Source organism: Triplophysa dalaica, chromosome 18 (genome assembly GCF_015846415.1).
Source record: "Triplophysa dalaica isolate WHDGS20190420 chromosome 18, ASM1584641v1, whole genome shotgun sequence".
Taxonomy (NCBI): domain Eukaryota; kingdom Metazoa; phylum Chordata; class Actinopteri; order Cypriniformes; family Nemacheilidae; genus Triplophysa; species Triplophysa dalaica.
Genome location: NC_079559.1, coordinates 15,731,106 through 15,802,845, shown reverse-complemented (window position 1 = coordinate 15,802,845; position 71,740 = coordinate 15,731,106). Strand labels below are relative to the sequence as shown.

Here is a 71,740-nt window from a genome sequence, read left to right as displayed (position 1 = left end):
TCAAACCTCTACTGTGCACGGCAGGCGTTTCATCAACAACCGGTCGAAGCTCTCAAGGCATCTCTGGAATTATATACAAGCTTCAGCGATACATAGCGTTTACATGAAACAACTATGCAGCGTTTGTTCCTTAAGCTATCACCAATTTCCTTTGATTCGAAGCATGCATATAAGACGCGATCATCATGTACGAGTTTGTTACGCATTTTAACGCGCGTGCTGGTATGTTTGCTTAAATACATCTTAGATGCGACGGCATCACAAATGTTCTGGCTTGTATCCTCACACGTGTTTTACCAACTAATACAGGAAACAGGTAAGGTATTCTTGCTTCTGTTGCTTACCCTTTCTGGCGGCCGTTCAGCTAATGGCCAGCATGGTGATCGTGACAGTCGATCAGTCCGCAACTTCTCTTCTAATGGCATTTTGTCTTGGCCTCGTCATCTTGGCACGTTGAATAATGCTTCAATGCATTAAACTGTGGTGTTCAAATATGACGGCGGATTAATAGCAAGATACGGGAAAACTACGTTTACTTCAGCGGCCACAGGCCTACTTTCGCCATCAAAACTCCTTCACAAATTATAGCTGGTTCAAAAAACTCTCCCGTACGAATCATCTGCCGGACTTCTACAGCTGAGCATATTACTTCCACTTTAAAACACTTGCACCGGGTCCGGTGAAATCTCGAATTAAATTTAAATTCAATTCAATGTTTAACTACAAAGCGTTAAACAGCCACGGCTCCTCCCTACTAGAACTCCATCAATCCCAACTTCCACTCGCACTCTCAGATCATCTTCTGCATCTAATCTTATTCTTCCTCGAACATGCACAGCTATGGATTCTCGAGCTCCAGTCACACAGCTCCCCACTTTTGGAACTCAATACCGCAGGATGCGAAGTAGAAACATTTAAGGTTGTAAATCTCGTTTAAACATATTTAGGCTGGTTTTTCTGTGATTTCATTTGCCTGCTTATTCCATGTTTATATCTAGCTCGTATTATTGTTTGTATTTGATGACCGTCGTGACTATTTGTGTACGGTCTCAAGTGTCAGTAAGGCGCCTGTAAATAAAAATGTAGTAGTAGTAGTAGTAGTAGTAGTATTTTCACGGTTCAAGTAGAGCGGTCAGTGATTAGATTCTGTGGTTGCCTTTTTCCAGAAAATCCACGTATGCGCAGCATGCATTTTCACGGTTAAACGAATATATTTACATTTTGTCGTAGGAGCAAAGATTGGTCTCAGCAGTTGCACATTTGCGTTCGCTGCTCCATCTGTTCTAGTCTCGTCACGATATTTGGTAATTCAGTAGTTTGCTTTTTTTCAGTCGTTGCGAAGACAGAAATAAGTTTAAAGGGGCGACGTGACAGCAGAACGAACTTATCGTTGTTCGACGTAATACAATCTGTATACATGATTCGATGTCAAGGTGCTGGAATTCCACATGCCATGTAGCCTAGGTAACCAAAACAGCTAGGCCAAAAAGAAAATATAACTCTTCAGTTGCGGTAGCTAGACTCATGCCATACAGGAAGTTACCTGGCTCTAGACACAGGCTATATGAACTCCATGCAGCCGGAATGAGTTCAATCACAATAGGAACCTAAGTGAACGAGTGGCGTGCCTTAATCGGCATCATACACAAAGGAACAGAAAGACAAGCAAACTCTTCACAACAAGCTGCTTTGTGTAGTGCTCTTGTAAAAACCGTATCGCACTCATGAGACCACGCAACACAACGAGAGGGATTCAACCTAATACGCTACGGGGCTGTCTGGTGCAAATGATATTAACACACCTCTCGTTTTAGGTCAGTCAACAACAAGATCCTTGTCTCTGACCAAAGCGGATCGAGGATGCCTTCAAGATCAATCATGATTCTCTTCCTGATGGCAGGAGTTGGTACTCGCTAAAAATGGGAAGTCCGGAATCTGTACCGACATGCTTCTCATTATAGCCTGCCACATAAAGCCCGTATGGTCTCACATTGTTTTATTCCATTGTTTATCATGGCTTATTCGCAGTCAAGAGTCAATCGTCTTTCGTTGGAAAGAAGTTCCAAACCAGGCCATGATCCAGTAACGATTAAGACTTTCAAGAGCGGAGTACGAACCTTAAACATTAAGGGCATTCCATGCATGACGTCGTATACCAACAGCATTAATTCAAGAATCATGATGAACTTAAGTATATTTAACCCCATCTATACACTCGTAACCTAAAGCTAAGTACTCATGACAGGATTTCAGTGCGACATTCTCGTCGTTATTCCTTGATGGAATTAATTCACACATTCGGTTAAATACCCTCTGAGTTTTGGGAAAATGAAAGCATAAGTTAAACCCTGAAGGATCAGCAACTCAAGTCACAATATACATTTTCAAGGATATACCGCTGGTGTTGTATATTAGCCACATATACACTGCAAAACAGTCTTCTACTTAAGTATCACGGTAATATGAAGCTTCACCACGATCCGAAAATACTTTGGGATCGGAGCAACTACGAAGCTGCAGAGTGAGGATTTCAACAAAGCTGGTGCGCAGATGTTTGTCATCTGCATTTAAACCCTACAAGCTCTTTCAAGTCAAGATCAAGGATCGGAGCAGCCACAACCGGGCTGAACGCGGAATTCCAATGGAAAACATCATAACAGCTCAACAAGCCTCATCCGGTCAAGATCCAGGCGTCAGCTCGATGTGCGCCCCTCCTGTATACCGACACTCCTTCAGGATCAGAGCAAGTACTACCGCAGTCGAACGCGGAAGTCCAATGGGAACCATTAAACGGACAGGTAGATGGTCATCCTCTGCTTATGAGTCTTAATAAGACCGGACTCCTCTACCATCACGGCAGCTCAACGAGCCTATCCGTCTAATATCCAGGTAAATCTTGCAAATACTGGTGGTGGTGTGTCACGGCCTACCAAGGCCTGTTCAGTATCGTGGCCTACCAAGGCCTGTTCAGTGTTGCCTATCGGGGCCTTGTCAGTGTTGTGGCCTATCGGGGCCTTCTGTCACTGGGGCCTCTAGTCGGCCTTGTCAGTGGTTGTGGCCCATCGGGGCCTTGTCAAAAAGAAGGGGCTGGATGGACCTCATAATGTTGTGGCCTTTCGGGGTCTTGTCAGTGTTGTGGCCCAGTGGGCCTCGTCTCAGTGTTGTGCCCTATTAGGGCTGCGTTTCTATGTTGTGGCCCATCGTGGCCTTGTCAGTGTTGTGGCCTAGCAGGCCTTCTGTCACTGGGGCCTCTAGTCGGCCTTGTCAGTGGTTGTGGCCCATCGGGGCCTTGTCAAAAAGAAGGGGCTGGATGGACCTCATAATGTCGTGGCCTTTCGGGGTCTTGTCAGTGTTGTGGCCCAGCGGGCCTCGTCTCAGTGTTGTGCCCTATTAGGGCTGCGTTTCTATGTTGTGGCCCATCGTGGCCTTGTCAGTGTTGTGGCCTAGCAGGCCTTTCTGTCACTGGGGCTTCTAGTCGGCCTTGTCAGTGGTTGTGGCCCATCGGGGCCTTGTTAAAAAGAAGGGGCTGGATGGACCTCATAATGTCGTGGCCTTTCGGGGTCTTGTCAGTGTTGTGGCCCAGCGGGCCTCGTCTCAGTGTTGTGCCCTATTAGGGCTGCGTTTCTATGTTGTGGCCCATCGTGGCCTTGTCAGTGTTGTGGCCTAGCAGGCCTTCTGTCACTGGGGCCTCTAGTCGGCCTTGTCAGTGGTTGTGGCCCATCGGGGCCTTGTCAAAAAGAAGGGGCTGGATGGACCTCATAATGTCGTGGCCTTTCGGGGTCTTGTCAGTGTTGTGGCCCAGCGGGCCTCGTCTCAGTGTTGTGCCCTATTAGGGCTAGGTTTCTATGTTGTGGCCCATTGTGGCCTTGTCAGTGGTTGTGGCCCATCGGGGCCTTGTCTCAAGTGTCGTGCCTTCCGGGCTATGTATCAGAGTTGTGGCCCATCAAAGCCTCGTCAGTGCTGTGGCCCATCGAGGCCTCGTGTATATGTTGTGGCCTATCGGGCCCCGTCTCAGTGTTACTGACGACCAGCGACCGGTAAATTGTTTTATCACTAACATTTGCAATTAATATCGTTCTGCAGGTTCTGCTAGAGACTCCAACAAGCAGGTGAGTAGAAATCATTTCTTTTGGGGGGGTAGGCCCCGCTCCAGAGGTAAGCCCACGATCATTCTCTGTGGGTTGCTACGCCCCCGCCTTACCATCTCAAGGCGGGAAGTGGAGGACTTCTTGGCCCTCTGGATGCGAGCCACGGACAGGGCCTACTCCAAAGAACTGTTACCATCTCATTATATCCATATATATTCTGTCTATCAGCTGTCAAATAAATGTTGTATACTCAACTTTGGCCTCCGAGTCTTTCTGGTAGAAATGTAGCTTCAGCGCTAGTTCTGCCAGGAAGACTCAATCCTGTATCACTCATTGCCTATCAACACCCAACCAATCACCTTCCAACATGAAACATAAAAGATCGCCACTTACCCCTTCCTATGTCCGCAGTCGGAGCAACGTGATTCGCCCCCCATCCTCCCCACCACCACCAGGAGGTCCCTGTCAATATAACCCCAAGGGGGTTGGCTACGCCCCCGCCTTACCATCTCAAGGCGGGAAGTGGAGGACTTCTTGGCCCTCTGGATGCGAGCCACGGACAGGGCCTACTCCAAAGAACTGTTACCATCTCATTATATCCATATATATTCTGTCTATCAGCTGTCAAATAAATGTTGTATACTCAAGTCTTTCTGGTAGAACTTAACATAACTGTGTAAAAAGGTATACCATTTAATAATGAAAAGAATACAACAACACAACTATGTTTCTAAACAAGCAAGCACAAATGTATTTTACCTCTTCCTCTCAACATCCTTGGCCTGATACAACTCTGTATGATCACAACTTTGTATGTGATACTTTTGTATCGGCCAAAGCCAACCAGGCATTCACCCTCAAAGCCAGGCAAGGTGCCTTCTCTCTGCCTGTGCACTCTGATGGCCTCGGTGACGTCGCTGAATGAGCAGGTGTATTGGAGAAAGGCATCCTTATTCTCCATGAGGGCCCCTCTGTTCAGTCTTCCAGCCTCACGCTCCCGCTGATGCGCAGATAGGACCATGAGGGAGTAACCAAGGTCATTTTCAAGTAGCCACTTGAAGGTTTTCCCCCTGTACTGACCAAACTGAATGGCACTCTGACTTGCCAACAGCAATTGATCAAAGGGATCCCCTCTAGCATCAATAACTTTGACCTTGGCCTCCCCCAGCACAGCTTCAGAGTCCTTTGGAACAAAGGGCACTCCTTTAGCCACTTGGGCCATGTGGAGTTTCTCCATGGCGGATGCTTTCTTTGATGCCCTCAAGCACCAGTTCTCCAGCCTCATAGCGTAGGTTGGCTTTGCTGTCCATTCTGCAACAGTACATAATAACTATAATCATGATACATAATACTATGATCAACAATACAACAATGCCATGTTTAACAGACTTTTGCGATGTAAACATGCCATTTAAAAATAGTACAATAGCACGTCTCTATAATGTTTTGGTCAATACCACCCACTATCAAAAACGGTGATTATTGTGTGGCGGGGTAAGAGACACGACACACACACAGTAGCAGTGAGAGCAGCCCCGGTGGGGTATTTATTAAACAACTTAAAAGACAAAGTCCAAAAAGGTGACACCCTGGGTGCTAGTGAAGTGCTCTCTGCCGCTCCGTGCTGCTGCAGTCTGCTCCTCGGTGCTTCCCTCGGTGGCCTTCCTGTCGCTCTCACTCTGGGGGGATAGATAAGACACAGCTTCCGCCGTTGTCAGAGCCAGGACCCAGAGTGCTGGGAGCACGCGGCTTTTGAGCCGGGCCGTTTCCCCGGTGACGCTGATCCTGGATCAGTACCTCGTCACAATTGCTTTTATAAAACGGTAAAGACATAAAGTTTCATGATATTATCAATATATTAACGAGTGAAATTATTATTAACTTTATTGAAACTTTATTTAATGGATTCGATAGAAATAGTAAGAAAAGCACTTACCTGTTATAACACCGTTGTAACCTCAGAAAACCAATGAAATGTCTGACACACTTCGTCGAAAGCCAATGAAACGATAGCAGTTTGTAAAACCCCGCCCTGCTACAATTCGTCCGAGGGCCAAACAAACAGTCCAATGAAATGTCTGACACACCTCGTCGAATGCCAATGAAACGATAGCAGTTTGTAAAACCCCGCCCGGCTACAATTCGTCCGAGGACCAATCAAACGGTGGGCCTCTGAAACTCTTTGTCGAAAGCCAATGAAACGATAGCAGTTTCTGATACGCGCATTTCAAACAATTCGTCGGCGCCCAATCAGCAGGAGAGACAATTCGAGCAGTTCACTCGACGATTGGTATCGCTTTAGCGCAAGCCAGCCCCGCCGATCTGCTCGGCGCCCACCCCCGGTGCCGTTCTTACCGGAGGTGCATGTAGAGCTGTGTAAGACTTGGATCGCTCAACTCATGCCTCGCTACAGTCAAACGAGCTCTTGCTCCCTTACTTCCCTCGATGGTGGGGCAGCCAAAGGCTACGTCAATATCCCCCAGGTGGAACGTGTGGTTGCGTTGCACCTTTGCCCGCAGACGGCTGCCATCTGGAAGAGATCGGCCATGCCTACCGTCCAAAGCGTGTAAGACTTCGGCATCACTGGTGTCGAAGGCTTACGCTGCCACGGGCCAGGCAGCCTCCTCTCTTCACGCCATGCCTTTAAGAGAGCTCCACGAGGGTAAGGCCGACCCGGGTATAATGTAGGATCTCCGTGCTCCGATCTACGGGCAACCAAGGTGACGGCACGGAAGTGGTCCAGGAAAGACACCTCTGGCTGAATCTTGCGCAGATGAGAGACTTTTTCGATGCACCCATCTCCCAGGGGGGGGCTGTTTGGTGAAACCATCGAGGACTTCGCTCAGCAGTTTTCGACGGTGAAGAAGCAGACAGAGGCGATTAGCCATATCTTACCGCGCCGCGACTCGGCCGCCCAGAGGCCTCAGAGATCTTGCGCGACGTCTGCTTCCCAGCAGCCCAGGACCCCTTTCACATCGGCTCCAGTTCCTGTGCCCCCAGCGCAGGCTGGACCCCGGAAGAGGAGGTCGAGGGGGAAACTTCAACCCACGTCTTGGCGAGGTGTAAGGTCCAACACATATGACAGCCGCCACCACTCTCAAACCGACAGTGCGGGTAGGTCGGCGAACCTTTTGTCCGGGGTCCCCCCTGCACGATATGGTTAGCTCCGCCAGCCTACGAACCACCCCCCGTGGGAATGGTGAAGCAGTCCGTCCCCTTGGTCCCCCTGTCTCAGTCCCTGGGTGCTTGGCAAGAGCTGCCCACACTGTCTCGGTGGCTACTGAGGACGGTCCGTCTTGGCCACTCGATTCAGTTCGCCAGAAACCATCCCAAGTTTCACGGAATCCTCTCCACCTCTGTCAGAAGCATTGACGCCACGGTACTTCAGGCAGAGGTCACCACCCTTCTGGCGAAAAAGCTATCGAGTCAAGACATTCAGGATGCTCACGCAGAGGTGCATCCTGACATCCATCAGGTGTCAGGATTGCTTCGTGGCAATCGACCTGAAGGACGCTTACTTTCATGTCTCGATCCTCCCTCAGCACTGGGCGTTCCTGCGGTTCACGTTCGAGGGGTGGGCTTATCAGTAAAGAGTCCTCCTTTTCGGTCTGTCCCTGTCCCCACAGGTCTTCATGAAGATTTCCTTCAGGGAAAAAGGTGTGCGGGTACTGAACTGAATCTCCACAACTGGCTTATCTTGGCACACTCGCGAGATCTGTTGTGTACACAAAGGGACCTTGTGCTCCGGCATCTAGATCTATTGGGACTACAGGTCAACCGAGAAAAGAGCAAGCTCTCCCCGGTGCAGAGCTTCCTCTTTCTCGGCATGGACCTCAACTCTGTCACCATGTCGGCGCAACTGTCCACAGTATGCAACAAGTCGGTCTTGAACTGCCTGGAAACAGTTTCAGAGGCTCCTGGGAACATGCACGCAGAGTTGATAGGTTCTCAAGGGCGAACCCCATCTGTCGGCTCAACACAACATTTCATTCCCTCCATCAGGGAACTGAGGTTACAGACGTAACCAAGATGTCTTGTGTCACATAAAAGCATGCGCTTGTTTCATTTTATTAGTGAATAGTTATAATTAGTGTTTAAAGATACTTCAGTGTTCGTAAACCTTAACCTAACATAACCCTCACAGAAGCACATGCAAGCAATTACATTTTAAGAAAAATATAGGTTGGTTGACTTATAAATCAGTAAATTGTTCTTAATACATGTATTAATGCTTAATATTTTTCCCAAATGCATTTTTTTATTTAAGCTATAATAACAAAAAAAATAAAGCTAACTAACACAATAAAAAACATGACTTTAGATTTTTTTTCAAACTGAGTTGCAACCAAACTTACATTATATATCTTCATGTTACCCAATGCAGTAAAACCATGACAAATATCAACCTAAATTGCCTTGAGACTGGGTTGCAGATATGGCTGTATACCTATTTCATGGCGCGGGTACAGGTCCTAGATTAGCGTCACCTGGAGAACAGGCCGGTAGCTAATTGTCCACACCTGTCTCCGATTAACTGCCAGGCGTAAAGAGAGCTCACGCAGCACATTCAGGGCTCACACTCGAGACAAGCACTTGTTTTCTGTTCCACTCTACAGATTCGAGCGAATAATACACGAAGAGACAGGACTTTCTACGAACACCAGACAGCAGTGTTTGGAGGCATTTTAGAGGATGCCACACCTTCAATTGTGTTTGTGCACCTTTATGCCAATAAATTCCCCTTCGGGGTTGTTACACCAGCTTACTAATGTCCATTGATTCTCTTACCCAGCCACAAGTGGCGGAGAATGCGGGCGCGGCGGTAAGAGATCAACGGTCCCACTGTAATATTTCTCTCTTATAATAAAGTGTTCTCATTTGAACCGTAGAAAACGACAGACACACTCTCTCACCCCGTGGCGGAAATGGAGGAACTCCTACGCCGCCTCACAGAGGTAACCGTCCGCCAGCAGCGCTGCTTTGACCAGTTGGTGATCAGACAGGAGGGAGCTGACCGAGACCTCAAACAACTCCAGGGAGGGGCCGCACGCTCGGGCCCCGCTGAACCGCGCCATCAAGCCACGGTGTTGCTGATGAAGATGACTCCCCAAGATGATGTCGAGGCATATCTGCATACCTTCGAGGTAATCACCACTCGGGAGGGATGGGGGGTTGAGTTATGGGCGCGCATCCTGGCACCCTTCTTGTCAGGAGCCGAGAAGGTTATGATCGACCGACTTCTGCGCGCCCTACCCCGCTACCTCCGGCGACCCGTAAGCATGAGGGACCCAAAGACGACGAAGGAGCTTGCCGAGGCGGTAGAGTTGGCCGAAACGGCAAATGCTCGAGATCCCGGGGAGAGAGATCGGCACCCCGGAGGGGAGGATATGACAAGCCACGGCCGGAGGGTACCCTGCGACCAGTGAGTAGGTTGCAGGGACCGTCCCCCGGAGCCTGTGCCTTGATAGCGGGATGCGCAGCGAATCAAGACTTACCCCCGGGAGCCCCCACCAGGACCGTCCATGTGGGAAAACGGTTGTACCGAGCTCTCCTCGACTCGGGCAGCGCCATAAACTTGGTCCAGCCGGCAGTGGTGAGGCCGCTACCAGAGAGTAAAGTCACCGTACATATCACATGTGTCCATGGGAAGACCCAACGTGTGCCAGCAAGACGGGTAGCCATGACCGGGGAGCCTGGAACATGGCAAATTGAGGTGGGCATCGTCCAGGAACTCGCCGTCCCTGTGGTATTGGGCCGGGTTTCGAGAAACTTTTGGCAACCACAGTGAGAGAAAAACAGGGCACCAGGGGCTGCCGAAAATGATGAACCCTGAGAACCCGAGACCAGCAACAGACGTTCTTGGCTACAGGCAGGGAGAGAGAGGGGGAGTATCATGACCCCAACCCTAACGTATATCTAGGTCTGTTTCACCAGGTCTTTCACCAGAGGCGGGGCGAAGCGAAGCATCTCCTGGTAGTTCCAAGGACCAAGACGGTCCTTGAGCTGGCACACTCACACCCCATGGACGGGACGCCTGGGGGCCCAGAACACTCTGCAGCGAGTTAAAGATTGGTTTCACTGGCCAGGGATTGATGCGGATGTGCCATGAGCACATCCTGGTCATCGTGGATTATGCTACCCGATACCCGGAGGCACCCCTAGTGGCCACTGGCAGTATCGAGTCCTACCGTTTGGTTTACACGGCGCCCCCGCGACATTCCGGCAGATGATGGACATTGTTCTACGGCCCCACCAGAGCTATGCAGCAGCATATGTACGACGATGTGGTGGTACACTCCGAGAGCTGGGAGGAACACTTAGGCCGACTCCAGAGGGTGCTGGACGGGCAACACCGGGCTGGACTCACAGCCAACCCTAAGAAGTGCCACCTTGGATTGACAGAAGCCAAATACGGGGGGTACCAGATTGGTTAGGGACTCATAAACGTGCATTTCTCGTGCAGATTCATACGTGCAGACTCATACGTGCATTTCTCGGGTTGGCGGGCTACTATCGCTGCTTCATCCCCCATTTCTCTTTGATAGCCAGCCCCCTGACAGACCTGACAAAAAAAGGGCAACCAGAGGTCCTGATCTGGACGGCCAAGGCGACAAAGGCTTTCCAGTCACTGAAGTAGGCCCTCACCTCATCCCCAGTCCTGTGCGCCCCGGATTTCAGCTGCCCATTCATCCTGCAGAAGGACGCCTCCGACACCGGACTGGGAGCCGTTCTGTCCCAAGTCCAGGGAGAAGAAGAACACCCTGTCACCTACATAAGGCGTAAGCTGACACCCGCCGAAAGCAAGTATGCGGCAGTTGAGAAGGAGGCCCTGGCCGTGAAGTGGGCAGTCCTGGAGCTGCGCTACTATCTGCTAGGTCGAAGCTTCACACTAATCACACACCACGCTCCATTACAGGGGATGACTTGGGCAAGAGACACCAACGCTCGGGTGACCCGTTGGTTCCTCGCGCTCCAGGACTTCCAGTTCACGGTGCGACATCAGGCTGGGGTTTTGCGTAGTTTTGCGTACACATGGAAACCTTTGAGAGTTCTGGAACTATATGCATTATAGTAATGTGTAATAAGCATGAAAGTGGATAACACTGATTGAACATTGGTCCATATCTTCTTATCAATGTTGATGTAAACAAATTATGGAGATTTACAATAAAAATATGAACATACATTTAGTCATACAGTTTCATTGCCGTTAAAAGACAGTTTTGTTAATCTGAGGGGTCAATGGCCTTCTTAAAAAGGCCAAACATCTTTGATCTCTTCATACTTCCTAAACTTTTGATCTCTCATACCATAAATAAGTGGACTCAGAAGGCGTGGTAGCATGGTGGTGAGAATAATGGTACAGAAGTAGATGACAGTTAGGTACACTGGAAATAAAGCTGAATCCAGGACCGGTGTGCCGAGAGAAAATGTCAAGAGCACTTACTGGACCCCATGCAGATGGTTCTGGCCTTCTGTGCTTGTACTGGTTCTGAAGCAGCTGCTTTGGCAGAAAACAACACTTGAAATAAGTGTAGAAAGCAGAATCCACACTGAACACATGTTACCAATGTTTATGGCAGCATGGCTTACTACATATAGTGCCCAAAACGGAACACGTTTTCGTGGTAACATAAATGGCTAGAAGTTAAAAAGTTACGAGAATGGTGAGAGGAGAGCATTAAAGATCCACTATTCCAGGCAGGGGCTCCCATCAATCAGATGATGCCGATCGGGATTTTGTTGTGACGGAGTGTGAATATTCGTGCCTGATGAGGACAGCCACGAATCGCTCAACGTTGACGTTGCCGACCATGATAATGTGCTTGAGCACCTGCCTCTGGGCCTTGATGCCCAAAGTCCTATTATTATTTGTTTTAATAAAAGGCCCTTTTGTCAAGACCTGTTCAATCTTATTATTGAGAATGAAATGTAAAATGAATGATTAATAATTCAACCCTAAATAAAACGACCCACGTGATGACCTTTTACCTAACAACCTCATCTTGGACGACCCCTCACATTCAGACTCCTTCAGTAGTTTAGCCAAAGCCCTTTTAAAAGGAAAGTCTGCAACCATTAGACAAAAAAAGCGTAATGGCTAATTCTACAGGAAAGAAGACAGAATGCTAGTTTTTTTAATGGATGTCAATAAGTTTTGTTAGCCGTTACGGGTTATCCAATTTGAAGTAAACAGACCCAAACATCTCTATAATAAGAGTATCTCTGGTTTTGCGCATTTCAAGGATACATACTGTTCATGGTTGCCGGTAAGTGGTGTTTTCAGCGGAGCGGTGTGCCTGACTATTTGAAAGTGAAAGTGACCTATTTGTCAGGTATGGTGACCCATACCCGAAATGTGACCTCTGCTTTTAACCCATCCAGTGAGTAGTGAACACACGCACAGCGCCTTGGGAGCAAGTAGGGGTATCGTAATCGTAACCCGCCTGCCCTGAGGGTCGAACCGGCAACCTTCTGGTCAGAGTCCAACTCTCTAACAATTAGGCCACGATTGCCTAATAATTTAGGCATAATAATTGCCTTATAATTATTATAAGTAGTTTTATTTTACAAGAACGCCGTGATGAGAGCATGCACGGATACATACACGGATTGTGTACCTGCCTGCTCTGAAGTGATGCTGCAGCTAATGTTGCACCTACACACTGCAATACAAATGTGCATCTTCACTTCGTGAATCGATCTTTGCTGTTTGGGGGAGAAAAAAGTCACGTGCGTCGAGAGGTCTGGTCTTTTTATGTTATTTGACTAAAACTATTGATAATATTATTGCAGTATTTACAGAGTGCCAGCCTTCAAAACAGTTATCAAAACACTTGTAAAACAGGCTAATTCTGATTTTCTCATCCTCGAATTATACTTATAAATGCTGTTTTTATTATCATTTAAAAAAAATCAGAAGAGGGTTATAACAGAATAATATACTTAATCTCTGCACAGCCCTGGTTAAGCATATAGCAGGGTTCCTGAGAGAAAACAGGGTTCTCGAAGTAAGTGTACATCAATAAGCTATTGATATAATTAATAATGACAACAAATAAAACTGCACCAACGTTTTTAAAAACAGCCTCCGTGAGTAAATCTTTGCGTTTGTTAAAATCAGAACAGTTAATTTTGCATTTTGCAAAGTCTGTATATTATAGCTCTCAGTATAATAAAAATTCCAAACAAATACACACTTCAATTCATCCACACTGTAATAAATCATGCGTGCATCTGTTGTCCTGTATGCTGCCTGCCTTGTTTTCAACTAAAAAAAAAAAGATCCTATAATGGTGCACTAAAAGTGGTTCTTTCCCCCTAATCATAGGGGAACCACTTTTAGTGCTTTATATAGCACATTATCTTGGTGCTTCAGTGGTTCTTCAGAGGTTCTTTGGGGTGACTGAGATGCTATATAGCATCATTTCCATATAAAGAACCTGCTAAGCCCCTGTATGGTTCTTCAGTGGTTCTATATAGCACCTCGGTCATCCCAAAGAACCGCTGAAGATCTACTGAAGCACCAAAATATGGTTCTATATAGCACTTAAAGTGGTTCCCCAATTATTATAACCAAGAACCATTTAGGGATGTTACGATTACCAGTTTAATGGTTTACCATGATAATAGCATCCAATGGTTAGTATAACCATATCATATTTTAATTACCGTTAAACCGTACCAGTATTACAGCTTGAAAAACCCTGTCAAGCATCAAACAAAGTTAACAAGAGTATCAAGTAGATGCAACATGAAACTTGGGTTTTGTTGATTTATGTCAGAAGAGTAAATCAGGAGTCGGGAGTATTGACATTCGGAACAAAATTATGCGACAGATGACTTTATTCACATCTGCTCCTGTGTGTTTGTGATGACAGCGCTTCACTAGTTAGGACTTTAACGTTTTCGGCAATCGCGTTGCCCAATTCGCACCATTCGCATTCGTTTGGTGTTAACCCAGTGTTGCTTAACGGTTGGTGTTCTTCTTTCGAGTTGCCCAATAAAAGGAATACGATTACTGTTACAAAACAGGGATCCAGACTTACAAAAAACTTTCCAAAACAAGTTGGAGTGCTGGGGGAGTGTAGCAATCATAGAAATAATATGTCATACGTCCAACTTTTTTTTACCAAGTTGACCATGTTAAGCATGAGACGCCAACACGTTCAACATTGTAAAGAAGTCAGAATGCATGAAACAGCGTTAAATCACTCCTTTAAATTATGTGATATGTTGAGTTTGATACTCCGTTCACCTTGTTTCTTCTACTATAGACTTATTTCACTCCGCTGCCATTTTGAAATCGAAAGCGAGGCAGAGGTGGGAAGAAAACCGGAAGGACAGATAGACTGCAATGGTTTTGGGCGACCATCGAGTGTATGTGACAAATAAACAAATGATGCATTAAAAAAGATGTTACAATCAATGGTGGGATAACACTAGTTATAAGTGTTCAAATCAATCATTGCAAAAGTTATTTTGAACGTACCCACACTGTTGTCATGCGGTTTCCATGTCAGTAAAGATGGTAACAAACGGTAACACGGCTATGACGCGATTGACAGGCAACTGCATGGAAATTTTCTTATGATTTACAAGTAGTTGGAAACATTTGAGATATTGTAAGTAGCCTACTCTGCTGAAAAAAAATATATCACTGGCCTAGTGCTTTTGGGATATTTTACTGCACAATTGTAACAAACTGTATCTTTAAAATCATAAATTGTTTTAATAACTACAGGTTGGTTGTCCAACCAATGCAGTCTTTCTGTCCTTCCGGTTTTCTTCCCACCTCTTCCTTGCTTTCGATTTCACCATGGCGGTGAAATTAGTGTGAAATCAGTCGCTTGCCACGTCCCAATCCGCATCCTACACTTCCTGAATAGGTTTCGAATGTAAAATTAATATGTCCCAAATCGTAGTATGTTGAAAAGAGTATTCCAAAGACTCCCGGATGGTCTACTACTTCTGGTAGAAATTTGAAGTGCAGAACGATGCACACTCTAGGGGCTAATATAACCCAAAACTCACCAAGAGTAGGCAGAGTTAAGTGATGCTCCACTGCATTAATTAATTGTATAACTAATGCATCACTAAATAAACAAATGTAAGTATACATTCAACATTAAATACAAAATAATGAATTAATAAATACCTTAATGGAAATAAGAGCTGTATTATGATGTGTGTGACATGTAAAGGCCACAATGTTGTCTCGCCAACAACAGCCACTTCTGCTTCCTGTCAGTGTCTCCCAGTGCGTACATATTTTTTTGCTAGCTACGCACTAAAATGTATGTACATTTCCATTACAAAAACAGTACATACTTTCAGTGCATAGTTTAAATTGGAGAATTGGGACGCAGCAAATGAGCGCTGTTATGAGCGCAGATATCTGTATCCTGGATCCTTAAGTACACCCTAATTCTTATAACACACGCAGCTTTACTCACTTAGAAAGTTCATCCCAGAATTTTTTTTACTAGCCTGCATGCCGTTAAACATGTTTTGAGACCTCCTGGCGTCTGCGGAGCATAAATAAAGATATTTAGGTGACATCTGAGAGATTCCAGATCTCCTCATAGACATAATGGTTATAGTTGTTGTCAAGGTCCAGAAAAGTACTAAAGACATTTTTAAACTGGTCCATCCGCTCATAGTGGATAATTAAATTTTTATGAAGTGACGACAATATAAAACAATATAAAAGACTTTGATCAATATGTTCTATTCTGTCTTGTCAGTCAATGGTGTGCGTTCACAAGAGCACTTTGATGCATGCGCATACCACTAGGGGTCTGCGTTCCCCCCAGGTTGAGAAACACTGGATAGTGGTAACAGCTCCCCTGAGAGCATTCACAGAAGGTCAACGTTCTTTATAAAACCTAATGAATAGGCTATGCATGGGATTACAACTATAAACACACAGATTAACATCAACATAGACTACTGATTTAATGACTGCATAAAAGCAACCCAATGATTTACTGATGCTTCAAAAACATTTTCTTAGTTCTTTATTGCATTTTTCATTGCAATTTATCATTTATTTGTGAGAAATGGTGTACCCTAGATCTTGAAAATGTTCCTTGGTTTAGGGATTTATATTATTAACCTTTCAAAACAAAAATGTATAATTGCCATCTCAGTACAAGTAATTTAAAAAAAATATATATTGCTCAAACAGAGACCCAAAGTTTCCCAACCCCACACCATTATCTGACCAATACCTTTACCAAGATACATAATCATATTTTTATTTTATGATTTTGTAATTAAAGAAAGATCATTTTTATCTTCTAAAACAACCCTGTGATCACAATGAATACACAAGGACATTTGAATTCGAGTTTAAAATATAGTCATACGCCACTTATTGCTTGACATACACTTTCATCTCATGCAAATAATCATTACATGTTACTACATGCTCAGAAATTTCTTTATATGTTCATTTCATATATATATATAGAATGTTACAGAAAACAACACAGATGACATTTCAGTGATGTACAGTATGCCATTTCTTATGCCACATTGTTTAAACGACCATTAGCATATTGTAAGATAATCACAATCAAGGTAAATGGGGTTGTGTTTGGCAATTCATATTTGACAGCAGTATATCCCAGGCCTACACGTCAACGTTGGTAGCCAGGCGCAGACAGAGTACAGCTTCAGTGGGGATGTCCTGAGGGCTTATTTTGTTGGCATCCAGACGCAGTACACGCAGATTGGAATAATTGTTCCTGTCCACAACTCTGCAGAAACTGCTCAACGAAAATTCTGAGAATGCAGAAAAAGCATGCGTTATTCGCTAGCTGCATAAGATGGCGCCGGTGAGCTTTTAAGGTTGCCAGACTCGGAAGTATGTATGTGTTGTAAAATACTGTATGGGAAAGGGAGGAATTTTGGCCAGCAAAAATGGTCGAAAATGTTTTTTTGATAAAAAGGAAGAAAATAATACATCAGCGATATGATAGATCCTCTTTACATTGCTGAGCACTTTGTTAACCCAAAACAACTTGACAGTGTTGTATTACTCTGGCTTCACCGGCACCATCTTGTGCACTTATCAAGCAGGATAAAACTGCTCCGCTTCAAACATTTAAATGTGACATGATCAAAGTCATGACGTTTAAGGTTTATTTGTGTCTCTTCTTTCAAAAGTGTCCCCACCTTCTGCTTTTCTGGCTTCATCAAATATAGATTAAATTCGGCTGAGTTTGAAAACATGGTAACCTGTACGACTTTTTTTATTTTGCAGAACACAAAAGAAGATATTTTGAAGAAAGTTTGTATCCGAACAGCGGTGGCACCCATTGAATTATATTATATGGACACAAAAAAGTCAAAAGATATCGCTGCTTTTCGGTTACCAACATTATTTGGAATATCTTATGTTTTCTGCAGAAGAATGAAAGTCATACAGGTTTGATGTGACACGAGGAGACACATGATGACAGAATTTAAATGTATGGGTAAATACATTTTAACAAAGCATTAGTCTTTCCCCATGGATATGAATATTCAGTGTGTAAAATATTGTATTCAAATACATTATTACAAAATAATTTTTTGATTGGCTTACAATTGTAAATACAAATAAATAATAACTTTTTTTATTATTTAAAGCAACTTATTACTGCACAGAATTTAAAATAACGACTTGTAAAGCCAATTTAATTGAAATAAATTTAATACTTTTGTATTGGTTTGATGTTTTGAAAATTCAGTGATAAACATAGAGCGTGACTAATAAAAATAATAATTTCTGCCAAAAAAATAAAATCACAAAATATAGACGTACAACGTTTCATATTAAGGACAGCAGCAATATATAGGCTATAATATTCATTTGTAAGATTTTGTTGTCTAACATTACCTGTGATCTTGTTGGCCTGTAGATAGAGATTCTCTAGACTTGTGCTGATAGTGGGAATCCTCTCCAACTTGTTGAAAGACAAATCAAGTTCCACAAGTGTGCTGACATTGAAAACATTGGCTGGTATACCACCATTGGTGAGCTGGTTGTGCGACAGCCGTACAAAGCGTAGCTCAGGTCGGTCGTTCAGAAAGCCAGCAGGCACGCTAGATATATGGTTGTACTCGAGGTAGAGTTGACTTAACTTTAGCGGTAGACGATCTGGAATCTTCCTCAATCTGTTCCCACGCAAGTCTAGAACTGTCAAGGATGGCAGCCCATCAAGAGCATTGCCAAGATCTTCAATGGGATTCATTTGGAGATGCAGGGCCGTCAGGTTGCTCATGCCATGGAAAGAATCAGCTGGCACCACAGAGATATTGTTGTGGTTTAAGTGTAACACACGCAGGGAGCACGGCAAACCTTTTGGAAAACGGCTGAGGTTGTTGTTGTGTAAAAAGAGACGCACTAGGTTTGGCAGTTTTGCAAAGACTTTATCACTGATCTTGTCGGAACTCAGTTTATTCGAGTGGAGGCTGATCCAAGATAAATTCAAGGCATTGTCAAACACCTCGTTGGTGATGCCTGTGATCTGGTTATTTTGCAGGTAGACGTATTTGATGCGAGATGGGACAAATGGCACGTGCTGTAGGTTGCGGTTGTTGCAGTACATGGCGTAGCGGTACATCGAAGGGCAGTCACACTCCAACGGACACTCAAGCTGGGAAGATTCATCCTCTGCAGACAGGGAGGCCTGACTGTGACTTCGGCCGTAGCCGTGACTGTAGGCCCGGTTGCGCAGGTAATTTAACCAGGTCAGGGAGCTGCTTGATTGTGTCGTGGATACATTGACAAGCTTTGCCAGCAATAACAGTACAATCCAGCCTCTCATTGTTACTAAAGAAAATATACATATATAGTGAATTCATCTTTTGCAATCTTCTATAACTTAATATTCATTTGAATACATTTGAAGTGAAACTTGACAGATTGATAATAACTGACAAAGTTAAGCTTTCCTTAGCTTTTTTTGGAATGTCCCTCTTTTGTTTAAATGACAGCATGCACTTAAGATGTCATGAGCTCCACAAGTTTGTGCAAAGCATGCTGATGTTATTCAGTATAATTTGAGAATGTTCCTGCCATAAAGGTAAGATGTTCTTTAATTTAAGCAAGAAAATATAGTGTTTAGTTAACACTAAGATAAAATGGGCAAACTTTTTTTGCAATAATTTAACTTAGAAACAATTTAATTTTAACACATCACCTTAATTTTACAACATTTCACAACATTCCTTTATTTCAAACTTTCGTGTATTTAAAATATATAATATTATAAATATTTTTGAGACTTTTTGAACCGCTTTGTATTTGATAGGAGACATACAATTTTAAGATTTTTTTTATGAACAACTATAGGCCTACCCAATAGACACGTGCAAAGCTTATCCAGACACCATGTTTCATGTCTGCGTACATAGTTGTAGTTAGAACATATATCAAGTTGTCATGCAAATTCTCTCAGGTCTGGGCAAGTATGTTTTTTTTCTTTACGTCCTTTGTCCAACACCAAAGGTTTCGAAGATGAGAAAAGAGTGTTTTGCTTGAGGGAATGTTACAGATATGAAGATTGATTCATTCAGCTCTCAGTGCTGGCAACAACGTCACTTTTTTGGAACAGATTCCAAAATCTGTCTTCGTTTAATCCCTGTTTAAATTTACTTATTACACTTTTACTAAAGGATTTTGTCATATTTATGGATTAATGGTTTCTTCACATTAACACATTAAAATACAGAAATCAGAATCATAAAAAATATTAGTTTTAAAGAATAATCTGATAGTCAATAATTGCAAGATGATAACTATTTTTCCAAATTAAGATTCAAATGAATAATGAATAAGATGCCAAATGAATAAATGCACATGTAAAGTAATTTAGAAATAGAAATCCTTAAAAAAACTAACAAAATTAACAATTTTTTTTTTCTTATTTGTATAAACATAATTATGTATCAATTAATAAAAAAAACTGATATATAATCAAAAAGAAAGAACAGAGAAAAAAGATTTGTTGCAACACAACGAAAGACAAAACTCTGTCACGGTAAGTACAACAAAACTACCTTTAAATCAAATGTTTAATTAACCTAAAAATATTTGCTTTTATGATAAAAAAAGATTAAATAAATACTATTTTTTAGCAGTCCCTGTCCTTATGTGTGTGTCTCTGTCACTGAGGGAAATACTGAAAAATATGGGGAAAGAATAAAAAATGCTATATATTGGACACATTTCCCAGCTGTATTCAAGAATCAGGACTATAAAATGAATTAAATAAATTACATCTCAAGGCAAACAGACTTTGCGTTCCTTAAATGAATTCCACATGCATTCAACATTTTACTACATTCACCCTCTAATTGTGAGACATACATTCACATGCATATGAAACCCTACCTTTTATGTTGTCTCCTTAGCTTGTATTCATTTATCAATCTCAGGTCAGTAAAACGGTACAGAAGCACAGCACCGATGTCTTCACTGTACAGCCTAATGTATACAGTGAACCTTTGTCTAATTCCACACACTTGCATGTTTTCCTGTGTTTTGGCCTAAGGCTGTGTGAATATAAGTGCCATGTTTGTGAAGGCAAAACATCTGCATTTTAACCGCCCTACTTCATACATCTGTCAGGACGGGACCACTGCCCTATCATTATCTAACACAGGATAAGTGTGTGAGTGTATGATGGGGTCATGCATCCAGTCTTTGTATGGATCTCAGTTCAACATGTAATTAATTGAAATCACAAAATGGAGAAAACCAAAGTACATCCTCATTTTTAACTCTAATCCGACTAAGATCAAGTCATTCGCTGTCTCTGCTATATTGCATCTGCAACTTTCTGAATGTAAAAAAAGAAGTAAATGTCCCTTAATTATAAAAAAAAACAGAATGCATAATAAAATTAAGCTTTTTACAGGAAAATAAATCAAATCTTTGGATATTACAGTAAATAAGTATGACAGAGAAAAAGTTAAGCTATTAATGTCATGATCCTGCCTCTCATTGTCATGCTTTCCAAGCTTTGTGGCAGGGTCATGATAGTCTTCAAGTGTGTCTGTGCTTGTTTGACGTGCCATGTGTCCTCCTGTCTCGTCTTTGTCCCCGCCCCCTCGTTTTCTCATTATTGATTGTTAATGATTTCATACCCCGCACCTGTTCCCCTCTTGATTTGGTTCCATATATTATCCCCTGGTGTTTTCTGTCTTGTGGGAGTTCGATTCGTTTGGTTCTGTGTCTGCAAGACTTCATGACCTGTTCCTGTGGTTTGTGCTGTAAGGTATTGTCTAGTTTGGTCGCTGTAGTTTGGTCGCTGTAGTTTGGTCGCTGTAGTTTGGTCGCTGTAGTTTGGTCGCTGTAGTTTGGTCGCTGTAGTTTGGTCGCTGTAGTTTGGTCGCTGTAGTTTGGTCGCTGTAGTTTGGTCGCTGTAGTTTGGTCGCTGTAGTTTGGTCGCTGTAGTTTGGTCGCTGTAGTTTGGTCGCTCTAGTTTGGTCGCTCTAGTTTGGTCGCTCTAGTTTGGTCGCTCTAGTTATGTCGGTGCAGTTATGTCGGTGCGTAGTTTTGTCAAGTGTTTAATTAGGTAGGCAAGTGTCTAGTTTAGGTAGTCTAAGTTCCTGTTTTGTCTCTGTTATTATATTCCACTGTTGTGTTGTAATACCCCTCGTGGGTCTTTGTTTTGTGTTCTTGTAAATAAATTAATGTTTTCATGTCAAGCTGCCTTGGGTTCTCTCCTTGTCCAATTCTGATAATTAAAGGCTCACTATTAGAAACCCATATGTTTTTAAAATGCTTTATAAATGGAAGGTGTTAATCTAACTGCTGTATTATTCTAGTAATAAAGCTACAATTATCAGAAAAAAAAACATCTCATTCATGTGTCAGGAGGGAATGTGCAAACATCTATGTAATTAATGGCAGTGCAGACCTAAGGTCATGGAGGGTTAATGCATACATTTGTTATTGCTATGTACTCTATGTATGTTGTATATTGTAGCCCATAGTATGGTGATGTAAAGCTCTAGTACACAATAAAAATTACAAGACTATTGTTGGGTAATCAATCAATATAAAGCATTTGTTTACTAGAGTGTAATACATGTATGCATCTTGCAGACACTTCTATCCAAACGTTCAAGGTATACTTTTATTCATCAGTATGTGGAGAGACGAACCCACAAACCACAATTGCTTCACTAATAGGGTGGTGCAGGGATGACGTGTAGGCCAACCTGGAAGTTAGTACTGCACTGGTTGTTGGGTCTCGGGCGTATTACTTGTGGTGTTTTTTCTTTCTCTGTCCTTTGTTCTTCTTGCCATGTGTCTGAATTACTCGTTTAACCCGCCCTCTTGTTACCTCGTTAATTTCCTCGTTACTATGTTCTTTGATTCACCTGGGTTTCTGATTTTCCCGCTCTTTTCTCCAGCTGTTCCCCATTTTCTCCCCGTGGGTTCTCCTTTATATTCCCAGTGTTTCTTGTGTTCTGTGTCAGTCCGTTTTGGTCTTCACCCAGGGTTGTCCCGTCCCGTCCCAGCCCAGCCCAGCCCAGCCCAGCCCAGCCCAGCCTTGTCTGGTTCTATCCTGCCCTGCCCTGCCCTGCCCTGCCCTGCCCTGCCCTGCCCTGGCTGATCTACAAGTCAGTAACCATTTGTCTTGTCTAGGCTCCTGAACTGAGTGACCGCACCAAGTACCTACCTCTGTCTTGCTCACTGACTACACTCCTGGAATCCAGGGACTCATTTCCATTCTCAAGGGAACTCACCTCAACCTCCTAGGGAATCGATCTGTGCTCCAGGGACTTCGTCAGAACCACTGAGAGTGACTTTCTCTCATCCCAAGGAACCTTTACGGTGGGAGGATCCTGGACCTCGTCGGCGGGTGCACGTTCATTTTGCCTGCCTTCAGCGGGTGGATTTCCCTTGGCCCTCGTGGGTGGATTTACGTTCCTTTACCTGCCATCAGCAGGAGGATTTTTGTTGGCCCTCGTTGGGCGGATTTATCTCTTCCTTTGCATGGATTACCTTGACTGATCTCCCTTGCTATTTCTCACTTCTGAGAGGAGTCCCTTGTTTTTTGGCCCCGCTCTCGAGCCTTTTTTGTGACTTCGCCAAGTTCCCGTTTTTTCCCTCTGATCGCTATCTCTTGTCAAGATCTTCTGTTGTTTGTTCCCTTCCGGGGATATTAATAAAGATTCAGCAACCTGCACTTGACTCGTGAGTCGTTCATAACACTGATTCCCTCGACCAAAAGCCAATGAATTTCTACCATAAACTTTTGGAGGATTGCATTTACCAAAGGTTCATCAAGATTACACGTTTTGTCTACCAAGATAATCTTTACAAATTAACAAAACATTTTTACTAGCAAAAGTAAATTAGCTATCAGGAGGCTATAAGCAGCATTACTACCACTAAGCCTCAAACTGCTGTTCCATTATTTGTCAAACTCATATGTGCAATATGACGTCCCCACCAAAGGCTGTAGTCGTTTTTAGCACCTTGTTAGTAACCGCTGCTTTTGAGACAGGATACACAAAATCACGAGAAGTGTTTTAACTGGATGCTGCAGTATGTTTAACCAACAACTTATAACCAAAATTGAAGAATTATGTAGTATGTTATTCTTGAGAAAAAAAATTTGCAATACATTTCTAAACATAAACATGGACAATCAATAAACATACAGTTTATTCAATTTATTCAGTATAGAAAAATTCTGAGAGACTTCAAGGTTTCCAGAGGCAATATCTCTTAAAGAATATTTCAACATCTCTCAAGACAAATACATTATTCTATGCAATAATGTAGTTATTATACGTCTTGTTGGAATGCTTGTTTCTGATTGGCCAGTCGAGACATTTGCAGGTTTGTTATTCCCAGATAACAACCTTTCAAAATTAATAACGCAAGGTAACACGGATGTAGCAAATCATTTTGACAGTTTTTTTTTGACAAATTAAATATAAATTTATCTTTTAATACTTTTAATAACCAAATTGCCTGTTCATGACATATGAACGTCGTTTCTTAACTTAAAACCGAAAGTAAAATGGCTTTTCTTCGCAGAAGGTGTGCATTCGATAAAAAATAGCTTTCAAATATATATATTTTCAAAAAATATTTCAAATTCACATTTCATGTCCAGTTCTTTTCTCATGTGGTAAGTACCCGTATAATTAGCAGGATAATGTACAAGCAGCCTGCTTTTATCGCAAAATAAGCCCCTTCAGTGTGATGCAAGACACTCCTCTTCACCTTGAGTCCTGATCACACTGTCGGAGCTTCTTTCTGCGATCACAACTGGCTGCCTGTACATTTTCCCTTACTTGGGGCAGAACTTGAATTATAAACAACAAGTCATGAAAAGGCTAAATGTTTTCATGTTCAAAACATCTGATCTTTCAGAGTTTTAAAGGAGCCACAAAATAACATGTCTTTTTTATTAAGCTGCCTCTTTTGTGGTTGTCGTTCTCATTCTCTTTCTTCTCTTTGCCAGAAGGGGATTGGATGAGTCTATGATGGCTTTGATCCTTATTTGTTCATAGTCCACTCTTATGGTTGCAAGGGCATTAGTCATCTCCTCCTGTGGATTTACACACCAAACTCAACAACAAAATTTGACATGTATGACATTTACCATATTATACTGATAGACACCATACTAACCAAATAAAATTTGATTTTTTTTAATAAATATTTGAATGTTCTTTTGGATTTACCTTGACCTTTTCCCACACATGACTCTCTTCTTTAAGAACTTTACTTGTGTGTAAATGCGTCTGAGGGACAGTTAGTGATTTCTGTACATATCCAGAAAAAATATCCGGATTAGACATCCAGTTAAATTTTGTTAAGAATTATCCTGAGTTACATTTTAATTCTCACATTAATCCAAGAATGGTTCATGAACTCTGTGATGGTCATTCTCTCCGTTGGATCAGTTTTCAGTAATTGGCGAATGAGCTGCTTGGCTTTAAATTGAAAACAGTGATATGAATTGAAGGCTACATAACGGTTTTTAATAATGGGGTTTGTGAGCTCAAATGAGGTTAAAAACATCCTAAAAATCACCTTCCTCTGATACTGCTGACCATTCAGGCATAGAAAATTCATACTGGCCGTTCCTTATGCGAGATCTCATTCCTGGGGAGATTGGCAAACCATGGTTTGAGTAGAATGGTGGATATCCACATAACCTACCATGAGAAATAGAAAAATGTTGATTGTGATAAAACACATAAGAATATGCACTTGGGTCATATTGAATGTTTGCACTCACAGAAGGTACATGATGACTCCTAATGACCACATATCGCATGACTTATCATATTTCTCTGGACCAAGCACCTCTGGGGCTTAAAATAGAAACAAATATTTTAACTGTGTTGTATCATCATACTTAGGAAGTTCAGTGACTGTGACTTGCCTGCTTACCCACATAGTACGGTGTGTAGCATGGGGTTGTCAAGCATTTGTTTGTTGTGGTTTCTTTGGCAAATCCAAAGTCTGTGAGCTTGAGCTGGGCATCAGGATGCTTCGATGTGTACAGCAAATTCTCTGGCTATTGGTTAGAGAAGAATGAATGTTAATTCAAAATGATAAATATTTTGTTTGTATGCATGATAGCTTCATGATGAGCATTATAGTTATGTATTTTCACAGTAAGATTTAGAGAAACCTTGTTGTTTCAAAGTTTCAGAACCTTAAATATTTTATTTTAACTCTTACACATGTTTAATGTACTGTGCGCCCCTATATGTTCAGTGCATCTGGGAATTATTCATTTTTATGTTACAGCCTTATCCAAAAATGGATTCAATTCAATATTTTCTTCAAAATTCTACAAACCATACACCATAATGACAACATGAAAGAAGTTTGTTTGAAATCTTTGCAAATTTATAAAAAATAAAAAAACAAAAAAAGCACATGTACATAAGTATTCACAGCCTTTGCTCAATACTTGGTTGAAGCACCTTTGGCACCAATTACAGCCTCAAGTCTTTTTGAGAATGAGGCTACAAGCTTGTGACACCTATTTAAGGGCAGTTTCTCCCATTCTTCTTTGCAGGACCTCCCAAACTCCATCATGTTGAATGGTGAGCGTCAGTGCACAGCCATTTTCAGATCTCTCCATAGATGTTCAATGGGGTTCAAGTCTGGGCTCTGGCTGAGCCACTTAAGGACATTCATAGAGTTGTCCTGTAACCACTACAATGTCATCTTGGCTGTGTGCTTATGGTGATTGTCCTGTTGGAAGATGAATCTTCGCCCCAGTCTGAGGTCCAGAGCGCTCTGGAGCAGGTTTTCATCTAAGATATTTCTGTACATTGCTGTATTCATCTTTCCCTCGATCCTGACTAGTCTCCCAGTTCCTGCCACTGAAAAACATCCCCACAACATGATGCTGCCACCATGTTTCACTGTAGGGATGGTATTGGCCAGGTGATGAGCGTTGCCGGTTTTCCTCCAGACATGACGCTTGCCATTCAGGCCAAAGAGTTCAATCAATGTTTCATCAGACCAGAGAATTTTGTTTCTCATGGTCTGAGAGTCCTTCAGGCGGGGTGTCATGTGCCTAGGCAGAGTCCTGGTGATTCCAAACTTCTTCCATTTACGGATAATGGAGGCTACTGTGCTCATTGGGACCTTCAATGCTGCAGACATTTCTCTGTACCCTTCCCCAGATCTGTGCCTCAATACAATCCTGTCTCGGAATGCGACAGACATTCTTTGGACTTCATGGCTTTGTTTGTGCTCTGACATGCACTGTTAACAGTGCGACCTTATATAGACAGGTGTGTGCCTCTCCAAATCATGTCCAATCAACTGAATATAACACAGGTGGACTCCAATCAATTTGTAAACACATCTCAGGGAAGATCAGTGGAAACAGAAGTGTCATGGCAAAGGCTGTGAATACTAATGAACATGTGCTTTTTTCGTTTTTAATTTTTTCAAACAAACTTCTTTCACGTTGTCATTATGGGGTGTTGTTTGTAGAATTTTGGAAAAGGGCTGTAACATAACGAAATGTGGAAAAAGTTAAGCGCTGTGAATACTTTTAGGATGAACTGTATATGTATTATTATTGTCTGTCAGTGTTCCCCTGTTTGTTTAGGACTTTTAGTTTGTATTTTGATTTTCTTTTTCTTGTGTAGTTCTTTTGGTCATTGGGCTCTCGTTGATTATTTTCCGTGGTGTGTCTTGTTACCTTGATAGTTCTCAGCAGAGCCATTGAAAGAGTTGCGCCAAAATTTTTGTGTGTCATGATTCATGGCACATAGTTCCAGGAAGTTATGTTATCTCTTTAAATGCTATATTTCTTTCATTTTTATATTTTTATATTCATTAAATGACTTGTTTCTTTAAATGGGTTAAAAGTTGCCCCCCAGCTCCATGCATTTCTAGTTACTTCCGGGAACTATTGAGAGCCTCCATGAACCGCCAATGCTGTGAACAAAACTGTTCCATTAGAGTCAACGGAGATGACGCGACTCTCTCTCTCAATTCCTCTGGTTCTCAGTGTATATAAAGCCTAAAGCCTGATTTTTAGTTCTGCGTAGGACCTACTCCTTAGCCTACATGTCAGTTTTCATTTATAATTCTACGTTGTTGTCCGTGCGAAAGGCAATGACCACTAGGCGTCAGTGTCCACGCGCGTGTTGCTTGTGTAACCAAGACAAGAGCCGTAGAAGAAGCAGCTCGTTTTAAAGCATTAGCATTGATAGCGGCAAGTAAATAGTAACTTTTCTTGCAGATTTGAGATGTTTAATACAGAAGCACATAAATTTTACATATGTTTGAGTAAACATGACTCTATCGCATAGGTTATTTTACCTAGGGGAGGGGTTAAAACAGACCAATCCCAGCGCTTCCGCTCCACGTAGGGTCCGTGTTGAGTTGACGCATTGTTACATTTTTGGAGAGGTGCGTGTCAGGCTACGGTGTAGGTCATGCGGCTCTGCGTAAACTACGCCATAGGTTACGGCGTAGATCCTATGCACGACTATAATTCACGCTTAAGATGTGTCTGAAACCGCTCCCTATCTCCTATATAGTCGGGTGTCATCCATTTTGTAGTATTGTCCGAATCCTGAGTGAACTACTTCATTCTCTACATTCGTTCACTATTTTTACCCACAGTGCACTCTTATTTTGAGTTTGCATCCGATGTTAATAATCTGTTAATGCCACGAATGTCTATAGGCCTATAGGGAATAGTGAAGGAGTGAACGAGGGAGTGGTTTCAGACACAGTGCTAGTGTTCCTTTGTTCTTTGTCAGTTGTTGGCTGTTTCTCAATATGCGTTCTTCTGCAATCTTGCATCCTCGTGTTCTGGGTCTCTGTCATCATCAAACATCAAAGGACGGTTCCAATTTAAAATACTCATCGAGGGTGCATCGAAGTACCGAACCCCATTTAAGAAGCCTACTAGACGTCATTGCTGCCGAGCTTGTTCTTCGGAGGCGGCCTCGCAAGACCAGTCTCCACGAGAACACAAGTCTGTTATTTGCGTTTTTGGAATTGAGAAACGGCCGTTGTGTTTGATACATGTTCTCTCTGTTGTCTTGGATCATTTGATTTCGTGTCTCTTTGTTACTGTGTCGCTTTTCAATAAAACTATCAACTTATCTGCTGCATTGCCTGCCAAGCAATGCCTGTTTTTTTCATGATTGTGACAAATATATATTTATATGTATTTTTATGTTTACATCAATATGTAATGCTGTTTCCTAATATAAGATGTACAGTATAGCTCACCTTGAGGTCTCTGTGTGCAATGTTAAAACCATGCAGAAACTCAACAGCTTCTCCAATACTCCTCATTATTTCAGAGGCTTCTACACTTGGTGAACAAAAAAATGAAGACATAATAAATACAAAAATTTAAGAGTAAGGATGAAAGGTAATACCGAAGTGAGCTGTACCTCTTTCAGTAAAACCTTGATCACCGTGCTCCTGTATGCGGCGAAAGAGTTCTCCACCCTCCATACTGTTTAAAAAATAAAATAATTAAATTCGGGGGCCAAGTCATAAATGTTATACATGTCTGGTAAACTACAAAACAGGATGGCTAACAAAAAAATCACAAAGGGTGGAAGTGAGAGGTTAAATCAAAATTTACCACTCCATGATGAGAAGCAAACACTTTTTTCCTTGGTAGAAATTATCAAAGACATCTGCAATTTCTACAATACATGGACAGGCCGATGCCCTGCAGTGAAGCTCTACTTCTCGTCTTGCTTTAGGGGTGTCCTGCAGCATCTGAGAGTGGGTGAACAAGAGCACACTAATCAAATAAAACCCTTTTAGATGGTCTACTCTAGATGTATCAATGTTATGTAATTGTGCATTAGCTAAAGATGAAAGGACACAGAGAGAGCATGAGAAAGAGAGGAGAGCGATGTGAGACTTTCTTCTGCCCTACATACAAAATAAGGAAATACTTTCAAGAACGTTGGTAAACAAACACCACTGTTCATTTTATGGACACATTTCTTAGAATTTATTCTTTTGTTCTCAACATAAGAAAAGTCATATACTGGTTTTAAACAACATGAGGATCATTAAATTATGTAAAAATGATGAATACTGCTTAAATAGTGTAACTGTGCCCAGTTCTTTACAGATTGTATGTGCAATCTAATTATAGATACTCTCTTCTTTTACGCTTCTACTGTGTTTTCCCACATTCCATTGTACTACTGTTACTGTAAATTCCAGAAACAAACATGTTTTGGCAAGTAAATCTGATTTTGGTTATGATCCAGATGAACATCAAACATCCTGTGAAGTCATTTTAATGGCATTAACTCAAAAGATAAGAACAGAGAGAAGTTTAGGGAAAAAACACTGCAGGATTAGTATTAATGTTCAGAAGAAAATAATCTGGATGAATAAAATGGAGGGACCCTGTGGGTTCCCTCCCTGCACATTAACATATTTGCCTCACTTGCAAGCTGCATTATTATGTTGGATTGTGTTTTGAAATGCACAATACAAATACATTTGATATTTTAAATTGTGCCCAACAAAATGCTTTAGTTTAGATTTTTAGGTTAATCTTAGTTTACATTGAGAACGCAACAACAGATGTCAAGTTTAGGGTGAACAAATAAACTTCCAGGAATGCCAGACTGCTCCCCTTCGAAAAGCCAATGCCTCCAATGCCTTATGACTCTCACTTTAAAACCCAATGCTCACTCAAAGAAAACAAGAAAAGATTTGTGTGTATTGAGAGAGAGAGAGAGAGAGAGAGAGAGAGAGAGAGAGATTTCTTAATGTATGAATGCAATTCATTTTTAATTTGAAACCATGACGAATAAATACCTTTAAAGCATATTTCTGTCCACTTTTCTTTTGTAAAATCGCCCAGACTTTGCCGTTAATGCCTAGTCCGAGCACCTGTTCCGTAAACTTGTACTCTTCTGTTAGGACAGTCTTTTTTATCTTCGCTGTGGCTTTCGGCGGCGGACACTCTTGAGTCGCGCTGTCCATCTGCTGACGCTGAATCACTCGCTGCTCATCGGAAATCGCTGAATCATTTTTACTCTCCGTATCATCTAACATATTGATGGAGTGTTTGCGTCTTTCCATGCTACAGAAAAGACTTCTGTAGAGCCGCTTAACGGATTTTAAAAGGATCCAATTAACAGGACTGGAATACTTTTGCTCCCATCAGACATTCACCTATAGCCTACCACTTAAAGGCTGTAAGCAGTATGAAATTGCTTCGATGTGATCTATTTATATATTATATATAGGCTGGTTTTTGCTTTTAACTTAAAAGTAACATGACACGCAATGCCCACCGGATTTTCTTCAGGGCATGCACCTTACCACACAATAAATACATGAATAATTTATCGTGATAGCTTCCTCCTAATTAATTTAGGAACGCATTTTAAATAATAAACCAGTGAGTAAAAGTAGCTATTATTTCTTCATTCCTCTATTCTGCGACAGTGACAACTTAAAATTAATGATGATATTATTGTGACACCAAGAAAAATAATAATAATTGATACACTGTTCCGCTTCTGACATTAACCTCGGTCAAAAAAATCATTAATATAAACTCTTCTCTGGGACGCTAATTAAACACAACAACAAACACGAAAAATGCAACATTCATGTTAAAATGTGTTCAAGCAATTTCAGCTGTTGAATGGCTTTTTTAAAAGGGAATAGTGTTGCGGTCACTTTGACAGACACAGGTGTTTCCACCCGGTCATATTTAAACGCGGTGCTTACATGCCGCTCACAGCATTGGAGTTATTTAGAGAATATTCGTATAATGTCATTTTTATAATACAGAAAGGTGCACACCAGCACATCTCTAAACGTTTTCAAACAGCTTCTTGTACATAGATAGTTACGGCAATATCAGGATGTTTGCAAAAGCGTTTCGTGTGAAATCTAACACGGTTATCAAGGGATCTGACAGGTACTACTACTAGTAAGATTTTTGTAGTTTGTAGTTTGTAGTTAGTTGTAGAATGGAGTTTAAACGGCTAACGTTGGACGTACATTTGCAAAGCATGTCTGATTTGTAGTTGTTTGACCCATAAATTAATGTATTAAATGAAGATTGAATTAAACGAGATTGATGCTTACTTGATGCAGATATACTGTGGAAAAGTTCCAGATTCAGACCTTTGCACTCACATTTAAATAAATGTTATATATTTTAAGTAAAAATAAAAGTTTTTTGGTCCAATATCAGGTAACCTTACTGTTACAAGAAGTGCCTTACAAAATAATTATTTCATGGCCTATCTTCGTACAATTTTTTAGTTTTTTACTGTTTGTATTATTTAGTTTGAAAAATATATATAGTTCTAAAACATTGGATTGAGAATGCCTAATCTTAAAATTGGAAATTAAATCATTACATTTATTTTCATGTCATCCTAATACCCTTCTTCGTGGTTCTGTCATACAGGAGGAAGCTCAGAGCAGATATCTCCACTGCTTTTCCTTCGCTGTCAGCAGAGGATCTCAATGAGCTTGTCCCAAATAAAGAAGAGCTGAATACTGTGAAGATATATGCACATAAGGGAGCTGCAACAACTCTATACGTCCTTCATAAAAATCCAATTTTCTTTCAGCTGGAGAAGCAGCTTTATCCCACAGGTGGGTCTGCATGCTTAATTCCAGAGTCCATTAGTTAAATCTTAATGCTTTTGGGGTTTTTCATTGTCTGTGTTGATTTCAGTGTACACACTATGGCGATATCCTGCCATGCTCCCAGCGTTCACCACATGGCCACCTGTCCTGCAGAAGTTAGCTGGTGGAGCAGGTCTGCATCTTTGGGGTTTTAATTAGTATTTTGTTTCCTACTATGGAACTTGTGTCTGAGTAATTTCTCCCTCCTGCAGATCTTATGTTGCCGGGTGTTGTGGTACTTAATAGTGGCCTTCCTGAGGTACATCAAGGAGACTGCTGTGCTGTCAATCTTGTCATGAACAGGTACCGAATTTTACTCCAACGTACAAATTTCCTTTTTCTTAATTTGTGCATCAGATCATAGAATAAAAAAGATATATATATATATATTGACCACTTTAGAAGACGAAAAAAAAGCTGGTCCAACACTAATCCAAAAGAATTTGCCGTTTCAGTTTTTAATCCTACACAAATTTTGGAAGAAAATACAACCAACCGAAGATGTATAATAGAAACAAAATATTTTGAAGATTAACTGTATGTATATATAAAAAGTAATAATAATATAATACGTGCTTTTGGGCCAATTTTAATAAAATTATCTATAAAGAGTAATAAATAAATAAAAATAATAAATAATAAAAAATCTATACAATAATAAACATGATATTACTGAATGTCGCTATACCATGTGAATTTTCGATGTTACAGGGCACCAGTCGCTGTTGGTACAGCAGCCACGTCGAGTGCTGAGATGAGGAACAGTGGAATGAAAGGGAAAGGAGTGAATGTTTTGCATACATACATGGACCAGCTGTGGTGAGCTTTGCATTAAAGCGTTGTTTTTCACTATATATTCTTAAACACAAAATGCCACTGAAATTCAAACTGGTTTATATGGTGTGTACTAGACACTCGCACAAAGACTCAAGGATCTCATTTAGACTTCCTTCTGTCTCAAATTCCTTTAGGGCAATTGGGGATAAGACAAGTCCCCCAGTTATACCATTCACAAACTCTTCAACACAGGTTGAGACTGAGGAATGTGAAGAGGGGATGAAAGCAGAGGGGCAGGTGAGTGATGGACAGGACAGCCCTGAACCAAATGCAGTGGAAACATCTTGTCAGGGCATGCAGGAGCTGAGACTGGCAGATAAGGACTTGGAGGCGCTGAAGGACAAAGAACCGGTTGAGGATGGAGAGGGAGAAGACAAAGACGATAACGACTCTAGATCTCCGCAAGGTGAGATCTTAACTCCTCATGGATTTACCGTCTCACGTCTATCACATATGTTAATATTTATGACTGTGTCTACAGAGCAGACGGATGCATTATTGCTCCAGTGCTTTCTTCATGCACTTAAGGCTAAAGTAAAAAAGTCAGAGCTCCCCCTGCTCACCAGCACCTTTCTGCGCAACCATATGGCATCCTGCTGGTAATTGTCCATTTAATAATTACCTTTTAAAGTTAGAAACTGGGATTGTCTTCACATATTTTTATGCCAATTTTAGGATTTGTTTTTTAATGTAGTTGATTAGTTTTTTTGTTTTTCCTTTGTGCCCTGTTTTAGGAATAATATACAAAAACATTAGAAATATTTGTTAAGGAGGTACATGAGGTCAAATTTGATTTGATTTTGCTTTTAAAAAGCTCCTAAACTATTTTTTAAGGCAAACATGATTTTCTGATTTTGTATCAAAGACCACATAAGGAGATGTGAGGTGCTTGGAGTTCACCCCAGCTTTTAGTTGAAATCCCATTTTTACTTCAAAGGCATCTTCAGCTTTTTTCCAACCTGAAAAATAAACCTATGATACCAAGTGGAAATGGTTATTTAAATGTTGGTATGCTGCAACCTTTCTGGAGATTTTGTTCTTTCGAATTTTAGTTGTTATTTTCTTTACTTTTTTTCTTAACTCTTTCCCACAGTCCTAAAGGAAAACAAATTGACATCAGGAAATCCAGTTATAAAAAGGTACTCTTATCACATAATTAGTGTTTCATTCCGTTTCAGATTATTGGATCACTTTTTTTGGTAGGTTTCAACTTTTTCCCTCTCTTTGTCTTTTTCTAACACGATGCTCTCCAGCTCTCTAAGTTTCTGCAGTGCATGCAGCGAGATCACAGTCTGATTCAGGTGAAGGAGTTGAAAAAAGGTGTGGAGAGCATTGTAGAAGTTGACTGGAGGAACCCTGAGTATGCAGTACTCTCTGTTTAACTAATAACATGTCATTGATACACTTATTATTTATTGCAAGGCTTATATGTCATTCATACAATTCACCATTTATTACAATTCTAAGAGCTCCACTTTAGCGTTACTCAATACTTTTTTCCAGGTTGTACTCCTTCAGCATCCCAGAAGATTGTGGGCAAGAGAAAGAGTCTATGGAGGAGGGCGGAGCTTGTGAGGTCCCGTTCCAGCCCCCTGAAATCACACCCCTGTATGGGGTCACGGCACATCTGGAGCCTCTCTTTCAGGATGCCAAGAAAAGGTATATGGGAGGCAATTGACAGATTCCTTTAGTTTGTGTTGAAGTTTACATTACATTTACATTTAGACATTTGGCAGACGCTTTTATCCAAAGCGACTTACAGTGCACTTATTACAGGGACAATCCCCCTGGAGCAACATGGAGTAAAGTGTCTTGCTCAAGGACACACTGGTGGTGGATGCTGGGATCGAACCAGCAACCTTTGATTTACCAGTTCAGTGGTTTAACCCACTAGACCACCATCTCAGTTTAGAGGGATATCAAAATGTTCTCATGTTTTATTCACCCTCAAGGCATCCTGACTGAATGTGACTTTCTTCTTGAAGAATAATGCAGTCGAAGCTATAATACAGTGTATCATTTTACTTTCAAGCAGTAGAATGGGAGTGAATGGGCGTCGACTTTTAGAAGCTCCACAAAGTGCATCCATTGATCAATGAACTGCTCGACACGACTCTGTGGTCTTAACAAATATCTCCTGAAGCCATACTTCTCCTAAACAAACGCAGAAGATGACCTTTATTATATCCCTTTAAGCATGTGACTTTGTGTTTCAGAAAGGGAGCGACTCTGAAGGCATCTGAAGTGAGAAATATTATCACAGATTATGTGAAGGAAAATGAACTTGTTCATGAAACCAACAAAAAGTAAGTTCCTAAATACAGTCACTCACTTTTAATACAGTTTAACTCTGTTTGCTATGAATCATAGGATTTCTGCATGGGTTTAATGGACAGGATGGTTTCAGTACTTAACCAGTATAGACTAAATATTTGCAGTTTTTAAGGGTTGCATTGAAAATAGTTTTTTTTTTTCTTGTTCATCAGTTATGTTAATATAAACCCTACACTTTGTGACTGCTTGCTGGAGAAATCCGAGTACCAGGAAGTAGAGAATCTGAAATGGGATGATCTCATTAGCAGGTAGGCTTTATTTCTAAACCGAGACATTTATGTTCATTTGAAGAGTTTTTCCAAACAGCATCTTTGTAGGCTTCTTAACTGTTTCCCTGCCATCGATGAGTTAAAATTCAAGGGTCTGTACTGTTGTACAGCAGGTGGCGCTGTTACACATGTTTGGAAAGAATTTTATAATTGATCTGTTTTTGCTGTAAAATTTGTATCTGTTTTTAATAATAATTTTAACCCAATCTGGGCGGAGTTGTTGACAAAAAATGTAAGAATCTCAGCTGTTTAAGAAAAATTATGTATTTTTGAAGAAACCTACCCACATATAAAAAAGAACACTTGAAGATAGAAGAATGTGTTTTCTTTAGTTTAAAAGCAGATACTCTGTTCTTTCATTTGATATATTATTTCTTCATATATTCATCACTAAAAAAGTAGCCATCACATTTTAGTGAAAATTTTCAAAAATGCTGGCGCTAACTGGGGAAAGAGTTTATACCGGTAATATGGAATATGCTTTAAATTTCTCTACTGTATTTAATGTCAGAGGCTTCTGTTAGTCAGTTCCAATCCAGCTGTTTGTGTAATTGCTAACAGATGGTTTAAACACAAGGGAGCAATTTAATACTAATCGTTTATCTTTTCTGAAGAAATGTAAGTAATATTTTCTCATGTGTTTGGGGTATTTTTTACATGGTTCCTTAATGATAGAAGTTAAGAAAAACTGCTAGATATGGCTTGACCCCCTCCTTCGGTTTAAATCATTAATACTGCCTTAAGTATCAAACTTTGTTACAGCATATATTAATCTGGGTTTATGTAATTTATTTATTTATAGATGATTTTAATTTAAGTTTCTAATGCATTATAATGTAAAATATATAAATATATGTAAAAATAAACATTATCAATGGTTAATAATTGCTGTTTAAATTAATATTTTATTCCATTAACCAATGTCAATGAATTGAACCGGATTGTAAAGTGTTACTGCCTGTGTGTGTAGAACACTAAGTAGAATGCAGGCATGCCATGAGGTGCTGTTTCCAGGTCAGCGCCCTGTGGTTAAGAAAGGTCAGATGGAACCCATAGACATTACCGTTGCCACCAGGGGCTCTAATAAGAAGGTATGAAGGCATCATAAAGTCATGAGTATAAATAAACTGTCTTAACTCATATAAATACAAAGGCTAAATATTTAATACCATTTTTTTTTTCCTAAGGTCACAATTGTTAAAAATCTGGAGGCGTTCGGTTTGGACCCAGCTGTAGTAGCAGACACCCTGCAGCGTCGGGTCCAGGCCAGCTGTTTCCTCCAGGATTCCCCAGGCGTGAAAAACAGAGTCCTGTTACAGATCCAGGGAAATCAGATACAACATGTTGGCAAACTGCTGCTGGGTATGCATCACAACAAAACTTCCACTATTTGCAATCTTTTACTTTAACATCACTGACCTTTTTTTGTTACAGATCAATATCACATCCCACGGAAATATGTACAAGGTCTTGACAAAGCTCCCAAACCAGGCAAGAAGAAATAGCAGATGTTCAACATCAGACATTCACATCAAATAGGTTGCTGTAACATTTTGAAGAACTCCTGGTCAAGCCAAAATGTCATTTGTGCAATAAAGCAATTCTTTTCAGTTTGAGTGATCTGTAAAGTTATCTTAGCATGAATATTTAAAAACGAGTTTAAGTAGGAATGAACTATGGAGAAACCCAAATATTGGATTGAAATTTACCTTTAAATATGGACTTAGGTTAATTTAGGAAATATTTTGTAGGTTCATTCAAACCACCAGTTGTGTTTCTCAATGTTTGCCCAACCGTGACTTGAAACAACCCAACATATTTATTATTTCATGTACTTAAAAAATTAAGTAATGAGAATTGCTGTACAATATGAATTGGCAGGTCTGATGGACCCATGTAAAATTTATGAAAGTATGCAAATATACTTGAATACAGGTTTACGTTATCCTTGTTATATATGTCATGCTTAGTGAATGAGAGCCAATGTTTGGATTTGAAATTTTACGCTAATATTCTGCATATATTAATATTTATATTTATATTAAATAATGAATTTAGTGTAAAGGTTTTATATCCAGGTAGGGTAAATAAGGATGGATGGAAAATGTGCAAGGTGACAATATAAACTGATGGCACTGCGGCATATCAAAATACAGGACCGTAATAAGCTGAAAATACACATCATATTAAACAATTAAAAGACGCTTTAACATCACAACTAAGCAGTAGAATTTTTGTAAATATACAGTACATATAATTGAGCAAACAATTGGTGTTACTACAGCCAGAACAAAAACAACAGAATGTTGTGATATTAGAGAGTACATTTGTATTGTATGAACATGTACGTGACTGACAGTTTCAATCTCTTGATTTTAATTGTTTGGAAAAAGCACCTTTCTTGTGTTCCAGAAAAAAGTGAGTCACACATGCTTGTAATAAAAAGTAAATACATTTTACCATTTTATGTGAACTAAAATAAGTGTACATGCAGTCAAAACTATTATGATAAAAGATGAGGCTGAAAATATTTTTGCCTTAGATACACACATTTCACAGATGGATTGATTTTCTGATTGGATGGTAGGGCATTTTCAGATTCCTAAGTAAAACAATGTGACCTGAACTACATTTGTCTCATCGAAGACCTGTAAATCATGCACTTTTTATAGGGGCTCCGGAAGCACAATAAAGAAAACATTGTTCTACATTACCAGCAGGGTTTTGTCAGTGCTGTAGTATTGCTTCATGCAAAATGTTTCCTACACTGGCCTCTAACAACAATGGTGCTGTTTGTGTTTTTTCTCGTGCTAACAGTTATTGTCAGCATTGACAATCAAGGTACAGTGAGTCAATTATTCTCATACTAATATTACGTGCACTTATTTGTAATGACAGTAGCATTACTTTATCTTGTTTAGACGTTTTTTTTGTTTTGCTTTTGATATAGTGTAATATTTTGAATTCTTGACTATTCAGACTTCACGCAAAGATTTTTGATGGAATAAAAATGGATCAATGTCCACATCAAATGAAAAAATTTAACTTCTTATGGTGTTTTGAATTATGTATCAAGTAAAGCTGCATCACCTGCATTATCCGCATGAGTCTGCATGTTTATCTATGTTTCCAGCTAGACCTGAGACATCTATCAATCAAAAGATGATGTGCTGCTTGATGTTAAGAATGTCCTCATCTGTCCTCATCTGTCAACTCTTTCCGCCACCTGTAACGATAACCTGGACTAAGAACAATGTGAATGTGACAGAGAACATAAATCAAAGTCAGTATCGGCTGAAAAGTGACGGTACCTTCAACGTCTACTCCACTCTGAGGTTCACACCTGAGGAGGGAGACATTTACAGCTGCACGGTGTATCATAAAGCTCTTAAAGAGAAATATGAAACCAGAACCTGGGGTGAGAATCAATGGACATTAGATTTATAGTCCATGGCATAGGCATGAAACTGTAAACATCATGTTCGTGTGTTTGTATATTTCAGAAGTTGATTTTGCTTTGTCCAGTGTTGGTCCAGTGATGTTCTGTGGAGTGGGCTTGACTCTGGGGCTGCTGGGAGTCACTGCTGGTATTTTCTTCTTCATTAAAGAACATCATCATACATCTCATCTCTTTTTGCAAATGTCATTTGTTTTTGATATTCTCATGTATTTTGTGAGATTGAATTGAATGTTTTAAAGTCTATGTCTGCTGTTGGTTACTCATGTATACAAACAAAAACATTATGTTTGGCACTTTCTGTAAATATGGGGTACAAAATAGGGATACATTTCTATGTCAGTAAATGGAGGTATGTAGAACCGAAAATGTTCACAGTGTCAAAATATTAAACAAATAAAAAATATTTATTGTTTCATTTTCAATTTATTCATAATCTTTGCAGAATGTGGGAGATGTTGAAATAAACACAAACATGAAAATGGAAATAGGTCGATGACATGATCATGTGGTGCGACCTGTCAATAATTGTATTAAAGAACCATTGTATCATTTTAGCAGCATCTAGCAGTGAGGTTGTGAATTGCAACCAACAGCTCACTCCACCCCTTCCTCCCTTCAGAAGCACTATGGAAAGAGGAATGTCTCAGGTTTTTACTTCTTTCCCAAATGAGATAACCTGTTCCTGATTGCATCGCTGCCGGCGGCTAGTTTGTATCCTCTGACACTTGCTTCACCTCACATTTGTTCTTGGTCTTATTATTAGTGTATTTTACTATCGTTACATATCACTGTCGTTGCCGAATTATTTATAACTTTATATTTTAAACCTATATTCATTGAAACGTAACGCCGCTAGCATATTAGCGTGTTAGCTTGCCTTCTGTTTACATTGTGGAATATCATCTCCCCCTATTTGTCTTGTGTGCTAACTGTTTCTCTTTTTAAGTGTATATACTAAGACTCATCAAGCAACCTTGCTAAGTTAGGATTGCACTTCATACCCGGTGAGATATGGCTTCTATTCCTATTGTTGTTACTTGCACCTCATGTCATATGTTTAGTTTAGCGTTCTCTGTCAGCGGCGAGGGTTTTACATGTGATAAATGCAGGGAAGTAGTTAGGCTGACGGAGAAGATTTTAGAATTAGAGTCTCGCATCCAATCTTTATTTGAGGATAGTAAGAGTGTAAGAACCGTAGAAAACACTTCGGATGCGAGCAATGTTAGCGCACACAGCTCGGTTCCGGTTGAAAATCCCCTGCAGCTGGGAAACTTTGTGACGGTGAGACGGCATAGTCGCAGGACAAAACATCACTCAACCGTTCCGATTAAAGTCTCGAACAGGTTTGCCCCGCTCAGTGACGCACCGACTGAGAAACCTGCTGAAAGTGCCCTAGTGATCGGTGATTCTATTGTCCGGAACGTTAACATAGAGACACCAGCCACAATAGTCAAATGTTTACCGGGAGCCAGAGCGCCTGACATCAAGTCAAACTTAAATGTGCTGGCTAAGGCTAATCGTAAATACAGTAAGATTGTTATTCATGTCGGCACAAATGATGTTAGACTCCGTCAATCGGAGATCACTAAAGATAATATTAAAGAGGTGTGTGAGCTCGCAAAAACGATGTCAGACACTGTAATATTCTCTGGCCCCCTTACTGCTTACCGTGGTGATGAGATTTATAGCAGATTATCATCACTAAATGGCTGGTTGTCTGAGTGGTGCCTGCAGAATAATATAGATTTTATAAATAACTGGAAGAGTTTTGAGGGCAGACCTGACCTGTTGAAACGAGATGGTCTCCATCCCTCCTGGGATGGGGTTTCCCTCCTCTCTAGAAATTTGGCACACAGTCTTAATAATGCTAAAGTCTGACTACCTAGGGCCCAGGTCAGGAAGGAGACAGAATGGCTTAACCAACTGTCTGCTTGCCGTCTCGCGTTACAGAATACACAAAATATACAACATGTAATAATCCCTTCTTACAAACAACATAAAATAGAGACTGTGTCTGTCCCCCGGATTAGCAAACATAAGATATTGCGTAAACCTCTTGAAAGTAATTTAATAAACGTTAAACAAATCAAACATGAACAAAATACAGATAATCAGCTGTTACGACTCGGATTGCTTAATATTAGATCTCTCTCAAATAAAGCACTTTTTGTTAACGATTTGATAATCGATCATAAAATAGACATGCTTTGTTTGACAGAAACATGGCTAAAGCCAGATGATTTTATTACTCTAAATGAATCCGTTCCACATGATTATTACTATAAACACGAGCCTCGTCTAAAAGGTAGAGGGGGAGGTGTCGCTGCACTTTACAAGAATTCTTTTATTACCTCTCAGAAGTCTAATTTTAAGTACAGTTCTTTCGAAGTCATGGTACTTCACGTATCGACACCTAATACTAAGGACAAAACATTTTTAAAATTTATTCTAGCTATTGTATATAGGCCTCCAGGGCACCACACAGATTTTATTAAAGATTTTGGTGGGTTCTTATCAGAACTAGTACTGGCCGCAGATAGAGTCCTTGTCGTCGGTGACTTTAATATCCATGTAGACAATGATACAGATGCCTTGGGACTGGCTTTCAAAGACACTCTTAACTCCATGGGCGTTAGTCAACATGTGTCAGGACCCACTCACCTTCGTAATCATACTTTAGATTTAATACTTTCTTATGGTATAAATGTGGACGATGTTAAAATCGTTCAGCAGAGTGAAGATATTTCGGATCATTATCTGATATTATGTTTGCTTCAATGGCCTACGGCTGCAAATCAAACTCCTTGTTACAAATATGGTAGAACGATTACTTCAACTACCAAAGATGCGTTTCTCGATAATCTGCCTGAATTGTCTAAAATATCCAGCATGAGTAATAACGTTGACGATTTTGACACTACTATTGAACATTTTAACTCTACTTTCTCGGAAATATTAGACACAGTGGCTCCTCTGCGTTTAAAGAAAATTAAAAATAGCAGCCCAACACCGTGGTATAATGAACACACTCAGACTCTAAAAAAAGCATCCCGTAAAATGGAGCGCAACTTTAAGAAAACGAATTTAGAGGTATTTCGTATAGCATGGAAGGATAGTACTCGAAATTACAGGAATGCAATAAAAACGTCTAGATCCGCCTACTTTTCAACACTAATAGAGGAAAACCATCACAACCCTAGGTTCTTATTTAACACCGTGGCTAAATTAACAAAAAATAAGTCGTCATCGACGTCAGATTCTGATTATCAGCATAACAGTGATGAATTTATGAACTACTTCACAAGTAAAATCCAAGATATAAGAGAAAAAATTATAACAATGCAACCTGTAGTGAAATCCGCTGAACAAACTAACTACAGCACCCCTAAGGAGAAATTGCAATTATTTTCTACAGTAGATCACGATGAACTGTCTAAAATCATTAAATCATCTAAATCATCAACATGCATGCTAGACCCTATACCTACAAAACTACTGAAAGAAATGCTCCCCGAAATTATAGATCCTCTTCTTAGTATTATTAACTCATCTCTGACATTAGGACATGTGCCTAAAGCATTTAAGGTGGCTGTTATAAGGCCTCTTTTAAAAAAAAAAAAACTCGACCCCAAAGAACTAGGGAATTACAGGCCTATATCGAATTTACCTTTTATATCTAAAGTTCTGGAAAAAGTAGTTTCAACTCAATTATGCTCCTTCCTCCAAAGGAATGACATTAATGATGAATTCCAGTCTGGATTTCGAGCATGTCACAGTACAGAGACTGCTTTGATCAGAGTTACAAATGATCTGCTTTTAGCGTCTGACCGTGGCTGTATTTCGTTATTGGTGCTGCTAGACCTCAGTGCTGCATTTGACACCATTGACCACAGCATACTTCTACATAGACTCGAAAATTACGTCGGCATTAACGGAATAGCATTGAAATGGTTTAAGTCTTATTTATCCGACCGTTTTCAATTTGTAGCAATAAACAATGAGGTGTCCCGCAAATCACAAGTCCAGTACGGTGTACCACAGGGCTCAGTCTTGGGACCCCTGCTCTTCGCATTATACATGCTACCTCTAGGAGATATAATAAAGCGACACGGAATTAGCTTTCACTGTTATGCTGATGATACTCAACTTTATATTTCCTCGATGCCTCATGAAACCCAGCAGTTTCATCGAATAAAGGATTGCATAGTTGACTTAAAAATGTGGATGAGTAACAATTTTTTACTACTAAACTCGGACAAAACAGAAGTGTTACTTACTGGACCGAAAACTGCTATGCGTAACAACCAAGAATACTGCTTAACGATTGACGGTTGCTCCATAAAATCCTCGTCATCAGCTAAGAATCTTGGCGTTGTATTTGACAGTACTCTCTCATTTGAAAGCCATGTCGCAAACACCTGTAAAATTGCATTTTTCCATCTTAAGAATATATCTAAATTACGTCATATGCTGTCACTGTCAGATGCAGAGAAATTAATTCATGCATTCATGACATCAAGACTAGATTACTGTAATGCACTTCTAGGTGGTTGCCCTGCGGGCCTATTACAAAAACTGCAACTGGTTCAAAACGCGGCAGCTCGAGTTCTTACACGTACAAAAAAGTATGAGCATATAACCCCGGTTCTGTCAACCTTGCACTGGTTACCTATAAAGCATCGCATTAACTTTAAGATCTTGCTTATTACCTATAAAGCCCTACATGGTCTAGCGCCGCAGTATTTGAATGAACTTCTATTGTATTACAGACCACCACGTACATTACGCTCTAAGGGGTCCTGTCAGTTGGTAATACCTAGAATTTCAAAATCAAGTGCAGGTGGTAGATCCTTTTCTTATCTAGCGCCTAAACTTTGGAATATTCTTCCCTGCACGGTCCGGGAGGCAGACACACTCTGTCAGTTTAAATCTAGACTAAAGACTCATCTTTTTAATCTTGCATACACTACACCTCCATAATATTAATCCTCAGAGGATTTAGGCTGCATTATTTAGATCAACCGGAACCAGGAACACATCCAACAACAAATGATGTACTTGTTGCATCAAAGAGTGCAGAACAGTACTCTACTCTCAGCCAGTCTTGTCTCTTTGTTCCAAGGTTACCGCAGGATGCAGTTCATGCCCAGACCTGATGGCAGAGCTGAGAATGGGAAGCGGTGACCTGACAAGTGCTAAGAGGATAGAGCTGGATAAAGGACGCGACAACTTTGTTTTTTTCTACAACATTTCAAATGCTATTAGATTGTTAATGATAATCTTTAATTTTTATATTTTTATTAAGCCTTGTTGTGCAAGCACTGATGAGCTTGTGCAGAGGCAGCAGCTTTTGCCAGAGGGGAACTGGAATCCCCTGGTTGGGCCTGGGTTCCCCTGAGGTTTTTTTTCTCGATGGGAGTTTTGGGTTCCACACCACCGTTTGCATATTGTTTTGCACTATCTGCCTGGCCGGGGGGGCTGCTTTAGAATTCATACTTGTATTAAATGTGTCTCATGTACAGCTGCTTTGTAACAATGAAAATTGTAAAAAGGGCTATATAAATAAAGTTGAGTTGAGTTGAGTTGAGATAAAGTATTTGGGAAATGCACTCTGTAGAGCTGTTTGTCCGTTTAGGATTACTGTAGAAACAACTTGGTGAATTCCATGTAAGGGGACCCGCAGTGTATTAAGATAGATATATATCTCATTCTAAGGTAATAAAAACATAATGCTTCATTATGTAAGGTCTTAATACACCTCTGAAAACATAGTTATGTATATTTTACTTTCCATTTTTTGTCAATAAAACCTCCAAAAAATAAAACATTGGACCAATATATCTATTATCTATATCTATTTTTGTGGTTGAAATATTAATCTCTGATACTGTAAACTTGAATGAAAAAACATTTATATCAGTTGTATGTGATTTTCAGGAAAATAAGTTTGTTAAATTTGTTGGTTTAAGAAGACAAAAATTATAAAACAAAAATATGAGATTATTACTTACAGAAACTCAAAGAAATGCAAATACTTTGTTTCTTAAACTTAAAGTACTAAAAATTTGTAATAAAGTGTTAAGCATATCAAGGAAATGAATCAATTTTAAGATAAAGCACGGTCGCATTTAAGACTATAGCCAATTCTTATATGATAAACAGTAAAATCACTTAATTTAAGTTTTATCTGCATTTACACCATATACACCATATTCTTAATGTTTGGATCAATGCAATAGATGTTATTATTTAATTGTATTTTAAAATTGAAATGTCGAAAACTACGTACACTGACCCAAATACAAAATCCATCTCTTCTTTATATCTCTTCCATCAGGGTTGTGAGGAGTGCTGGGAAACACCTGAGCCAAGTGTCCAATCAATTACTCCTATAAAAAAATATATGTATAAAGAAATACGTAGGCAATATATTTATTTACTTCATTTACTTGTTTTCCCACAATGCTTTGGTGTTAATTTAAAGATGATTTGATTGAAATATGATGGGGATGGTTCTTAATTCTGCAGAACACAGAAGAAAATATTTTGAAAAATGTTGGTAATCAAATAACACTAGACCCCATTGACTTCCATTGTATGAACACAAAACTAATGTATAAATTTACAAATGATGATAAATTTTGTATGTGAATGAACTTGAATCAAGCACCTTTTCTGGAATGCCTTTAAAACAGTATTGAAGTTGAACAATACTGTTTTCACGTTTGTCTCCTATCCTTCAACATCCAGGTGATGCATATGTACCACACAAACAGGCAGTTTACCGCCTGGCAACATCTGACACTCATATCTTCAGTGGTAGATTGGTCAGATTATTTAGATATTTATCTTAACAAACAAAGAATGCTAAAACTGCTTCGAGTCTTTCAAAGACTTTAAAATGTCACAGCCAAATGTTCTCATTTTACACTTAATGTTGGTGACATCTGCTTTTATTAGACCAGGCAAGTATACAAGACACTTCATATATTCTGTAATTCTTTGCTTAAAATGCTTATTTTGTTTTATTGTTTTATTACTCGTTATACTTTCTTGCAGCTAACGGATATTATTATTACATAGCGGATCAATGTCTCTACAGTTCCCGTGATCTCAGTGATATGGTGTATGTGCAGTCATACGCCTTCAATATGGCTGTAGAAATAAAGTACAACAGCACTCTGGGGAAGTTTATAGGGTTTAATGAAGTTGAAGTGAACACTTCAAAGCTTTGGAACCAGAATGCCGATTTTCTGCAGCAGATGAAGGCTCAGGTGGAAACATTCTGCAAACCTAACGCTCAATTCTTGGAAACAGTTATTTGCAACAAAGCTGGTAAGAGGTCATTTTTACAGTTTCATAGTTCCTTTACAGTTTTTACAGAATTGATCTTGCACTAAACTCAGATTTATGCTTTTAGATTTTACATTTTACATTTAATCCTCATCACCAAATCTTCAAAACAGGATTTAAGTTAACAAACACTGTAATTCTCAACCGAAGGATGATATGAGCACAATTGTTTAGTCTGTAATATAAGGATACAGTATAGTTACAGAATACACTGTGTAATGTTGGTCTTAAAGATTTTGCTCAAATTTCTACAGGTTAATATATAAGACTTTGCATTCCATGATTCAGTGCAACCAAAGGTGAAGCTCAGTTCAGTGATACAAGCTCAAAACAAACACCCATCCGTATTGATGTGCAGCGTCAATGACTTCTATCCTGAACAAATCAAAGTGTACTGGCTGATAGACGGTAAACCTGTGACCTATGATGTGACCTACACTATGGATGGCCAATGGAGACTGGTACTATCAGATTCACTCTCAGCTAGAGTACGCACCCAGATCTGGAGAGAAAATCTCATGTGTGGTCGAACACACCAGCTTCAATAAACCCATGATCTACGACTGGGGTGAGAGAAAAGAGTTACCTTATTGTCATTGATTCCTGTACACAGAATGATAAACAGCATTATAAACAGATGTTAATATAACAACACCTGTACCCTAAAGACCCCTCCATCTTTAAGTCTGAGAGAAATAAGATTGTTATGGGGCTTCTAGTCTGGTGTTGGGAATCATCATGGCAGCTGCTGGACTCATTTACTACAAGAAGAAATCAGCAGGTCAGTGAATATGAAAACAACATAAAATGATGTTCAACCATCTCAAACATTAATGCGTTACTCAATTACTTATTGCAGGGAGGATCCTGGTACCACACAACCCTGTTCAATATGGCAACTGAAATAAGCTGTATTAAGTAGGTTTGACTTATTTAAGCATCTTTATACGTTGATGGTAGTGATTAAGGTGTTAAGTATGAAAATGAATAGGAAAATCATTGATAGTCAAAAAAGTTTTAGGGTTTTGTTTTCATGCCATGGTAAAAAATGGAACATCTAACAGACAGAGTTTGGTTAAGTGTCAGAGGCAATATTTTATTCCCATTTTCTGATTTTTCTTGATTTTGTTTCATTTTATTCTAATTAGGCTATTATATACTGTAACTTCAAACATAGTTTAATGAAGGCATATCAACAGACATACAAAATGTCATTAAAACTTTGTTTAACGATCTATGAGGATGTTTCACACATGACTGATTTGGAGGTTTTGTTTTGCTTAACAGTTTTTAAAACTGGTCTAACCCGACTTTTTCTTCTTTTGTGTCTCCTATTAACAATTTAGGTAAGGTTGCAATACAGTATGAAGTAAAACACTCTATTGTGGAATGTGCTTAAGTTTAGAATTCTGGAGGTATACATCTATAAAAATGAGGTGCGTGAACAAATGGTTATGATGGACTGGTTTAATGTGTCTGTGCTTTAAACATAGCCTTGAAGAAATAAAAGATTGGACTTTTTGATCGAATATCCCCTTCTTTAAACTACAGTGTTCATGATATTTTACCTTTTGTGGTGTTTATAAACAATTGTTGCTTGTTCAGTTGACTTCCTGTTTAATCTGACAGTGTTAAACAATGTGAAAGGTTCATTCAGCATGCTCCTAGGGGTACCTGAAAAATATTTGCTCTTGCTTTTTTAAACCTATATAACATCTCTGATTTTATTTTAATGTAATTCATCTTAACAAAGTATAAAATACAGTTATAGACGGTTTCACCTTAACAACATTAACAAACGTTACTGCGCATGGGCCCTTTTGTGATCCCAATTTAACTTCCTGTACACATGCACAAACAATAGAGTGCCTGAAGATTATTTCGGATAACAATCAAAAGAAACCGAGAAGAACCGTTGGCTTAACTTGTCTCACCAATATTTTGACTTGAGACAGCGATACCAAGCTCAAACGCTAGATGCCAATGTACCATACGGTTTGTATAATGCGTCAAAACTAAATGACCATTCAGGAAATAGTTAATTTAAAACAATTATTATACAGTAAAATGACAATACAAATGAATTTAAAGATAAATAAAAATAGTTACATTGTTAGATGGGTCAATGACGTGTTTTGTGTCCAAATTCATTATTTTCCTAAAAAGAATTTGAATAAATACATGTCATATATCAAATGGATCTACAATATGTCCTTTATAAGAAACTCTTTTCATTTTGTTGAAATTCAATAGATTTTTTGAGTTTTGGTGTTTGAAAGACCAAAAATGTCAGGTGGTGCGACCGTCCGAACATACAAACAGAGAACAAAACTGAGAAATAAATGTTAATTTTCTCAATAAAATTCTTAATAAAATATTTTGGCATGATCCAAGTTCATCCAGTCGTTTGATGATTTTTATTGAGTTTAAGACTTGCATGTGGGAAGCACGTGAACGGATTTGTTTTGTATTATGAAAAGCCAATCAAAACACTAAAACTCACGGAAGCAGGTAAGTTATAGAACCGAAAATAATTACATTAAAGACATTATAAATTCCTCATGGTGTGTGATAATCATTCATTTTCACATTTCGAAGTAGTTTAGTTATCATGCAATGCGATGTGTATTACTGTAAGGTAACGTTAGACACAACGTTAAACAAACGAAAACCGTTTAAACAAACAATACTTTTCCAGATGTAACTTATTGTAATATGTAAGGTAACTTTTAATACACAATGCCTTTCAAAAGAACACTGCAGCTGTTGTCTTTTTTATCAAGAAAGTGAGGTTTTTCCACACAGACAGCTCGTTTCTGGCACAGTTCCTTTATGTCTCACTAAGAAGCTTAGCCAGAATAGAAACATTCCCTCTTGGAATGGTTTCTCTTGTAATCTGCTTTATCAGATATTCCTGACCACAGGAAAAGATCATGGCTTTGTTTTGCCTGTGGGATAGAAACCAATGTATGTTCTAAATCAATCCGACAGGAAAACTGGAATCCAGTCAAGCTCGATGTGACACGTTTAAAAACTCCACGGCAGCACTGTGACACATTCAGGTGAGTATATTTGCAAATATTGTTGTAATTAATCGTATTTTTGTATATTTTGTTTTAGATGTGCACAATAATGATTCACATGGCAATTCATGGGCACAAACATCACACCAGCAGGTGGCATCCTTTGAAAGTATTAGAAAATATGACTGGAGGGGTCATCAATGTACTGGCCACATCTGAGTTAATCTGACAAGCCACATAAAGAGGATAACAAAATGGAAATCCAGGCAGTGCAGAGTTAAAAGCTATCTCTATATTTATTTAAATAAAACATTATTGCCAATTAAAGATATGTTTTATTTAACACACATTGACCAATAGCCAGGCAGGTTGTCGCACTATGTGGGGTATGTTGTCATAATGGGGACCTACCCTGTACATCTTTGTCAGGTGTGTGGTGATGTCTAATCAGATTCAAGGAGATTCTCCGGAGTCAGTTGCTATGGGTTTTACAGATGGGGAGGGGGGTTTGCGAGTACAGCTGATTGGTATTCTGCACGTCGTGCAGATGCGCTGCCGTTTTCTCCGCCTCGTGCAGTACTCCAACAGTCAGCTGATGGGCTAAATTACCCCACGGCTACTATGGATTTGTGCACAAGGGAATCCCGTTCATCTATATTTCTTTTGGGACAGTAGTTTCTCCTGCAAGTTTTCATATGCCTAAGTGAGAAAACCAAATTATGTAAACCACATAACCGCTGCTGATAATATATAAGATATAAACTGATTTGAAAACCATTCTGTATGAGAGACCATCTTATCTCATTGCTCTGTCATGTTATGGACCGGTTGATTGATTTTTATTTTTTATATTAATCTTGGTTGCATCAAGGTTAAGCAAACATGCCATCTGTTGAACCATACAACGCATTATGCATTTTCAATCAGCTATTATTCCGGATGGGCCAGAAGCACCTTGACCCCCATGTGGCTTCACTCCGGTTTGGGAGTGTGCGACTCCATCGCTGGATAGGAAGATTGTTTTTGCAAGGAGACAGATTTAGCCCCACACGAGTTGTTCATATGAGATGCCCAGTGAGCTCAAGAGATATATACACTCATCCATCTTTCAGATTATGATTGTGGTGCTGAGAGGATTGCTGGGCAAAAATGGATTACGCCCTAGAATTTTTTCCATTTAGGTTTTTTTCCCTGTTGCCCAAAACTGCTTAACCAAATTTGTGAAAAATGGAAGGAGAGTAAAATCAAATGACCTGATGTTAGGGGGTCAACATTTAGGCCTACATGGTGTTTGGGTCACATATATTTAATGTCAGCTTGACATACGTCCACTCCGTATGTGTGGGAGAAAAAGTGAGACAAAACTGTTGTGCTGCAGTGTTTTTGTGTCTCCAGACAGGGAGATCAATGATAATAGTGTTATTTAAAATAGTCGCTTTGGGCTTTTGCAGAATTTCATATCCTACCTTGCTGCTTTTAATTTGCCTTGTTTTTCCTGACTGTAATCTCTGCTTGAACTCCCAGTGCTTCACTACATAACATTGCATGAGAACAAGTTACAACATCTCAAAAGCACTTCAGTTTTGTCTACCCAGACAGCGCTTAAGGATAGTTTTGATGAAATAGACTGGGACATCATTTTCTCGCCATCCTGTTGTTCGAAACCTCTATATGATCTTCTTTTCTCAGCAGTACACAAAAGACATGTCACTCAAAATATTTGCAAAACTGCGGCCATGAAAGACAAAACATTTAGTTTTGTAGTTATCATGTTTTATCTACAATGGTAGTAGGGTAAACATGTTTAATTTTATTTCACATGCATATTTTGTATTAAACAATCCTAACATCAAAATTCCTATAACATCCAGATGTTTGTCCAAAAGCACTTATCTGTCTTTTGAATCAAATCAAACTCTTTTCTTATCTCTCAAAGTTTTAAGTTCTATTCATTTATCACACTCATTTTGGTGGCATTGAAATTATGTCTTTTCATTGCCTATGATGTGGTGCATAAAATAGCAAACTGTGAAAGATAAATACAGTTGAAAGAAAATGTATGTGAACCCTTTGGGCTTACTTGGATTTCTTCATAAATTGGTCATAAAATGTATTCTGATCTTCATCTAAGTCACAACAATAGAGAAACACAGTCTGCATAAACTAATACCGCACAAACATTATACGTTTTCATGTTTTTATTGAACACAACATATAAACATTCATAGTGCAGGGTGGAAAAAGTATGTGAACCTTTGGGTTTAATAACTGGTTGACCCTCCTTTGGCAGCAATAACCTCAACCAAATGTTTCCTATAGTTGCAGATCAGACCTGCACAACGGTCAGGAGAAATTTTGGAACATTCCTCTTTACAAAAGTGTTTCAGTTCAGCAATATTCTTGGGATGGCTGGTGTGAATCGCTCTCTTGAGGTCATGCCACAGCATCTCAATCGGGTTGAGGTCAGGACTCTGACTGGGCCACTCCAGAAGGCGTATTTTCTTCTGTTGAAGCCATTCTGTTGTTGATTTACTTCTATGCTTTGGGTCGTTGTCCTGTTGCATCGTCCATCCTCTGTTAAGCTTCAGTTGGTGGACAGATGGTCTTAAGTTTTCCTGAAAAATGTCTTGATAAACTTTGGAATTCATTTTTCCATCGATGACAGTAATCCGTCCAGGGCCTGAGGCAGCAAAGCAGCCCCAAACCATGATCCCCCTCCACCATATTTCACAGTTGGGATGAGGTTTTGATGTTGGTGTGCTGTGCCTTTTGTTCTCCACACATAGCGTTGTGTGTTCTTTCCAAACAACTCAATTTTGGTTTCATCTGTCCACAGAATGTTTTGCCAGTAGTGCTGTGGAACATGAAGGGGCTCTTTTGCAAACTTCAAAAGTGCTGCAATGTTATTTTTGGACAGCAGTGGCTTCCTCCGTGGTGTCCTCCCATGAAGTCCATTCTTGTTTAATGTTTTCCTTATTGTAGATTTGTCAACAAAAATGTTAGCATGTGCCAGAGATTTCTGTAAGTGTTTAGCTGACACTCTAGGATTCTTCTTCACCCCATTGAGCATTCTGCGCTGTGCTCTTGCAGTCATCTTTACAGGACGACCACGCCTAGGGAGTGTAGCAACAGTGCTGAACTTTCTCCATTTGTAGACAATCTGTCTTACCGTGGACACATGGACATCAAGGCTTTTAGATAGGGGTGGGCGATCTAGAAAAAAAATTCTAATCACGATTTTTTCCAGATAGATCACGATTCACGATTTTATCGTTCTTCTTCAAGTTGGTTTTAAGACTATTTTGCAAATTAAAGGGGCTTCAATACAGCCAAACTAAGTCCCCATATAAAAATATACTCTTTACCATTTATATTTTGAAGAATATTTTAATCAAGTTAATATTTAATGCAAGTGCAAGACCATAAATCAGCTGTTAGAAAAAAACTTTACATTTTGAATTTTGTTTTTCATCTTGTTGCGGAACTCGGAGTAAAGCTGTGGAATGGGCGTGGAGGATAAATATTTTTGGCTGGGTATTTCGTAACGTGGATCTACGACTTTGAGCAGTTTTTTAAAGCCCTCATTTTCCACAGCCTTTATGGGAATCATGTCTTTGGCCAGGTAAAATGCGACCGCGTCAGTGACATCTTTCCAGCGCTTGTTCATTCTGTCATACGGATACGGAGTTCCTTTCTCAAATGGTTCTTTCACTAAAGTCGTTGTTTAAGCCTTTTAGTTTCCGTATGCTTGGTTGTACCCGATTTACTTGCGTGGGATCCCTTTATAATTTGACTGTCGGCATACTCTTTCAGTCCCTTTTATTTTGAGGTGGTTAAAAAGGTTTGTTGTGTTGCAAATAACTGTAGTTTGGGCCGTGTCAGTTGGGGAAAACCCAAACCATTTCAATATTACTGATGTAGAATTTTTTTTAGGGACCAAGTCCTCCGTGTTTCCCTCCATCTTCACTGACCGCGTCACTTAATCTTACTGAATTCACAAGCAACGTATACGAGCTTGTTAACATGGCGCAATCTATCGCAAGTATGTTGACGAATTCTATAGAACACTACTATATAGGACGATTTAACGATTTTCCCGAAAAAGTGGATCGTGCAGTCATTTTAATCGTTCACGATCTAATATCGTCATATCGCACACCCCTACTTTTAGATATACTTTTGTAGCCCTTTCCAGCTTTATGTAAGTCAACAATTCTTGTAGGTCTTCTGAGAGCTCTTTTGTGCGACGCATGGTTCACATCAGACAACGCTTCTTCAAAACAGCAAACTCAAAACTGGTGTGTGTTTTTTATTGGACAGGCCAGCTTTAATCAACACATCCAATCTCATCACATTGATTGGACCCCAGGTTGGCTGACTCATGGCTCCAATTAGCTCTTGGAGAAGTCATTAGCCTAGGGTTTCACATACTTTTTCCACCCTGCACTATGAATGTTTACATGTTTTGTCCAATAAAAACATGAAAACGTATAATGTTTGTGCGGTATTAGTTTAAGCAGACCGTGTTTCTCTATTGTTGTGACTTAGATGAAGATCAGAACACATTTTATGACCAATTTATGAAGAAATCCAAGTAAGCCCAAAGGGTTCACATACTTTTTCTTTCAACTGTAGCATACCAAAACTCTAATAGATACAGTCAGGTCCATAAATATTGGGACATCGACACAATTGTAACATTTTTGGCTCTATACACCACCACAATGGATTTCAAATGAAACGATCAAGATGTGCTTTAACTGCAGACTGTCAGATTTAATTTGAGGGTATTTACATCCAAATCAGGTGAACGTTGTAGGAATTACAACAGTTTGCATATGTGCCTCCCACTTGTTAAGGGACCAAAAGTAATGGGACTATTGGCTTCTCAGCTGTTCCATGGCCAGGTGTGTGTTATTCCCTCACTATCCCAATTACAATAAGCAGATAGAAGGGCCAGTGTTCATTCAAGTGTGCTATTTGCATTTGGAATCTGTTGATGTCAACTGTCAAGATGAGATCCAAAGAGCTGTCACTATCAGTGAAGCAAGCCATCATTAGGCTGAAAAAACAAAACAAACCCATCAGAGAGATAGCAAAAACATTAGGCGTGGCCAAAACAACTGTTTGGAATATTCTTAAAAAGAAGGAACGCACTGGTGAGCTCAGCAACACCAAAAGACCTGTAAGACCACGGAAAACAACTGTGGTGGATGACAGAAGAATTCTTTCCCTGGTGAAGAAAACACCCTTCACAACAGTTGGCCAGATCAAGAACACTCTCCAGGAGGTAGGTGTATGTGTGTCAAATCAACAATCAAGAGAAGACCTCACCAGAGTGAATACACAGGGTTCACCACAAGATGTAAACCATTGGTGAGCCTCAAAAACAGGAAGGCCAGATTAGAGTTTGCCAAACGACATCTAAAAAAGCCTTCACAGTTCTGGAACAACATCCTATGGACAGATGAGACCAAGATCAACTTTGTGAAGCTTCATCAGTGAAGCATGGTGATGGTAGTGTCATGGCGTGGGCATGTATGGCTGCCAGTGGAACTGGTTCTCTTTTATTTATTGATGATGTGACTGCTACCAAAAGCAGCAGGATGAATTCTGAAGTGTTTCGGGCAATATTATCTGCTCATATTCGGCTAAATGCTTCAGAACTCATTGGACGGCACTTCACAGTGCAGATGGACAATGACCCAAAGCATACTGCAAAAGCAACCAAAGAGTTTTTGAATTGAAAGAAGTGGAGTGTTATGCAATGGCCAAGTCAATCACCTGACCTGAATCCGATTGAGGATGCATTTCACTTGCTGAAGACAAAACTGAACGGAAAATGCCCCAAGAACAAGCATGAACTGAAGACGGTTGCAGTAGAGGCCTGGCAGTCTGGTGATGTCTATGCAGACTGGACTCAGACTGTAATTGACTGCAAAGGATTTGCAACCAGGTATTAAAAAGTGAAAGTTTGATTTAAGATTATTATTGTGTCCCATTACTTTTGGTCCCTTTACAAGTGGGAGGCACATATGCAAACTGTTGTAGTTCGTACACCATTCACCTGATTTGGATGTAAATACCCTCAAATTAAAGTTGACAGTCTGCAGTTAAAGCACGTCTTGTTCGTTTCATTTGAAATCCATTGTGGTGGTGTATAGAGACAAAAATGTTAGAATTGTGTCGAAGTCCCAATATTTATGGACCTGACTGTACATATACATCCGGGGAATTAAGAGAAATTATTTTTAGTTTTTCTGAATTTACTTATAGGGGTGTGTTTAGGTAAAATAGTTTTTTTAATATTGCGAATTACTAACAATATTTCTCCCAAAAATGAAATGATTGTTTCTTTTTGCATTTATTTGCAGAATATGGAAAATGGGGAAACAATTCAAAATAACAGAAAGATGTGCTGTATTTTTCAGACCTCGAATACTGCAAAGAAAACAAGTTCATATTCCCTTTTAAGCAATGGAACAGTAATATTTTTATGGATTTATTAAAAGTTAAAAATTATTTTCTTTTGTGTGTTTACCTTGATCTTTAACATAGTCTTTGTCTTGTCATGCTGACAGTCTTTCACATTGCTGTTGGGTGACTTTGTGTCACTCCTGAGGTTTTATTTTGTTGGAATTAAAAAGACACTGGACTGGAATGACCACAATGCATCTAAAAATGCAGAATAAATGATCATTTGGAACGATTATTTTTTTCTTTTCACAAAATGAAAAGACAAAATATGAATGTATAAGCTTATCTCATGATTCCATTAAATCCACAATAGGTTTACAATATGATAGTATCAAAATATTCTGGATAATGTTTGAGAAATACATTTAGTTACAGAAAATTTACAATTTAAGTAACATGTATTGTACTTGTTATATAATTGACATTATTCAAGGTTTCATTGAATAAATGAAATACTGAAAAATGAAAATGTTAAAATTAGTTTTGAAAAGAACTAAAAAGTTAGACCCTAAAATATGAGTTCTTAAAAGAATGAAAGCATACAATTAAAAAGACAAAATATTAAAACATTATATGCACATCATGTTTTGGCAGACATATAAAAACATATTTAAAAAATCACCATGCCACCACACATACTTATATTTTTGTATTGTGATACTGAATTGCAAAAAATATTGTATGTAGATGTCTGCGTATTTGGAGGTGTTTTATTGTGTTCTGTAGTGTTAACAGGACATGAATAGTTAATGTGAATGGCCATCGGCAGTACTTTCATTAAGTATCTGTAGGGCTTGAAGGGGGGAAGTCTCTCCTGAGCGTGTGCGTGTTGGCCCTGAGGCTGCAGTAGCTACCTTTCCAAAGCCTCCATCCACCCCTTCAGAAGAAATATGACGCTCTTTTGCCATATGCCCCCTAGTAACGGCTCTGCCATGTGTGTGATGCCAAACGTAGGGTTTTGCAGACATTAGTGCCTCTGACAGGCCTCAACTGGTTGCTGCCGCTGTAACGAATGCGTGGTGATGTGCTGCAACAGTTCCAGAAGATGGATGCGGTTCACCTTTATACAGACACACAGCCTGGACCCACTGAGGGGAATCTAACAGAGATAGATGGGCTTTTGATGAATGGTGTGTGCGTGAGGGTTTGTCTTGTCAATGCTACGTGTTTTTCATAGCTTGTACAGTGAATGTTTATTTACATTAACCCATTTGGCAGACACTTTTTTCCAAAGCGACTTACATTGCATTATACTACACTTTGTTTCCTAAGTATATGCTATCCCTGGCATCGAAGCCATGACCTTGACGTTGCCTACGCCATGCTCTAACCACTGAGCAACAGTGAAGGTTTATGGTAATTCATTCCACCAGCGTCGTTCCTGTATGGATTGTGCTTACATCACTCTTGTCACCCGGCACGATCGGGTGTGTTAATATACTGTATCTATTCAATTACGTGAGTCTAAAGTTGAATCACTCTATACAGTAAACAGATTTCATGGGGACTTTTTGTTTTCTAAATGTGATTTAAAAGGTTGTTACTGAATAATGAGGGTTTGCTAGGAGCTGTTTGTGCTGGGGTGAGAGAGACGGCCACTGTTTCACTGTCACCGGTCACGCACACACATACACACACGCGCACACACACACACACACACACTCACATAATGAATGCATGTTTTAATCTTTACAAGGTTAAAATAACGTTACAGGACATACGTAGACTTCTGTGCAATTTATATTAATTTACAGTATTGGCAGTGGCTAGAGGTCTTCTTAGAATTGAAAAAGCACAAATGAGGCATGCAGCGTTCACATGCAATATTTATGCTCAACGTGACTGCAGAGAGGAAGATGGGATTGCTCAAAGCTCATATAGATACGATTCAATAATTAAGTTTACTGGAATAATATGTGTTTGAGTAGTTGACCATGACATGTCTAAATTGTCTTTAAATTTAAAAAATGGTATTTGGTATGGGTATTTGTGGTTATTGAATAGGTGCTGTGACTCAATTTGCAAGAAGCTGTATGTCTGATTCTTTATATAATTGGTCATGGTTTTCTTGGTCACTTATTATACAGGAAGAAAATCTATATGTGTTTCTATAAAGATAATAAAATGAAAAAGATATAATAAAGATTTTCTAGTTCTTTCAATTTCAGTACATCAAGTTGTTTTTGAAAGGGTGTCAGGTCTTTTAAACTGTTATTTAAAAAAAGGAGTAATAAGGAGTGAAGACATTTTCAAGGCACATAAAGACCGAACGTATTTAGTGTAACCCTGGACATAATTGTCATCCTGAATATGCCTCAGCTCCCTACTGCATCATTTATTCGCCGGGAATCCTTCCTTTAGCCTTGATCTATTTATAAACACTAGTCTTTATTCATAACTCAACTCATTCTCACACAGCTCACGCTTTCTTCTCACCATTTATTTTTTATAAACTTTAAAGAATGCTTTGGCAGATAACCTTTAAAAGTGCTTCATGTGGTAACATCTGAATGTGCTGGTTTTATGCTGATAAAAATATTTATATGTCTGAATTAACTTAACTACATCATTTTACTCCCAAAAGTAAATTTTAAGATTAGATAATTAAGAAAATTAACTGGGGAAAGAAAAGTTATTCAGAATATTTGGTCATTATGAGCTCTTCACGACCGACCCAATATTTATTACATAGCATGCTTTGAAATACAGTGTCATAAGTTCAATAGTGGTAGACTGTAACATTAATCGGCTGTATACTCTATATAAAAAAAATTGTGCTCCACGATACCATAGAAGAAACTTTTTTGTCCACAAAATGTTCTGTGGCGAAAATAGTTTTTCAGATGATAAAAAGGGAAGAAAGAGAGAGAACTTTTCACTGAATGGTTCTTTGGAACCAAAAATGGTTCTTCTGTGGCATCGCTGTGAAAACCCTTTTAAGACTGTTTAGCCAAGTAAGATAAACATTATAGCTGCACAATATTGTCTGTATAAGTGTGTTAAATTGGTGAAAAACTTAAAAAAAATATATTTAAAAACACAGTATCGCTCTACCTCACAGTAGGTCTGCATTAACTTGAAAATGTTATTAAAGACAACTTGTTGATTTTTTTACAATAATTTAGTTATAGCAAACCAGTACAATATGCATATTGCGAAACTTTGAACATTTAGAAATACTGTGCAGTCCTAATAAATATGCTGAAGTGAAATTAAAAGGTCTAAACTGACAAAATAACTAATTCTTAATTGTGACAAAAAAAATGTATCCAAAGTAATTGTGATTATTTTACCCATTATCGTGCCTTATGATGATTTATACGTCCTCCTATCATATAAAGCTTAGTTTTATGGACAACAATACAGTCGGCAGGGAATAATTTAATACTAATACAGAAATTCACAATGCGTCTTTTTTTTACTTCCCTCCAAATTCAAATTCTGTTTTGTGGCGGTGTTTGTGTGAATACTGCATCCCTATTCTGTGTTCATGATTAATAAATGCTGTGCTAATGCTTTAAGCCTGGACTCCGTCTACACTCAACTTCTGTAAAAAAACATCCTGGGACCTTCTGCTCAGACACAACTTTGAGAGCTCTTAGAAAAAGCTTTACCCAATTGCAGCTACAGTGAGAATCCAGATCAAATACATTTTTATATTACAATTTTTTTCTGCATAGCTTTACAGCCCCCATATATGAAACACCATTGTCACAGAAGTGGCATGTCTTTAGACTCATGTGTGACTAAAGATGTGGGCTACATGAGGCATCTGTGACCCTCAGCTTTATTTATCAATAATTTGGTAATAGCATTAGCATGATCTCCTCTATAGATTCCCAGAAGCCTCATTTATCTTCACCACATCCATGAAAATGGATCACCTTCTTGACTGATCTCTTATCCCCTTTTGGAATTTGACCCTGGAATTATATATTTTTTGTCCAAAATATATAATATTATATTAAAAGGACACCAACACTTAGAATGAATGTCTATACTATCATATACAAAAGCATATACTATCCCTTTAAGTGTCACAACATCAACACACCCTTTACTGTTACCATGTTGGTTCAGACAAGAGAGACGGAAAAATCCCAGTGCGAGCAGTTTTCCCAAATACTCAAAATATTTTGCTTCTCAGTAATACATAGACAAATAGGAGGGTCAGAGTCCCTAAAAGAGAGAAAGAAAGATTCAATATGCCCTTGACTTCCTCCAGAGGCACATCCAGCACAGGCACATTTTCTCGTTCGGTCTTTTCTTGAAAACCGTTGTTCCTCTCTCTTATTCCCTGTCTGTCTCATAAATCTCAGCAGTTCGCTGTAGTGCCAATAACAGGCTTGTAGACTGGGGTTATAATAAAAGGCGAAGTCAATATCTTAAGCAATCTCATATTATAGCACCTGTATAAACTATATGTAACTGCAGAGATGTCTTTAAATGGAGGAAAACGGAAGTTCCTGGATTATAAATAAAAAAATTATGAAAAAAAATTAAGTTGTCATTCTTGATAAACCTCTCTTCCTTATCTAAATAATTCCTTTGTAATAACATTTGTATTAATGGAAGAACAAAATACAATCAATATATTTGATGGCAAAAGTTATTTTAAGACAAGGTCATTCAGAAAATAAAAGAAACAGAGACACTCATAAACATAAGTTTCCGTGAAATATTATAAAGAAAATGAAAAAAGTATAATTGGTAACTTTTTACAATAATATTGTATTTGTTAACAATTAGTATATGCATTAGGTACTGTTCATTTCAGCATTTACTAAAACTAGTGCTGTCTATTGATTAAAAAAAATCTGATTAATCACATAAATTTTCTGTCATTAATCATGATTAATCGCACACAATATTAATGTTTTTAAATATACTTTTAATTTGAATAATTTCACATTTAATCTCCAAATTAATGTGGAAACAACATGTTTCTTTAACAACATAATTTTATTAATGAAAGGCAACTCTCTAATATTAGTACTGCAACCATACATTTTTCATTAATTATAGCCATTTAACAGTTCAGTATTACTGAGAGTTCTCATGTCTAACAGGTAGGAAATATACAGAAATTGAACTTTAATTCTAAATTAAATAGAGAATTTAAGATACAAAACACATTGCATTACTATTTTGTTTTGTTCTTTGATTAACATCATTGACAGCAGTCACAGCAGCAGGTTTAAGAATCAAGCCCCTTTAAGAGCTGATGCTATACTCAGATCTGATGCCCTTTCCCATTTTCATAACTCTTTGCATTAATTTAGGATTTGATTTTACTCGTTGAAATCTTCAAAAATGCTAAAAGGACATACTCTTGTGTGGTTTTGTTCATTCAAGCACCAATGAGAACTTAATACGGATGTACTGTCTGACATAGATTCACTGAGGCACCCTTTAGCCTGTGACTGTATAATTTACACCAGACGGGAACGCTGTCGCATTGCGTTGTGCCGCGTCCCACAGCTAAAAGCTATCTATCTATACTGAACGTGTCAAAGCAACCGTTTCATTAACATTTACATTTATGCATTTGGCAGACGCTTTTATCCAAAGCGATTTTCATTGAATTATCCTATACATTTATACAGGTTTCAATCACGCTTAAATGGTTTAAAGGCCTTTACCTGAATAAGAGCGTGAATGTAGTGTACGCTAGACAAAGGATGACAAAATAAACGTATGCTTCATAAATTGTCAAATATTTTAACGCGTTAATCTGAAAAACATTACTGCATGCGTTAACACGTTACCTTTGATAGCCTTAACTAAAGTATTTTTAAAGTGCAAAAGTTGTAACTGTTGATGTAGTAAGATTAATATTGTTTTTGACATTAACTAATATTAACAAAGATTAGTTCTGTACATGCTGAAAACGACATTGATCATTGTTAGTTCAGGCTATTTTATTTATTTACTAATGTTAACAAATACAACCTTATTGTAAAACATAACAGAATATTTAAACATATTTATTTTTATAATTTTTAAACCTAAACTAACAGCTTTTACACCTTTTACATCGAACTAACAGTTCACACAGTTCTTTGCAATATTTAGGATATTACTGTAGCAATACTGTTGGTGGGAAACATAATAACTGGTTTTTGAAAGCTTTATTGTCTTTTCCTTCTTTTTCCATATGGCATTAGGAAAAAATAGGATAGATTAATTTTTTAATTTTAAATAGTTTTAAAATATCTACTTTATAAGCATTCCATTAGTATTGAAAATCTGAAAATCTGTCATCAATTACCTTTTTATAAACTGGTTTTCTCTCTTCTGAGAAAGGAAGATTTTAAGCAAAATTTGAAGGACAGACAACGTAAGCTAGTTCATATTTACTTTTAGAAATAAAGGGGTGATTTAACGCTGTTTCATGCATTCTGACTTCTTTACAATGTTAAACGTGCTGGCTTCTCATTCTTAACATCATCAACTTGTCAAAAAACAAGTTGGATATTTTTTGGACGTATTACCAGTATTTCTATGCTCGATACATTCCCCCCAAATTTCGATAGGTTTCGGAAAGTTTTTTTTAACATTAAAAACCGTTACGTACCAACTTTTCTTAAGGCCCTTATGTGGCAATTCTCCGGGAAAAGCACGCCCAACTTAACTTAAATCGTGTATACATATTGCAGTACATTTTAAACAAACGGTAATATTTGTTTTAGTCGTGTCATTTGACCCCGTTAATAATAATGATGAAAGAAAAATACGCTATACGTGTGTTAACTCACGCAGTGTGCAGACCTGTGCGACCAGGTGTAAATGCCTCCGAAATGTTTTCGAAATCCCACCACGCAAACCACTTGACGAAACTGAACAAGTGTAATTCATCTGATTGTTGAGACCACATTTGTCAGGGCTTTACGCCTCCTAACATATTGTCCTGGCAGCCTTCCTCAAGCACAAGTTTGTTATTTTAAAATGTACATGTGCCCGACAATCCCGCTTCAAATGCTCTCTACCCTTCAGCGCCAGCAAGCGCTTCCCATCTCTCCAGCTCTGAGTCAGATTCCAAAGCTGAGTCCCAAGACAGACAGAGCTGTCGCTTCCTCCATGTATGCAGCTTCTGCAGCGGTGCCCACGCTCGCAAAGTTTGCCCAGCCATGCGAGCCTCAAATAAAAACATCAGAAAGTATCTCTCGACTCCTGTGAACATTTCTCGTTTGTCATTTGAATTGTCTTCGCACCCCGACATCCAGTTCACTGATTATCTCCTGATCGGCCTCTCAAATGGCTTCGACCCAGGAGTTATCAGTCTCCCTTCACACAACCTAATATGCCCCAACCTCCAGTCTGCGATCGCCGAACCGGAGGTAGTCGATCTCCTCTTAAAAAAGGAGATTGATGCTCAATTTATTATCGGCCCTTTAGCGGCTCCTCCTTTGTCTGCTTTCCACATAAGCCCCAATGGCATAGCTACAAGAAAATTTTCAGGCAAAAAACGTTTAATATTGGACCTCTCGACACCACACTGCTCTTCCTTTCCAAGCATTAACAGCCTCATTCCACTCGAAGATTTTTCCCTGTATTATCCAACATCGACCAAGCCATCACCCTGATTAAAGAGGCCGGTCGAGGCGCTTGGTTAGCTAAAGTCGACATAACCTCAGCGTTCAAAGTCATGCACATCCATCCAGATTACTGGCATCTTTTCGGCATATGCTGGTGTGACAAATTTTACTTTTCAGTCCGCCTAACTTTTGGTTGTAGAAGCAGCCCCAAAATTCTTGACGTATTGTCAGAGGCAATCTGCTGGTTTCTCTCTAACAATAATGCAATCCCCTATCTCATCCACTTACTGGAAGATTTTCTCATTATCTCATCACCCGACTCCGTGCCATGCGCGCATCTCGCCACAGTCCAACAAGTATTTGAGAAGCTCAGCATTCCCCTCTACCCAGACAAAACATCAGGACCAAGCACATCTATCGAATTTCTCGGCGTCAAGTTAGACTCGCACAAATTCCAGGCTTCTCTGCCAAAGGAAAAAAAATCGACAGAACGATTCTGATCGCTTCCTCTATAATATCCATCCCCCGCTGCTCAAAACGCGAGCTCCTGTCAGTTCTCGGCCATCTAAATTTTGCGATACGCATCATCCCGCAAGGCCTGCCATTTATCTCGCACCTCCTCTCCGTCGCGTCCTCCGCCCACGCCCTCGAGGACACAGTCTACCTATCCAGCTCTTGCCGAGACGAGCTAAGCTTATGGATAAAATTCTTCGGTCAATGGAACTGCTTGTCATTCTTCTACAGTGACATGGTCTCCTCTCCCGTCGACATCCGCCTGTTCACAGATGCCGCCCCTTCCGTAGGCTTCGGAGGTTTTTACCAAGGTTGTTGGTTTGCGTCCACTTGGCCCTCCAGCTCTTGGAACTTCCACAGGCTCTCGCATTGTCAGGCCTTTTTGAGCTATACCCTCTGGTCGTCGCTGCGTCACTATGGGGGAAAGAGTGGACAGCTTCCAGCATCGTTGTGCACTTCGACAACGAGGCAACCGTCCATTGCATTAACAAAGGTCACTCTCACTACCCCGCTATAATGCCATTCCTCAGACACCTCATCTGGACCTCAGCCTATGACCAGTTCATCATAATAGCCAAACACATTCAGGGATAAAAAAACAGATTGCTGACGCGCTTTCAGGTTTCGCCTTCCAGAAGTTCTGGCTGCTGGTGCCCGAAGCAGACACGATGCCAACACCTGTACCACCCTATTCGGAGTTGATCTTCCCATAAACCACCCATCTCAAACTCTCCTAGATGCCTCTCCCAATTCCATTACCCAGGCCGTTTCCCCTAGGACCCTGCAATCATATCTTACGACGTGGAGAAGCATTTCCTGCCTCAACACAGAAAAAGCCTTCAGGCCAGCACCATCAGAGGTCACTTGACAAGACCTTTAACAATCAAACTTACTCATTTATACTTACTTATACTTATGACATACTAGTAAGGGAATAGTTCAACCCAAAATGAAAATTATTGTATAATTTACTCACGCTCATGTCATTCCAAACCTGTATGACTTTCTTTCTTCTGCAGAACACAAAAGATGATATAAAAAAAAAAAATTGCCAAACAACACTGGACCCCAGTGACTTCCATTGTATAAACACAAAACCACAAAATATCTTCTTTGTTGTTCCACTGAAAAAAAAAGAGTAATATACAATGTACAGGCTCTGAATGAAAGATGTTGAATAAACATGAGTAAATTCATTAATTTTTGGGTGAACAATCCTTTTAAATGCCTGTATAGCTGCATAGCTCACTCAATATAAAATCTGCCCTTCTATATACCCTCAAGGCCATTGCAGCCAATTCATGACATCATTCAAGGTCATCATTACATCGCCACAGCGTATCAAGCAGTTTTTGGATGATGTCCATCCTATGTTCTGGCATTTCACCTTATGCAATATCAGTTAATAACAACCCAAAAGCACTTTGTCTGATCATCATTAGAAAGATCAACCTATGTCCGCATTTTAATCAGTACCCTATAGCTGCTGGTGTAATCCCAGTATTTAGGAGACATCCTTATGTTGTCCTGACAGACACCAGCAGTTCAATTCCATCATTGACAGGCCATATTCACATATGTCATCTTTAAATTAAGTGCTATTTATACCATACCATTTGTCACAGGGAAGCATAGCTTATTAGGATCCAATTTCACTGTCTTGTATTGTAAAATCAAACAGGATGAATCTTCCATTTTGACCTAGGCTTGTTTCATTTTTGGCTAAAATGAAAAAGCAAATTGCAACATTTCTGTATGGCCTTAATCTGTGGATTAGGTTAGCATTTGCAGTCGACGAGCGTTGTGTGTGTATGTGTCCATGTGTAAAGATGGGAGGTGCCTCCAGGGTTAAGCGCTAAAGCCGCTTGGGCCCAGATGAAAATGGTATTCAGGATGGATGCCAATCATGGTAGAGCTCCAGACACTAGCAGAGATGATCGGTCCACATCTGGACCGAGCCTTTACATTTACTCAGCACAGAAGTTGTGTGAGAGTCTGGAAGCAGCAGATGTTTAGCCACCAGGGTCTGTATATTATCTTCAGGGCTGCAGTGACATCATGGATGGTGGACGCCATTTGCAAAATTGTGGGGATGACTGGAAAGTCTGTTTTTGACAATTTTATAACACCACACATTTATCTGCCAACTGTGAACAATTGCTAAGTCTTACGTCTTAATGCCCGCTTCAGTGATTGTTCTTAGTTCAAATTGTCAGAGAAAAGACAAACGATTTCACCTGACATTGGCACTAAAAATACATTTAAGTAAAAGAAAATGGCATGAAATTACTAATCAATGCATATAAAGTTACATACTGTAGTGACTGTGTAACTGTCGTACCAGTCCTGTATCATTTTCATCTCACACTGTGTACACTGTAAAAGATGAATCTGTGTCCTAGTTGATATCATGAAATTATTTGAGTATTTCTTCTTGATTTATTAAGTTTATCACGTGACGTGCTGAAATAATTTAGGCAAGTTTAATTGATTTATTCATGGAATATTGAGTTTAAATTAGCTTACAAATATTTTGTGTAATATTTTTACCATCGTTTTTTCAAGTAAATATCCATGTCATTTTTTACAGTGTAGTGTCTCTTGCAAATGGATCAGATTTACCCGTTTCAGTCTAATAATGGTTTTAAGTGGTTTTAAATGTTTTTTTTTCTGTAAAACTCTTTTTTGATATGGGAATTGAATTTGGTAAAATAGTGCTTGAAAAATAGAGTGAAATTAAAAGCAAAACAACCAATTTACTTCACATCTGTGGATTTTAATATTTGAAATCTTCATATTTGCAAAATGCTTCTTCAGCTGTGTCACAGTAATATTTTGTTCAGTTGTAGACCCAGAGATGTGAAATGAGATCAGGTTCTTTAATCAAAGACTTCAAAGACTTTCTGTGTCTTGAGCATACAGAGTCTAAAAATAGGTGAGGTACGGCACTTAAATGCTTTTAGGTGAAAAAAGTAGCAGTCTCAGTGGAGATTCACAGGATTCACAGCAGGAATACAGCCAGGCAAGCATGTTCTTCTGGTTCTCAATATCTCTCGTTTTGTATTCATCTTGGACCTTGATGCTTAAATTCAGATCCATCTTTTTTCTGTGTCTCTTCCGTTCCCTCTTTCAGCTTTTTGTTACAGATTTTTATTTCCAAAACATTACCATTAGGTCCTATGTAAAGTAATACATATATACAGTACAGAGCTATACACGTGCAATGCAGTTAAAAAATCTGACATTGTTTTCCATTTAAAAATTCTTAATTTTATTCATTTGTTCTCTGTGATTTATTTAATCTTTCATCAGTTGACTGTGTACTCTGAGTTGTATGTTTCTAAAGGGGTTAATGGGACATCTTATTTATTAAATTCTTCTGTTTATAAAACTATTCTTTTTCATTTTGTTTTCCTTTAGATATAACTTGCAGCTATTCTCTTCATTGTCAGGTTTGAATTTAATTTTAAATACCACATTTTTATCATGGGCTTAGTATTTTGGAAGCCTGTATACACACACACACACACACACACATATCCATTATAATGGAAAATAGTTTTTACACAAATAAGCAATCATTTTTTTAATAAAAGTCTTCCATCTGTATACTTCACTTTATTCTGCTGTAAAGCGTCACACTCCTCTTCATCTCTTCCTTTTATCAATCTCTTTGTTGCTCTCCCACCATAACCATCATGTCTCTACAGAGCTGTAAGTGCATTTCATCATTTATATGCCCAACCATTTATGTGTCCTTCATCCCTATGTGCCCTTCCTCTCAATCCCGATGCACTTTTCAAAAAGGTCATAAAAAATAAAGAAAACATCTTCCATACCTTAATTTATTCACCATATTTATAGAAAGCTCTCAGAAAGCCAGACGCAATGGAGTTTAACTCCTAGGTCAGAAGGAAAGTGTTAATAAAAGACAGAAGAGAGCAAGATTTCCACATCACTTAATCTCACAAGCGTTCCACAACTTGTAGTGTGATTTAGGTCTTGTAAAAGCCCCCGGCAGTCTTTTTTTATACACGAGTTGTGCCTCATAAGTATTTTATCTCATAAAGCAACATTGAGAGTGAACTTTAAGGCATTTGATTCAAGGTTCTGGAGTGGAATTGGAGTTGAATCTCTTATGTGGGTTGATGTCATAGAAAATGAGTGGAAATTCTGCTGAAATAACGAAACATATCGCTGCTGTCCTTTTTAAAATCTTATTTCTCCATATTTTTTTTTTCATAAATCATTATTTTTAGTCACCCTATGCTTAGGTTAGACACCTAATCATCAAAACCAGCAACTATAAGTTCTGCAACGGACACATGCTTCTTATATTTTCTGTATACATTTAAATAAATGTTACCCTGGACAACAAATCCAGTCATTTGCATAAATTCTAAATAAATGAGCTTTCCATCGATGTTTGTTTTTTTAGGATCTGACAATATTTGGCTAAGATAAAACTTTAAAACTCTTTTAAAGTTGTCCAAATTAAGTCAATGGCATATTACTCACAAAAAATTAAGTTTTGATATGTTTACAGTAGGAAATTTACAAAATATCTTCATGGAACAAAATATTTACTTAATATGGTAATGATTTTTGTCATAAAAGAAAAATCGAAAATTTTCACCCATACAATGTTTTTGGTTGTTGCCAAAAACATTCCCTTGCTACTTATGACTGGTTTTCTGGTCCAGAATCACAATTGAGAAGGATCTTTGTTACAGCTAAGGCTGGTGGTGAATTTAGACCAGGGGGGGAATTATCATGAGAATAAAAGCCAAAAAAATCCTATAAAACTTTTAATTTGCCTTCCAGTCATCACCTCCAACCGTTCCAGTACCAGTACTGTTTGAAATATTTTGATGACTTGAAAATACAGAGAGAATTAGAATGACAATGAGCAAGCAAAGATAATTCCTCAGGAATGCGTGCTGAATTTTAATGGTAAGGCTTGGACAGGCTGTGATGCTGTAGTGGAGAGAGTGAGAGATGACATGTGTGCGGGAGAAAAAAATGTACTCTTAAGCATTCCATCATTTATGTCCCTGCAGCCTCTCTGCTCTCAACCCCTCCTTCTAGATAGAAAGAGAGAGAGAGAGAGAGAGAAAGAGAGAGAGTCCATACGCAAGGCAGCAAACGGCAAGAGAAGACTGCCGAAGCAAAGCAGCGCTGCTCCTTTTCTTGAGAGGAGAGCAGCAGAGAACCACAAGGCTTTCCCATCAGTGTGTGAGTTTGCCTGCGCGAGGCTGCTTTACACGCGTTGGCTGGTGGAATCCCAGCTGTGCTAGCATTAGCTGAGGATCTGCGCTGTGTCTTCCAAAATGCTTAACAATCTCACAGAGTGTGAAGAAGGTGATGGGGGACCCAACAGTCAGGGTGAGTGAGCCTGTAACAGCAAGTGGGAGTGTGTGTGTGGAGGTGCAGTGAAGAAAAGATCAGAGGATGAGCAAATGTTGTTTTTTTCACTGATACCGGTCAGTTATGATGATGACAGCGGTGTGTGTGTCTTCTAGAGAAGGGTAATTGAAGACCAGTCATGCACCAAATATTGAAGCTCGGAGAAAATTGTGTGTGTGTGTGATGTAAGAGAATTCACTGTCAGAATAGCATGAGCATGAATATTCTTGAATAATCATAATCTCATGAATGCTGTCATGTGTTTGTATGCGTGCATTGTTGCGTTGAAGCAGGACACACATGCAGGGATTCAAAGGAATGATACGGTTGGGAATCCTTGTGTGTGTGTGTGTGTGTGTATGTGTGCAGCTCTGGCACAAGCTCGTGCTGCAAGGTTGCTGTGAGGAGAATGATAATGCTTTCTGTGTCTGTCTAAGGAAGTACAGACAGCAGTATGTGTGTGTGTTTTTTAGATGGTCCAGCATCCTCACCTCCCTAGGGGACAACCTGCTTCTATCCACCACTTCTGCTTGTGTGTTTTACACAGTATATCTGTCCGTGTGTCCCTCCATCGCTTAATCTCATTTAGTTTTAGACACTGGATTTGGTTCCCTGTGTTCCTTCGGAGTAATTGGAATAATTGGAACATCTTGGTAAGAGCAGACACGGCTATGCATTTTATGTCTTTAACCCTTGAATGTATTAGAAAAGGGGTCACATGCAGAGCTCTGTTTTTTATTGTAAGAGCCTGCACGATTACAGCTCCAACGCATGAGAGAAATTTTCATGAAATTAGGTAGCAATCTCAATAAATATGTTCTTATCAACCTCCTGCAGAAAAGTATATTTTTTCCAAAACCTAGACTGATATGTCTTGGGTGATTTGCACACACACATTCATGTATGTTGTAAAATAGCTTCTGTTGAACCAGTCTGACACAAAACGTGATGCTTTGCATGCCTCATAATTGGATTGCAGTGGTTCTATCAGATGCTCTGTCCGTGGTGCTGAAATCAACACAAATAATCTGGTATCAGTGTTGCTGTCCGTGGTCCTGAATCAGCCCTGAGCAGTCAGCGATTGAATTCTATATCACACCATTCTGAAAGAAAGCTTGTTCTGAGGCCTCTGTCACCACAGGAACTGAGTGGAGCTCACTGCAAACTGCTGCATTGTAGCTTGTGATTCTTCTCAAAGGGTCTCTCTCTCTCTTTCTGCTTTGCTCCCTTCAAAGTCTAATGCTGCCCTGAATTTTCTCTCTCAGTCTCTCTCTTCTTGCCATCAGGGAGTAAGGACAGTACTGCGGTGCTGTTTAATGCTTATTTGCTCATAGAATTCATGCTTGGTAGCTCATCATTTGAGTGTCCCCTGCAACAGTCTTGGCATGCTTTCAGTGAGGACAAAAATTATTCGAAATCAAAAGTGACACAAGATTCTATCTCATACTGTATGTGTTCTGTATATGTATGTATATACACATTTATTTAGGCGTACATACATGTTTGTTGGGTTTAGATATTAATATAAGATATTAGAAGATATATATTAGAAATGTATTTTAAAATGCAAAATTCAATAGTATTTGCTACTTAGTATAGCTGTTCAATTACGCAATTACTTGACTTCACCTAAAATGATATATAATGGATTGTCTGTTTTTTTAACTAGGAAAAGAAAAATATTTTATCATTAAATTTAGCTAGACACTTAAGAAATATGACGTTGAATGTATCGGATATGTCAATATGTCAAGTAATCTGCAATGGACAACATATTTGGCTATTAAAGTCAAACACACACACACATGCAGAGATTCAATCACATGATCTGTGTGTGTTTTGTGTGAAGAACGTTTGATAAAGCGAACAATTTGTTTACCCTTAAAAGCAAGTAAAATGGTTATAAAACAGATTTTAACACAGTTAAAATATGAGCAGGACCTTTTTACAGCACCTGGTAAAACTTGCAGCGTCGTAGACAGTGAAAGCATGGCTGAGAACGTTACATTCTCCACTTCTTAATTTTGACCGTTTTCAGCGTTATGGTCTATCACACATGCCATATGTGTCTATAAATTTACTTCAATTAACACCCAAGCGGTATGTGAAGTCCTGTGGACCTCTGGGTTTGACAAATATACCATCACCCTATCATTATCAGTCACATGTTTCTGCAGCTTGTGATTATGTGTGTTATGATGACAGTCACTATCACAGCGGTGAAATCACTCAAGGAGTAGCCTGACACGCCAAATCATTCCTGGCCTTTTTTTATTGGTC

At 39.3% G+C, this 71,740-nt stretch overlaps 6 protein-coding genes across 8 annotated transcripts in view; 3 read left to right on the top strand and 3 right to left on the bottom strand.

The window, feature by feature from the left end:
• Window positions 1–11,339: 11,339 nt before the first annotated feature.
• or90j1 (odorant receptor, family 90, subfamily J, member 1) lies at window positions 11,340–11,904 on the bottom strand. The gene is given in 5 exon segments (XM_056729462.1): window positions 11,340–11,551; window positions 11,554–11,630; window positions 11,632–11,687; window positions 11,690–11,865; window positions 11,868–11,904. Coding segments are annotated over 5 exon segments (558 nt in total).
• A 4,821-nt stretch (window positions 11,905–16,725) lies between these two features.
• Window positions 16,726–18,907, bottom strand: fmodb (fibromodulin b). Its single transcript, XM_056729743.1, has 2 exons — window positions 17,977–18,907; window positions 16,726–16,877 (listed from the first exon to the last, which is right to left on the bottom strand). Exons 1-2 carry the CDS (start codon window positions 18,905–18,907, stop codon window positions 16,726–16,728), a joined length of 1,083 nt encoding a protein of 360 aa, XP_056585721.1.
• A 5,457-nt stretch (window positions 18,908–24,364) lies between these two features.
• On the bottom strand, window positions 24,365–30,804 carry mapkapk2b (MAPK activated protein kinase 2b). The gene is made up of 10 exons (XM_056729666.1): window positions 30,412–30,804; window positions 29,207–29,346; window positions 29,010–29,074; window positions 28,843–28,922; window positions 25,513–25,639; window positions 25,358–25,433; window positions 25,150–25,274; window positions 24,964–25,049; window positions 24,798–24,878; window positions 24,365–24,661 (listed from the first exon to the last, which is right to left on the bottom strand). The coding sequence occupies exons 1-10, from the start codon at window positions 30,676–30,678 to the stop codon at window positions 24,521–24,523; spliced, it is 1,188 nt and encodes a 395-aa protein (XP_056585644.1). The 5' UTR covers window positions 30,679–30,804; the 3' UTR covers window positions 24,365–24,520.
• A 526-nt stretch (window positions 30,805–31,330) lies between these two features.
• On the top strand, window positions 31,331–39,524 carry eif2d (eukaryotic translation initiation factor 2D). 2 transcript variants are annotated; one of them, XM_056729755.1, is made up of 18 exons: window positions 31,331–31,528; window positions 32,027–32,217; window positions 32,300–32,383; window positions 32,463–32,553; window positions 32,962–33,069; window positions 33,222–33,493; window positions 33,569–33,686; window positions 34,181–34,226; window positions 34,341–34,447; window positions 34,591–34,746; window positions 35,304–35,393; window positions 35,574–35,669; window positions 36,661–36,781; window positions 36,878–37,052; window positions 37,125–37,181; window positions 38,508–38,531; window positions 38,824–39,108; window positions 39,194–39,524. In XM_056729755.1, the coding sequence occupies exons 1-18, from the start codon at window positions 31,473–31,475 to the stop codon at window positions 39,376–39,378; spliced, it is 2,262 nt and encodes a 753-aa protein (XP_056585733.1). In that variant the 5' UTR covers window positions 31,331–31,472; the 3' UTR covers window positions 39,379–39,524. The 2 variants fall into 2 exon arrangements, with proteins under 2 accessions (XP_056585733.1, XP_056585734.1); XM_056729756.1 differs by lacking the exon at window positions 39,194–39,524 and having other exon boundaries at window positions 38,828–38,871.
• A 6,527-nt stretch (window positions 39,525–46,051) lies between these two features.
• Window positions 46,052–47,292, top strand: LOC130439785 (H-2 class II histocompatibility antigen, E-S beta chain-like). The gene is given in 6 exon segments (XM_056772325.1): window positions 46,052–46,115; window positions 46,210–46,485; window positions 46,792–46,945; window positions 46,947–47,071; window positions 47,172–47,207; window positions 47,210–47,292. Coding segments are annotated over 6 exon segments (738 nt in total).
• A 21,930-nt stretch (window positions 47,293–69,222) lies between these two features.
• The window catches only part of slc12a5b (solute carrier family 12 member 5b), a 64,363-nt gene continuing 61,845 nt past the window's right edge, over window positions 69,223–71,740 (top strand). For both annotated transcript variants that reach the window (XM_056772801.1, XM_056772802.1), the window contains exon 1: window positions 69,223–69,439. In XM_056772801.1, coding sequence (XP_056628779.1) covers window positions 69,385–69,439 — 55 coding nt within the window. In that variant the 5' untranslated portion in view covers window positions 69,223–69,384. The remainder of the gene's footprint in view (window positions 69,440–71,740) is intronic.

What these genes read in the sequence shown, in the direction of transcription:
- fmodb (XM_056729743.1), bottom strand. Translation starts at nt 18,907, where the DNA reads ATGAGAGGCTGGATTGTACTGTTATTGCTGGCAAAGCTTGTCAATGTA. An exon ending in ACAGGCCAACAAGATCACAG is followed by an intron (nt 16,878 to 17,976) that starts GTAATGTTAGAC and finishes CTGCATTCTCAG; the next exon opens with AATTTTCGTTGAGCAGTTTC.
- mapkapk2b (XM_056729666.1), bottom strand. Translation starts at nt 30,678, where the DNA reads ATGGAAAGACGCAAACACTCCATCAATATGTTAGATGATACGGAGAGT. An exon ending in TTGCACACAGAGACCTCAAG is followed by an intron (nt 25,640 to 28,842) that starts GTGAGCTATACT and finishes TCTAACCAATAG; the next exon opens with CCAGAGAATTTGCTGTACAC. An exon ending in GTCAGCAGTATCAGAGGAAG is followed by an intron (nt 25,050 to 25,149) that starts GTGATTTTTAGG and finishes TTCAATTTAAAG; the next exon opens with CCAAGCAGCTCATTCGCCAA.
- eif2d (XM_056729755.1), top strand. Translation starts at nt 31,473, where the DNA reads ATGTTTGCAAAAGCGTTTCGTGTGAAATCTAACACGGTTATCAAGGGA. An exon ending in AACCATATGGCATCCTGCTG is followed by an intron (nt 33,687 to 34,180) that starts GTAATTGTCCAT and finishes TCTTTCCCACAG; the next exon opens with TCCTAAAGGAAAACAAATTG. An exon ending in CCAGGGGCTCTAATAAGAAG is followed by an intron (nt 36,782 to 36,877) that starts GTATGAAGGCAT and finishes TTTTTTCCTAAG; the next exon opens with GTCACAATTGTTAAAAATCT.